This window comes from Dermacentor andersoni, chromosome 4 (assembly GCF_023375885.2).
Source record: "Dermacentor andersoni chromosome 4, qqDerAnde1_hic_scaffold, whole genome shotgun sequence".
Lineage (NCBI taxonomy): Eukaryota > Metazoa > Arthropoda > Arachnida > Ixodida > Ixodidae > Dermacentor > Dermacentor andersoni.
In genome coordinates this window covers 112,265,115-112,337,203 of record NC_092817.1, presented here as the reverse complement: position 1 = coordinate 112,337,203, position 72,089 = coordinate 112,265,115, and the positions used below count along the sequence as shown (strand labels likewise).

General features: G+C 48.2%; 1 protein-coding gene across 1 annotated transcript; it reads left to right on the top strand.

Moving 5' to 3' along the window:
• Positions 1 to 39,046: 39,046 nt before the first annotated feature.
• On the top strand, positions 39,047 to 71,432 carry LOC126537401 (organic cation transporter protein-like). Its single transcript, XM_050184411.3, has 2 exons — positions 39,047 to 39,445; positions 69,678 to 71,432. The coding sequence occupies exon 2, from the start codon at positions 69,813 to 69,815 to the stop codon at positions 71,130 to 71,132; it is 1,320 nt and encodes a 439-aa protein (XP_050040368.2). The 5' UTR covers positions 39,047 to 39,445; positions 69,678 to 69,812; the 3' UTR covers positions 71,133 to 71,432.
• Positions 71,433 to 72,089: the final 657 nt, after the last annotated feature.

The following is a 72,089-nucleotide window of genomic DNA, read 5'->3' as shown; positions in this document are numbered from 1 at the left end:
CGGCCACCGCGGTTCTCAGTCGAACCTGTGACCCTGTGTGCTCAGAAGCAGAACGACGTAGCGTCTGAGCAACGGCCATCTAAAGAGACATTTATAAAGGACACACGGATATAAAGGAGACATTGTCCATGGACATGGACGCATGAAGTAACGGAATATTTGCATTTTGAATTTTTAAATCTATTTCTTCTTGATACGTCTACGTAACAAAAAGGTAGTGGAGCTGATGGCGCATAGTACTTGATGTGGGTTCCCGGACCTGCATTCAACAATTGTACGTGGCACAGAGCAATTCATGTTTGTCAGTCTTCACGGCAAAGCGCGACAAACACTTTTATAACAATGTCGTAATTGGTGGTTTCACACACTGTAATATTAATATTGATTAAAGAGACGGAGAAAACTGATTTCTGCATAAAAAATTAATTTAAACGCACGTGCTACGCTTCGAATATAAGATAAGGATATTATGCAGCTTACATGAAAAACAGACATTTCCGCAGGCTCTCTACGATATTTCTTTTTATTCCAATGTCACTAACTTGGTTTTAAGCATGAAATGCTTTTAGCACCCGTTGTCTGCGACCTTCAAGTGACCTTGATCCTAAAGCCAGGGCCGTTATCCGGGCACTCAAAGGAGAACATCCGGGAATGTCCCGAGAAAAAAATGAGATCCCCCCACCTTGTATACAGGATCGCATAACATGCGATGGTTACTCCTAAATAGGTTACAAAAAATATTGCATCCAAGTTTTTCCTAATGTTTCTTCACAGCATCCCTCAAGCTGTAAGTTCCAGTACACTGAAGTTCTATTTCTTATTTCCAATAGCGACGTTCAAAAGGCAGATGCACCGCACCATACACTTCAATTCTGGGAAGTGGAACTTGCTGCGGATCTACTGCGCTCGCCGAGCTGCTCTGTGGCAAGGCGCCTGAAGGATCTGATGCGCTGATTTGCCTTCATGGAGGAAGGAATTTCAGGGTCCTTCCACCATGTCAAGATGGAAGACCGGCGAGGCTGTATTGCTCAGTGGTTTATTAAGTTCTGTATGGTTGTTATGCTATATTAGTTGAATAAAGGCATAAGCACATAACTTCGTTGTTTGTTTCGTCTTTATGTTGATTTTATTTGTTATTTGTATGTTTGTTGTTCCTTTTACTTTTTACTGTTTATTTATTTGTCATTTTATACATTTACACTGACGTTTCGACACACATCGTCATAGACTAGCGTTTGGCAAGCAGCGTTCACCGCTCCAGCGCATTATTTTTGTCAACGTCTCGGACACATTATTTTCCAGATCCTAGCCATAGAAAACTTCGCAGTAATGGTTAGAAGAGAGCATTACGTCACGCAGCCGCCCTTGGCAAGCGAACGTTCCGCGAAGCCACCCCTTTGCTCAGCGATAGTCCAACACGTGACCTCTTGCATCGAGATCACGGAGCAAAAATCGAGATTTACTGACACGTTTGGTCGCGCCTTCTTAAGGCGATCTTCTTCAAGCTGGGCATAGCGGCCCGTCTCCGCGGCGTCTTTCGCTGCCTGTCGTGCCTCCTTCAGCGAGTTGTCTTCTAGCTGGGCAGCGTCCACATGGAACAGTGCACGGTATGGCGTGGTGTGGTGTCGTGTGGCGTGCCGCTGAGAACATGCACTACACCCATCTTAAGATGGTGGCAAGTACCAACTCCAACTAAGGTATTTTGCCGGTTGTCCATTTCATGCATACATTTCTCAATTACGCGAGATCCAGCAATTCTTGACAACCTCCTGTCTGTCCTTTTCTACTTTATTCCTATAAATGAAATTTCCTACTTTACTCATGAAGAAAACTACGTGATAGATAAGCACTTTTGTCGCTTTGAAGATTCTGGTTAGTTTATCCCAACTGGATGTATGTGTTCGGCGTTTTTGTCGTTCTGTGTTATTAAAAAGACACTATATTGAACAACGAAACCATGGTGTATGATTTAATCACCATGGCGCTTACTCAACCCGATACGTTATTCAGCTGTCCAAGGACACTGCAAATAGACGAATGAAATAATTTCGACCGCGTCTATTCGCACGCTTCATGCACGCTGTTCACGCACTGGAGAAACTATACACCCCCCCCCCCCCCCCACACACACACAGACACACAGATATATATATATATATGGGTGTGCGTGTATATGTGACCAAGCAGCCATGGAGTCAGTGAGAGCACCAGTTTATTGCCAATCCACTATCGTCATCTGCCTTGTTCACCATCCACCCTTGAGCCGTCACACGCTTTCCTCCTCCCTCCCGAGAGAGGCCCACCTTGTTTGCATAATAGTAACGGTGAAGTTTGGATGTCGGTAGTTCTGTTTAAAGGTGTCACAGCTCAATCAATCTCAAAGTTTACTACACTCTAAAAAATAGGGAGAGTATATATATATATATATATATATATATATATATATATATATATATATATATATATATATTAGATATATAACCGTGTGGAGGCGGGTTGAGGTCCGTATGCTGGCTTTGGTTCCGGAACCCGGGCGGCCCCTGGAACCGTATCTGGATCTGTATGGGACTCGGGATCTTGACCTCGACCTCGCCCTGGAGATGGAGCAGCTCCTGGTGCGACCCCTGGAGCGGCCACGAGACCTCACTGGACCGAGAGCGGCTGCGACCGTATCGGCGTTGAGGCGATGCTTGCCGTGCTTGATCCGCGCCCTTCATGGCCGGGAAATCATCGGCGTTGAGGGCGCGGGAGCGTTTCCCCCGCCTGTGCCTGACCAGATACGGCGTCTGAAATCTTCGCTTGCACTCCTTGGTGGCGCTAAGGTGGTCGCCTCCGCACAGATTGCATTTGGGATTGCACCTATGCTGAGTGTTATGTGTTCATATTAGCTTTTTCGCGCGACACCATGGTTGTTAATTCATTTAATAAGCGAATGTTTCCAAGTTTACACGGCCCATAAAACTACTATCCTTGCTTCGTATATATAGCTCTCTACTAATTTGCTATCGCAATCGGTGCTTCGCCTTCCAGGAGAAGCTGCGACTTTTTTGTTACCACGCTATCTTCCGGATCGGCTCGCATTGCTAGGTATCACGTACCCACGGGATGCGTCCACATTTTGCTAATAATTGCTAGTAAGTACAACGGGGCGTGGAACTTGCGGAGGCACCGGACGTTTGCGTGCATGCACGACTAAGAGCTGCGGCGAGAGAGAAAATGTGGTGGCTTTTGTTCCTTGAATCTATCTATCTATCTATCTATCTATCTATCTATCTATCTATCTATCTATCTATCTATCTATCTATCTATCTATCTATCTATCTATCTATCTATCTATCTATCTATCTAGACTCCTACACAGTCACAGTGGCTAATCTATCTAGACTCCTACGCAGTCACAGTGGCTGAAGTTTGCTAGCTTGGGCAACTTGGTAAGGGTTCGTGGTCGTGATTCCATCGTAGTCGCTGCATCACTGTAGTTTCAGCTTTGTTATTCGGCACTCGTCATTCCGTCGTTGTCACGTCATTGTCGACATACAGTCGTTCTGCATTCATTGTCACACCACGATAGTGATGCTGTCGTGGTGGTTCGATCATCGTCGTGAGCTTCGTGAGCTGACTCTTGTGTTGCTGTCGTCACCCGCCTTCTACTCCGATCCAGTGGTTCAAGCTGTCGAACAGCTTGGGCCAATAAGCACGTGTTCGCGGTCCTAATACCGCCGTAGACGTTGTATCGTCGTAATTCCAGCTTTGTCACCCGACTCTGTCAGTGCCGTCGTCACTCCACCGTTGACATGCCGTCATCGTCGTACCTCATTCGTCTTTCCATCGATGTCAATTTTCCTTCTTGATTCTATTGTAATCATACTGTCGTCATTCAGTTGTGTCGTGATTATGCCGCGCTTATTATGCCGTCAATGTCACGACATCGTCCTCATACAAGTTTCGCAAAGCAGTCATCGTTATGACCTTGTCACCATACACTCGTGATCATCCCATTGGCCTCACGCATTTTTCATGGCATCGTCATCACTGCATCTTTGTCGTACAGTAATTGTCTGGCATTTGTTGTCATACGATCGTCGGCATGCTGTCACGGTCGTTCCATTGTTATCACTTTAACTTCGACGACATCAGACTCTCGTTATGCCATCGTCATGATACCGTTGGCATAATGTCATCATCGCCATGCTGCTCTTTCACGATCGTTATCACTTCACTATCGTCACCACATTGTCGTCATGCTGTCGTTGTCATGCCACCTTAGCCAATCCATGAACGTCATTTCTTGTTCGTCATTTTTTTCGTAATCATGCTCTCTTAATTCCATTGTAATAATGGCGCCGTTCTCATGAACTCGTCATCATTGCGTGTTCGTCACCCAGACTCTATCCCGCATCCGTTGTCACGCCCTCTTGATCGTGCCGTCATCATAATTCCCACTTCTTCATCCGGCAGTCGTCATATGGTTGTCGTTACCTCATCATCCTTGTGTCGCTGTGGTCAGGTCGTCGTCGTTGCACCACTGTGATATTTATGAATCGGTATCTCGTGGTCTTCATACCGTCGTATTTATGCTCCAATATTATTCTGTCAGTAGCATTCCTTCGTCCTTCCATCGTGAATGCGTCGGCGTCATACAGTCGCCGCCATGCTTACATGCTCGTGGGCGACCTCGATAACCGAGTGCCATAGCAAAATGACACAATGTCGGAATATGTGGCGCATGCGCAAAGCAAACAATGTCTCATAATTACCACTAAATGTGTCAAACGTGACTTAAGGAATATGATTTGCCACTACGTTGCTCGAAAGACATTCGCATTACCGTTGAGAGTCATCGTAAGATGAGTTCTGGCCGTAATTTTTCCCAAATGTTCTGATGCAGCAATCCCAGCTCTGGAGTTTTTGTAGATTTCCATGCACGCATATTCAATGTAGAGGCAGTGATACGGGCGTACTGTCAAAAGGCAGTAATTCGAAGATGCATGGATGCCAACGCACACCCTAAGATTTGTTATTGGTTTATTCCTGTGTGGAGAAGTACCTGCATCGGGTGCCACCCTGCTGCTCACTATATTTTTTCTGGCACTTGTATTTAGGGACACCCTTGGCTCTTGGCGCATGCACCAAACATCACGCGTAAAATGCCCGCCGTTCCCTTAAGATTTAAACTTTGTACCACGCTGAGCTATTTGAGAACGACGGAGCAAACTTGCTATGCGGTTTGTGATACCTCCTTGTAAAGGCTTGGAACGCTTGTATAAGTAAATATTTACAAATGCTGTATTATCCTACGCACTTGAATATTTGAATACACGTCGTCCATAAGATGACCCCCATTCCTTACAGATATAGAATTTCTACCACGTTCTTTTCTCTCAGGGCACTAAAAAACTTTGTAAGCGTTCTTATATACCGCCTACAAACATGCCTACAAACGCTGAAGTGTTTTACTTTAACTCTTATTGACTCACAGAGTGCTAAATTTCGCCCGCATATCACCACTATGTAACGCCCTGTTTCCTCTAGTGAAAATTTGATGAACAATCTAATTTCTTCAGGACACTGTGAAAATTGGCATATAGCGTTTTCTTCGCTTGTAATAGCAATGACAGCTTCACTGTAAAATCAAGCAATAACGAGTTCACTAGCCCTAATAGCCTACACAATCACAAAACCATCTTTAGTATGTCCAGTGAAACTAAAGGTAGAAAAAACAAGAAAAATACAAACCGAAAAAAGTACTCACCTGGATGAAGGCATGCAAATACAGTGACATCTACAAGTAGATATGATTTAAAAAGGAAGGAAACTCATAGGAAACTCATAGGAATCTTATGAATAATATCCAGCAACGTTGGGTACATTTAACAAAATCTAGAGAATGAAAATGCATAATGGAAAAAGTGCGGGGATGTAGAGCGATTCCGGTCGCTTTCACTATATCGTGAAAAACAATCTTGTAGATTCCCTTTCGTATACTTGGTCCCTAAATGTAAATTCTGCTTATCTTTCCGTTTTGTACCAATAAAGTATTTCTCTCCCTGTCTATCCACTCGAGGACTTGTCTTCGTCAGGCTGATGTGAATAATACCGATTGCCCTGATGGGGTCGAGTCCGCTTATCAAAACATGTGCGCTTCAAGCTGAGGCTTTGCGCAATCAGGCAATTCATCACTTCTAGTCCACCTTCATGCAAACCCTTTGTCTTGCTTGAGTAACGTAGAATACATACATGGCAGCTGACCTCGCAGACAGTGGAGGAAAAGAAAAACCAAATAAGGTAATACTAGTAATATATATTTATAGGTGTATAACTGTCTCATGAACGTTGTAATGTCTGCAATATAAAACATATTGCAGTAACGGCTTACTTATAGCTTTGATATTTTATTTCCCGCTCTTTGGCTGATATGCCGCAGAGGGTAAGTGCCATCGCTTGATAAGAAGAATAAGAAACGCGTTTCTGCTTCTTCCATTGCGAACGGCATCAAACCAAACCAAGCGGCCTCTCAACCGCCGCCATAAGCCGGAACGTTTGGTTGGTGCTTCCACTATGGCCGCAAGAAACGTCACGCAGCCGGACAAGCGGCAGCCCACAACAGCGCGGTCGAATCCGCCGCCACCACCGCCGCCTTCACTGCAGCCATTGCCGACGACGCCGTCACGGCGGTAACAAACTTGCAAGTTTATCACCAAGCTTGACAGACTTCTGGTTGACGCCTTCCCCAATGCACCGCCAGCACAGCAGCGTGTCTCAGTCACCACGGGACAGCCGCAGACGCTCAAGAGCGCCGTGGGCAATCCGGTCGTGATCGACCAATTAGAGTTTACCAAGGCGCTGAAGATAGACAACAAGCATTCGAAGCATGGCGTCAAACAGACGCAGCAGCAGCACTTCAACCTGCACCGCGGTGGGGTCACCTTACCATTGATCACATCTACCATGCTGATTGTGAGCGCATCTTTGTTCGTGAAGAAGCCCAGCAGGCTGCCTACGTCGACGGTCAGCGAGGATACGCCTTACGGAGGTATAAATCGCACTTCGACTCCACCATGACAACGTCCCGTACCCCGTTAACGACGCTCGCACGCAGCTGCAGTCGATAGACGAAGACTCCTCCCAATTGTACGTCGGGGATGATGCGACGACCACTGACGCCGTCAGCCTCGCCTGCAATGGATGAAGGTGTGGCTGGTTCGACGGGCCGGCGCCAGGCGCACGGAACAGCCAAATCCACCGCCGATACTCAAAGGATCAGCGAATCTGGCCGCGATGAATTCGTCGTGAGCAAACGCCCACTCGAATAAACAAATGAAATGCCAAAAATAAGTAGCGTTCCTCTGTTTCTATCACTCCTGTACACAAGGTCCTGCTGTCCTCTCCGTGTTTGCTCCTTTGCGCTTCGAGTTTATTTTAGCTATGCAATACGAACTAGCCCGCTACCAAGATATTCCTAGATTTTGCTTATTGTGCCAGAGCTTCATTTATTTTTCCAGTTATTGGCAAATAGTTTCGGAAAGCGGATTAGTGAGAATTGCGTTCATTATGTACACCGAGAATCACCGTGACCTGCGGCCATACAATGTGCAGTGCGATAAAGCACCCAGTTATTGACTGTATTACCTTTCGTTTCCTTCATGATAATTGAGGATAACATATATTTTGCGCGTTAAAGCGGTCATTTCGCTGCAGTGGTAACTAGTTCATTAGGAATACGATGAGTGTAATATACTGCCTACAGTACAGGATGAACAATAAAAAATAAAAAGGCAAGGAACCGGATTTTCTCCAAGCTCGCGACACGTTTTAAAGTAAGGCGAAGGCTTTCTGTGTGAAACTCGGGGCACCGAAATTGTATAATTTCGTGTTTGACGAAAGACATCGCCATACCATGCACACACGTCACCTTTGCAACAAATGTTCCTCGACGTGTTCAGAGTTTGGTACTGCATTTTTTGTAATTTATATTACAGTACTCATTTCCGCTTCTCACCAAATAATAATTTATTTGGAATTATCTAGTTCCTTTACTGCCACGTAGAATTTTCACGAGATGCCGCCTCCTCGCTGGTACCAAAGGTCATGCCTGCAGCTGTGGCGGTTTTGGCTGCTTGGAGCACCTGCTGTGAGCGCTTTGAGAAACCTAAAGGATCGACCGCTGCCTGAAGGATCTCGGTGTCCGGATAGGTGCCAGTACTTGTCATGTCTTCCTCCGCCATCGTTCTGAAAGAGTCTCCATCGGTTGCTTCCCGCATCACACGTGCGTCATGGCCGTCGAAAGCGTCGTTCTCCTCGTCCTCGGAGCTGGAATTGTAGGCTGGTTCCTCAGGGGTCACGATCACTCTATGCGGGTGCCTCGAGAACAAGGACGCACCCACTGTGGCAATGAAGGAGAGGACCACAAGGACGACAGCCGCACCGCAGAGAAGGTTGGCAAACCGCTGGCGTCTGCGTTCGGCTTCAAGTTTCAAACGCTGCTCCACGGCCACGTCGTGGGCGAGCTGGAAGGGGTTCTCGTGGACCGCATTGCCCGCTTCGCTCTTGAGCGTCGACGGCTGTCCTTTGCTTGCCGAGATGCGCTGCGCTCCAGGTGGCGCTTTGGGGCCCTCGTCGTCGAAAAGTGTGTCGAGGTTGGTGAGATTTAAGTGGGGCTTCTGCTGCGGTGGCTGCTCCGATGCCAGTGGCTCTGGCAGCGGTTGTGACATCGGCGGTTCCGACTGCTTCGGGCCATCTTGCGGCGAGGTGCTCGCAGCCATAGTGCAGCCTGGTTGAGTACTCGCCCACGAAACGTTCCCACTGGCGACAGCGGCGGGGAGGGATGACTGGCTGTAGAAGTTGATGCCGAAGACGAGAATCCGGTGACACGGCTATAATCGTCTTTGTCTTCTTTCTCCAGCGAAAGGGCGCATGCACGACACCTGCTTGTCTGGCGTCCAGATTACTGCTATAATATTTTATTCTTGACTGTGAGGAGTTGATATTATGCACCTTGCACACCACTTTCACATACTATAGATCCGTTTGTCGGAAAAGCACTCCGAAGATAACAAGAAGGGCGTTGCGCGCCACGGTTCCTTTGTCTCAGATTGTATCACCCAAAGAAATTATGGTTGTAAAGCCTGCTGGATGCCACTGGGCCCAGAGAGCCCAAACGAGGGAAGAGGAAGCACAGAGGGGAACAGGGCTCACGACAGAAGTTCCCCCGCGCCTTTTACGTGGCATTTTAGGAGACTTTTTAAGACTTTTATGCGCTCCGCACGGGCAGCGACAAAAACTACCGAGACTGCAGCCGTAGCAGAAGGCCGTGCTTTCTTCGCTGAAGGCTTAATGTAAGCGCTATTTTAACGCGCTTGTCGCCTAGGGGCAGGCTTGGATGGACGAAGAAAACTCAGGCTGGCCCCGTGGTGACATCGCAGAAAGCAGCACCGATCTAGTGAGACCGATCGTTTTTAACTCCAAACGCCTTTGAGTTTGCAATCATATAGACGATGTTGTGGAAAATACATTCTTTTCAAAAAACAATCTCAAGTGCATTGTTTTTGGGTGCAATGATACGGCGTCAGACCAAGGTCTGCCGACTTCAGCAGCAGCGAGTATGCTCAGGAGAGCTCGTCGTATTCGCACAAGAGGCAGTGGTGAGCGAAAGAACTTCGATTGTGATTTTGCAAGGTTGCAAATACTGGCAGTTTTTTCGTACATTGACCGCGTTTATAATCTGCATTACCGCGGTACCTTGTGCCGGGCTGCACGAGCTTTGTTTCCTAACTTTCACGGTGAAGTGTCCTGTTTTCCGAGCCAAACAGAGAGCTTTCGGTGGCGATATGACCGGAAGGACCAAGAGGATTATTTGGTCGTGCCCCTCTGATGTTCGGTCACTCGGAGCTGATGTTATGGAGGAAGGGCTAATGAAAGAGTGAAGGAATAAATGAATAAATCTTGCTTGCAAGTATAGGCTAATCTATGGCCTAAGCGCGGAAGGGGCCCTTTAGCGGAGGTGGAAAGGCGGCGGAAGACTTATCGATGTTTCTGCTAAACTTTGTTGGACATGCGAGAGTCGCTGATCCTCGTGGGGCGCGTCTGCGGCCTGCGGGCTTCATCCGCGTCTCATGCGATGTTTGTCTCGGAGTAGGCGGATGCCCTTGATGACGCCGTTGTATAGTGTGGTAGGTGTCGGTACGGGAAGTCGGTGCATGAAGAGGTGGCATATGTCTTGCCATCGTTGAGACGCTAAGCTAGCGCGCCGTACTAACATCATCTCTACAGTTAATCGAAACTCAGAGCGGTTCTGCACGATGCGGGCGTTATGCACGACTACGTGCGCTCCGCTCTCCGCTAGCCTTTCAGGAATGAGTGCTCTCGCGTATCGTCTTTTTTAGGGCGTGTCTGCTTGCCTGCCTCTCCTACCTTATGATGCTCGCGGGGTCGACGTTGATCCGCGATGGCACCGGGAATACGTGGGAAATCTAGCGATGCGCGGTTGCGGTTTCACGGGCTAACCAATGCGTGGGCCGCCTTTTCGCCGCGGCTGCCTGCGTCTCGCATATCTCAGTCTAGACGTATCTGAATGGCGTGATTGGTAACAAGTGCGTGCGATTCGGAAAGGAAAATGAAGAAAAACATTTCCCACCCCCAGTGGAAATCAGATTTCTGCCACTGCTGCAAAAACAACAGGGAGTTGTGTTCGTTAGCATTTATGACAGTTGACGAGCATGGCCGTTTGCGACGGGTACTCAGCGTGCGCGATACAGACTCGTAGAGCGGCAGCGTAAGACCATGTGCTTAGAAGGCTGCAGAACCTTCCTCAATTATTGAATTTGCTTAGTTTTGCGGTACTTTTGCTTTATGTGATAAGATTGAAGGATAAAATAACACTAAAGCGACTCTTTTGGTCCTTTTTCTACAAATTACCATTTTTGCGCAAGTGCTTAATTAAGCTCTTGCTGAAAGCCATGACTTCCACTACGCTAAAAATTTCTTGTGACATTTAACGGTGGTATGCAATCGTTTATAGATGTTTCCACGAAAGCTGAAAAGCGGTTAAACGCAAATGTTTGGTCTCTGAAGAACTTGGCGAATTATCTGTCAATGATTTCAACACGCTTTACAAAATTGCGTTCGTCGAATATAGCTTTCTGAAATGAATGCAATAATCATGGCATGTCACTTTTGTACCGGCACAAGACAAGGTATTGATCAGTGTATATCGGCTTCCAGGTCAACAGGACAGCATTACAGGATAAAGTTGGTTAAAGTGTGACCAAATTATTAGCATATGCGTACCACTAGCTACACATATAAATGGGTATGAGTACTTCATGGCTCGTATCAACGTTATAAAAAGACAGCACTTTGTGTAATTGGGGAATCGAGGAATTAGCTGTTTGTGTAACCTGCGATCACGGTGTTCCTGTTGTTTATGAATAAGTTATGAAAAACAGAATGCAGAGAAGGACAAAATTTGGGAACACAGCATGATAGTGAGCAATATATGTTGTCCATGCTTCTTATTAATGCTAGCTGGCAACAGTGATTTCATAGAAGCAAATTGAGTGTCATCAACATAAATATTCAGGTTATATCTAATTTGGCACAGTATTTTCGATAATATAAATGTTGTTGCACCACATTACCTTTCAGAATAACAATTACAATACTCAGGTGCGTGTGCTCTGATGGTAAAATTGTTCGAAAGAGAAAATTCCAACCAATCCTGATGCTGGACATGATATCGCCGAAGGTGGCTGCACAATGTCAAAGGAACTTGGGAGCTATGAACATTTCGAATTCCGCGCAAAATCCTTATGATGAGTCGTTAACTACGTTTCGGGGCCACGCGTGTAAGACAGTTTCGCCAAATGACGCAACAACAGAGTCGCAATTTTGCCTGAAAGGCGAAGCTTCGATTGAGGTAGGAAATTGGTAGACAATCATGATAAGTGAGGATACTAGCTTAATCGGCCGTATAGACTTGCAAACACTCGCTTACGAATCAAGAGAGAGAGAGAGAGAGACATGCAAATGAGAGAAAGGCAGGGAGGTTAACCAGAGTTAAAGCCTCCGGTTTGCTACCCTGCACTAGGGGAAGGAAAAGGGGAAGTAAAAAGGGGAAGAAGAGCGGGCACAAAAAAGAAAGGCGTGAAGAAAAAAGGACGGGACGGGATCATTATAGACTTTCTAATAGACCTCTGCCACGTAAAAAGGTCAACGAAGCCTTGACCGACTTTCGGTACAACGACAGTTCATGTTGGCATTCCAAGGCTGTCTGTTCTGAAAGTGGCCTCTCTTCAAGGCGTGCCAACATGGCCGCTAGTGACAGGTAGTGCGCGCTGTATCGAGGACAGTGGCAAAGTATGTGTTCTATAGTCTACACGACGCCGCAGTAACTGCAAGCCACGCTCTCGTCCATACCGACTCAGACGGCAAAAGATCTTGTGAAAGCGACACCAAGCCATTGTCGGCAAAGTACTGTTGTCTTGAGTCGGCAGAGTCCAGATGGGGGTCAAAGTAGAAGGGAAATATCCAGTTGGTGCAGATCTGTGAGCTTCAAGCTTGGTGTGTTCCATAAACATCTGATGGCTTCATTTGCAAGCACACGAAATTTCATTCCTGCCTCTGTTCTTGAGAATGGAATGGAGTCTTGCAAGCCCTCCTCATGTGCAGGTCGTGCTGCTGCATCGGCTGCTGCTGCTGTGCTGCTGCTGTGCTGCTGCTGTAACGTGATGTCGTGTCCTTGCTCGACGAGGTGGTGAAGCAGCAGTCTGGTTTCCAGAACTAGTTGTTCGCGGTGTCCGCGGCGTAAGGCAGAAACCAAACAATGAAGAACAGCCTTGGAGTCACTGAACACGCTCCATTTCTTCGGCAGTTCATCAGACATTACGCGAAGTGCACAACGAATAGCAGCGAGTTCCGCGGCCTTCGATGTAGTCTGGTAAATTAGTCGAATCTTTATGGTGGAGGCTTTTTCAGGAAAGATCGCCGATCCTGCAGTCCCATTCACTGTGGTTGAAGCGTCAGCATATATAGGATGATGTTCGTTGTATGTCTCGTACAGCAAGAGCAGTGGAAGCTGCTTGAGTTCTGGAGACGAGCGTTCCTGGCATTGCTGGTACCACTAGTCGAACTTTTGCTTAAGCCAAACACCACGGGGGAAACGGAACTCTCGCTGGAGCTGTATAACCTGTTGGAAGGTATACACGATAGAGCAGGACTGCCTGACAAAAGGAGGCACGTGGTCGATCCTGTGGCAGCGATGCTAGATGATGGGCAGGGGCTCGAGCAATGTGCCTCACGTGTGGTCTGAGCGCTTCTATGACTATATGGGTCTTTGCTGGGAAATCGTGTGCAATCGCAATTGTTTTAAGTGTTGACGAGCACCGCCGCAATCCAAGACACACTCTAAGTCCCTGGGCCTGGACGCTTTCGAGTGTACGGATATGACTTCTGCAGGTGTTGCTCAGCACAGGCAAGCCGCATCGCAAGTACCTAAGCAAGGAGCGTCCTGTATAGTTGCATCATTGCATGTTCTGACGTACCTGAGGCTTTTCCTGCAGGAAAGTTGAACAGATTAATAACATCCGTCAGGCGCTTCTTTAGGTAGGTCACATGAGGTCTTTAGCAGAGGTCACGATCAATGATTACGCCTAAATATCGGCGTGTCCTGATATAGTGTATCCTTTGACGGTCGTTAGAGAAATCATATGATCTCATTAGCTTTCAGCTAAACGCGACCAAGTGCGCATTCTTCTGGCGAGATCTAGAGGCCTTGTTTAATTAGGTACCTCGATGTTGACGTCGCAGCTTTTTGAAGACCTACGCGTACCTGTGGCCGCGTCACACTAGATGCCCAGGCGCAGATGTCGTCGGCATACATTGATACTTCAACCATGTTCGGAAGTCGTTCCACGAGAGCAGTGATTACACGATTGAAAAGCGTGTGACCCAAGACACCGCCTTACGGAGATCAATAGTGCATGTAATATTGCGAGGTTAGGCCAGCTTCAGTGTTAACAAATAGAGTCCGCCTATGTAAATAACGGCGTGCCCAACGATATAGTTGACCGCCTAGAGCCATCCGTTCCAATGATTCAAGTATGGCGTCATGAAGAATGTTTTCATAGGCTCCGTTTATATCCAAGAACATTGCGACAGGTAATCTCTTACACGTCTTTTGGTGTTGAACATAGGTTACCAGATCGACTACGTTGTAGGTAGAACATCGGTGACGTCAAAAGCCAGCCATGGCGTCTGGGTAGATTTCGTAATGTTCCAGGTACGACTTAAGTCCGGCGACGATCATTCGCTCCATTAACTTCCCAACGCAACTTACCGGAGCAATTGGTCAGTATGCAGTAATCTCTAGGGGAGACTTGCCAGGCATAAGAAGCGATACCATGCCGCTAATCTTCCAATTTGAGAAACTTGGACGTCCTGCCAGGACTCTTTATATATATTAAGGAGCGCCCTTCGTGCCCGTTCACCAAGGAGACATAGCATATGGTAAGATATGTCATCCGCACCAGGCAACGAGGACCAATTACATATGGCGAGCGCCGCGTCAAGCTTTTGCGTGAATCTCGCGAATCTGGAATGCGGTTCAATGTAAGCGAACCTGTGCAAGTTGACTGGCCCGCAATGATAGCACAGAAGTCTTCCGCCACATCAATGTCTTGTCGGCGCTGGAATAATGCTAGGGCATTAAACGGAAAGCGTTGTTCCGGAACAGAACGTAGACTACGCACAGTTCTCCCTATTTGACATAGCGGTTTGCGGGGATCCAGCAACGCAGAAAATTTCAATCACCGCTGTGCCTCTAATTTATCCATGCGGCGTTGAATTTTCTTTTGCATTCGCTGGGCTGTCCTTAGATCTTGAATTGACTTAGTGTGTCGGTATCTTCATTCAGCAAGACGGAGAATCGCACGAAGCCGCTCCAATTCCAGGTCGAATTCAGAGTACCTTGGAGAACACGTGAGTGCGCGCGTGGCCATCTGTGCCGTTTTCTTTATAGCTTGTTGAAGTCCACAAGTGAGGCCTTTGTGACAAGCATCTTCAATCTGGGATTTCAAAATAGTCTAATCTATTTTTCGTATCGTGGTGGACGTATACGTGTTAGACATCCCCTTGATTTTGAGGTAAGTGGGGATCTTGTCGCTTCCATGCGTTTCGATGTCCAAAAATCACTGTACATTTATGGGGAGGTGGTGGAAGACGAAAATCAAATCGAGGCAGCTACTGCACGTTATTCTCCGCAGAAACGTTGGACTCGCGTCATCCAGCAGGTAGAGACCATTGTTGGAAACTAATGAAGCTAGACATCGTCCCGTCGCTTCAACCTGTGAGCTTCCCCAAATGGTAAGGTGTGCGTTGAAGTCCCTGGTGATAATCCACGGACGAAGTTGTGTTTTTCAGATGTCGTCTAGTCTATCGGTGTCAAATCGACTTGATGGGGACAGATGCAACCCCGAGAGTGCAAAGGTGACTTTTTCATTTTTAACAGTCATGCGCACATACTGATTGTCGTCATGAGGCTTCACAGGCTGGACGACGTAAGTGAGCTCATGGCGAATAAACACTACAAACTTGCTACTTTTGCCCTAGCTTGATGAGCATACTGTCTCGTAGCCGGATAGCGTTATTGGATGGGATAATTTTGGTTCACAGATGACAATGATTGGAAATCGGTTAGTGAGAACAAAGTGACGAAAATCGGCGACGCCATATCTTAGGCTTCTCGCGTTCCGCTGAAGAATCGACGCTTCTCTGACCTCCTTACGAGATGACTGGTGAATGTCAGCCAAGGCTTCACTCAAGGCTTGTTAAGGCCCGGTTCAGTTCGTCCAGCAGTTGTGGGCACTTTGAGCAGATGGGATGTCGATGTTTGTCAGCATAGCCCTGATGACATTCACAATGGATCGCAGTACCGTAATCATTTGGCTTTCCACTGTGAAAGCCTCACCTTCAGAAACGGGCTTCGATGGGAGCATCAAGCGCGGAGGCTCTTTATAAGACAGAGCTTCCGAGTGTCGGCGACTCTTCCACAGGGGGAGCCTTCTCCGTTTGAGGCCTACTTGTGCTCTCGGCAGTTCTATTTGCCGAGATGGCGTTGGCACAAGCGGTGCACGTACTCCACCCTGTCTTGTACGTTTCCGTGGATGACGATGTCGACGCCTGATCTTTTCTGAGGCTTCTCTGTGGGTTCAGTTATCCATGTGCTTCAGAACTTCAAATTCAGTTTTGATTCTTGGGCATTCTTTAGATGTCGCTTCATGGGTTCCTTCGCAGTTCGCACACCTCAAGTTTGTTGGACGGCAGACATCTACCGCGTGTGACTCCGCGCACCGGGGGCATATTGTGAAGTTTGCGCAGAGGCCCTTAACATGCCCGATCCTGAAGCACTTATGACATTGAATCGGCTTTGGGACAAACTACCGTACGACATGTCGGAAATGACCGAACTTTACGTGCGAAGGCATGGAATCACTCTTAAACACTATTGTCACGCAACAGCTGCTTCCGAGTCGGCGTACGTGCGTGATGACCATTCCTTCGTATGCCGGTTTTATCAAAATTGGCAGGTCCAAGTTTGAAGTTGCCAAGCCAATATCGTAGATCACACCCGCAGTACAGGCCCCATCCCTGGGTATGACCGGTCGTACTTCTATGTAGCCCAAATCTTTTATCTGTCGCAGCTTCTCCAGCGTGGTTCCATGGGTTGCGTCGGTAGCTAATTACTACTAATTACTAATTAAATTAACAGGCATTGTGTCAGCGTGCTCAAGGCAACATGGACACATCACACTCCAAGAGAGGGAACACTCGCTGTCAAAATGCTGGCGTCAGGAAGCGCGGTGGCAGCAGGGAGCGAATTTACCTACGTGGTTTCTATCGATTCAACACAAACTGAGAGGCGCGAACAGAACACACAAAAAGCTACGAGCCGTTGGTCCACCTAGACTGTGCTCTTCAAAGCAGATCCCTTTCTAAGTAAAGCACGCGCGACGGCGCGCGCCCGCGCCTTACGCACTTGATCCCGAAGTACAACGCCCCCCTGCCTACCCTCGCCCCGGTTCCTTGCGCAGGACGGAAAACGGCACATTTCTTCCCCACTTTCTTCCCTTGCGCGCACGAGACTAAACCGCGATCGTTGGCTCACCTTCGCTAGTTTTCACTCGCACATACAGCATATGGTGGGCGGCGACGGTGTTATCGCCCTTCGACTTTATACCGAACATCACGGTGACTGAAAAAATCACCGGGAGTGCCCATATAATTGCTATCGCAACAAAACTTACAGGGATGTTTCACTTCGTTAATGCGGGTGACGCGCAAGCGTATGGGTGCTATAGCGCACCCGAAGCTATAGGCCCTCGGTACGCCTAGACGCCTAGACTTTCCTTGTCGCAGATTGCCTTTGGGATAGGGCTCGCGCGGCCGCGCCATGCAGTCTCCTTCCTTGCGCGCGCGAGATTGAGATTCGGGGACAATGCTATCACGAGACGAGCCTGGTACGTCCATACTGCAACGCAGAACCCGTAACACCTGCCAGAACTGGTCAATTCCGCGCACCTGCGCCTACCCTCCTTCTCGACACGTCGTCTCTTTTCTCCTTGCCAGTGTCAGCTTGTCAGTGTCGATCTTTCGTAGTACACAGAAGAAACCAAATGATACACAAAATTTATTTGCTTAGTAATGTCTAGTACAGTCAATCATGAAAGAGATATTTATATGAAAAATTATATGTACTGTGTGGCGCCTGAAGGTTATGTTGAAAGACGAGATAAAAAAAAAATTGCAAGGTAGGCCCGAGCCACACAATGCGGAATAGGGAGAGTTTTTTTTTTATTCAATGCATGGGGGTTACAAAACGGCACATGAATTTTAGCATTACGCTTGGGTGGTCAGTGCACTTACTAGGTGGTAGAGAAACCGATCTCTCTATGATACTCGTAAGAGTTTTGATTGGCTAACTCAACGACAAATGTCCTCTTCCTCTGAAAATTTCTTGAACACACCTTCGCAGGAAAAAGTGCAGTAGTGTACCGCTCACATATACCAGATTTCTCGAGGCTTGCTTGTACCCCTTCAGCTGCACGAGAGCATGCTCATCAGAAGACTCATCAGCAGTCAGGGTTTGTATGTAGCTAGACTAGGGCTTGTTTGCAGATATGAAGGGCCTCACAAAATAGCCTGCCAAGTTGCCAACGATGTCGCTTCCTACTGCAGACAATTGCTCGACCTCTGCGCAGTCATCTGCGTATGATGAATCTTGGAATTCTGCCCTCACTTCTTGTATCTCTGTAGAAAAGAAGTCCAGCAAGTAGTTGCTGTCGTCAGCTACATAACCTGAGCTTTTAGGTACATTGAGGAACTCGCTTACTTATACGATTCTGAGTGCATTTTTGACATCATATGCACTGGGCACGGGACAGATCATTCTGCTCACAGAAAACAAGTTTTCCAGGCAATCTTGCGCCAACCTTTCTGTCAAGAAGAATGCGTAACCACGTTTCTTGAGCCGAATATCATGCAGTTGAAGCACGACAGCAGTGGACATTAGCACCCCAGCCCGGCATGGCTTCCACACCTTTTTGATGCCAATGCCTTAGCTGTCAACGACTTCAACAGCGAGTTTCAGCGTTGAAATGGCCTCTTCATATCTAATTTTATTTAACAAACTCAGAGCAACTGCATGGTGCTGCGCAGTCATGATTGTGTGCCACTTGAAAATTGTTTCAAGAAACCAGGTTGTTGTTCCAGCTTCCGGCGGGAGCTTCTTCCTTTACACAAGGTACCTGATAGCTGCAGGTGCTTCAGGGAAGAGCTGAACTGCCACCTCTACATTCATCTTTGTAAAGTCGTCGTTCGAAACATGGAGGGTACTTAGATTGGGAGCCACTTTTAACTCATCCGTGTCTAACTTTAACACTGCTTCAAGGTACTCAATCGACACATCTCTGCTCGGTAAATTGTGCTTGGCCACTATTTCGTCACTGCCTTGCTTCGGACCTTTCCGTACGAGGTGCCCTCTGACATTTCTTAGAACGTGTTAAGTATCTGGTATAAATAACAGCGACATAGCATTGTTACATGGTTTGGGAACAGTGCCCGTAGTGAAAGAATAGCGAGAACTTGACCGGTTTAAGCTACACCACATTCCACTGTTGGAACTCCCGATGTCGCATGTCAACCAAAGCACGCGTACTGAAATATCTGCACAAAGCCTAATTAAACGGAAAACGAAGTCTTTCAACTTCCCACCATTCACAAAAGCGCCCGCGAAGTGATAAGCGATTACCTGCTTCCAGCGCTTGTTTAGGCCACCAACCATGAAGACCAGTACATGGTTTGCTGCTTGGTCAGTTTCAGGGAGTGTCATCTTCACAAGAAAGCCATCACCACTTCGGTCTAGCTCGACACGCTTACGAATCTCCATTTCGTCCAGGAATAAAACGCAATCTTTTTCGATATCAGACATCGAAGCCGCCTTTACTTTCATCATGCTTATGATCGCAGTCAAGACACCGGGCTTAAAAAACAGGTGCTGTAATCGTCTGCTAAGCATTTTGCGTGACGAAAGAGGGTTTTCTAAAAGCAAGTCATATTCAGCAGAGCCACAGGTAAACTTGAGCTGCAATGCTTTCTTTGTCGTTTCTGCACTCCATGCGCTGCCTTCTCGGCTTTGTGACCTTGTGACCTTTTGCAGCCTTGTGACCCTCTTTCAAAAACTTTAGGCTTTTGGTCAGCGTAGCAAGGCTTTTTGCAGCCTCTTTGTCTATCTGGTAGTTGTCTTCAACTTCTTTTTCACTGACAACAAGGTTTCATGCAATTCAGTGTTTATCTTTTTCATGTATTGCGGAGCCTTTCGTAGCTCACATGCCGAAAGCGATATGTCTTCATTCCCCTGACGCTCAACTGCAGTTTCTTCCAAAAAGCAGATACATCTCGACTGACTTCTGCGGTGTTGTCAAGGTCAACTCTTGGAGCAATACTCGAGGAAGGGTAGTTGTTTTCCGGATCAGCAAGTACACACACGGCCAGCCACCTCGCAGGAGATCTTCGCTTACGCCGAGCTGAAATGAAGAGAACATAAACACATTCCTTGTATTGCGTCCACTAAAGATCGCGGATATAATATTCCACAGTACAATTATTACTCCCGTCGAAATTGAAACAGCGTGTGCAGGGCTGTTGGCTTTAACAGACGGCGCCTATCCTGTCGATTTCCCTCGTACTGGTCCTCTTCAGAGTGTTTCTAAACAGAAGTAAAACACAAAAGTGATTTTTGACCTTTAAATTGATATGACAGGATGCCTGGTAAATAAAGAGAACCCATTAGAGTGCTAAAAAATAAATTTTCGCAGTAGTAATCCTGTATTACCTCACTTCACACATTTCGAAGAAATGCACCAGATACAACAGACACCATGCGAGAAATCACCGAAACATTTTGGTACCATGATGCCCTTTGACTCTACTACCCCAAGGCATACCGTGCACAGGCATTTAAAGACCGTCACAGTGCCCACTACGATCGGGAATGAGCACGAAGGACCATCGGCTTACGAGCACCACGCAACAAATATATACGGCTTAAAAATCAGCTATGGAATGTAACACCCTGAGATCCGGAAGATATCTGCTGGAAATAAGAGAAAATCACAATGCTTCGCTTGCCACCTACACAACAGCCGCTCTCCCAAGACGAAGCAGTGTGTTTAGTCCCAAATAACCATTACCGAAAAAAGAAAACAAAAACAAGACACACACCCGATGTGTGCTTCCCGTGAAAAAGTAAAATAGGTGGCCTACGAGATGATTCGCAGCTAATGTAAGACTATCTCGCGGCTAAGGATCTTCGTCAGTCCTTAAAATTATGGTACTACTCGCATAGACTGCGCTGATCAAAACGAAAAAAGTCTTTGCAACGCGCGCTCGCAAACCATAGGATTCTCAGACAGCATCGGTGCAGTGCTTAGTTCGTGAGCGAACGTAGACACGTGAGCGAGGATCAGAGAACACTTTCTTATTTAAGTGAAAAACACGGTGGGGAAGCCTAAACTTTCGTGACACGTACCTCGCAAATGTAAGAGCTATCCGTTGCCTTCCAGTGACCCCGCTTTACTTGGGCTTCCCATTGCTTCCTTCGCTCTGGGTCCCGAGGGAAGCGAAAACAACGAAGCCCTTTACGCGTTGATCCGGCGCACTTGGGAACACAACAGCCCGTCATGTCGACTCGATGCACTCGACAAGCTTGTCAGTCATGCGGCTGAACACTGTCCAGCAAGTTCAGAACACTGTCAGCGAAGCATCCGCGCGCACTGCGCCTCGAACTAGGCACTGGCACCAAGCAATCGCAACTGCTCGCTGTGATCCAAGATGGCGTCGCAGAGAGAAAACGGCGGCGAAGGGGCGGTCAATGGATGGTACCACCCTGAACGGCGGCGCTGGTACTCCGTGTGCTCCGTGGTATATTCCGCGGCATGCGATTTTCTTCTTCACCTCCAGACGCCTTCTTCCTATTGGGCTCACTTCCTTCGAGGCTTCAAACTTAACCTTCGGCGATTTTACAGGCGAGCCACGTACGCTTACACGTAAGAAGCGCACTTGGTAACCAAGCTACTGTATGTCCCGGCCAACGTTAGCCAATCTGACAAAAAGAATTAAGGCAATATGCAGTGCACAGTACAATTATAAAACTTAGGATGCTCGTTCGTCACAGGTCTGACGACCAAACACCGTAAGTCTTATATCCATATTTTGCAACGTGTTCTTGCTTGGTGGTGGTGGTGGTGGTAAAAACTTTATTCGTCAACAGCAAATGATTTATGAGATTAGATGTGGGAAGTCATGATGGCTTCGTGAGGTGGCCGTCAGACCGTGTCTTACGGCGACTTCTAAAGCCCAGGTCACGGCCTGCAGTTGAACCGCGGGTTCCGAGCTGGTCACCGCAGCCTCCCACTGCTCTCGGTTGGATAGCTGCCATTCGGCTCTAGGTTTGAGCTCAGGGCATCCGTGTAAGATGTGTGCTAAATCGGCTTTGTCGGCCTCGCATAGCGTACATTCGGGGGAGTGTGTCCCTGGGTAGACTATGGATAGTTTGTACGGGTTGGGGAAGGTGTGTGTTTGGAGTTGCCTCCACGTCGCCTGCTGGTTTTTGGTTAAGGAATTGTCAGGGGGTGGGTATTCGAGTCTTTCGTTTTTATAGTATTGCGTAATTTCGTGGTAGGTTATCATGCGCTCTTTTGCTCCTCGCAGGATCGGTTGGCTCACTGCCCGGTTGACGAGTCCTCGGGCGAAATTGTGAGCCGCTTCGTTCCCGGGATGGGACGAGTGCGCAGGGATCCAGATGATTTTGATCTGGCGGGGCGTGAAATGTACTTTCTTTAGAATTTGTAGCGCCGGTTCGTGGGTTCTGCCTTTGGCAAAATTACGCACTGCCGTCTTGGAGTCGCAGAAAATTATTTTGGCTGCGGTATTTGTGATAGCTATTGCTATCGCGGCTTCTTCCGCTTCTTCCACGTGCCTTCCAAAAATGGTGACCGCGGTGATTGGTTTGAGGTCGTTTCCTACTACCCCTGCGGAGAAAGCGTCGCATTCTCCGAGTTCGGCTACGTCTACGTAGACCGCCTCCTCGTGGTTTGCATAGTGCTTCTGGAGTGCTTTGGCCCGGGCCTGTCTCCGTTTGCTGTGATACTCCGGATGCATGTTCTCTGGGATTGGGTCAACCCTGAGGCGATTGAAGATGTCTCTGGGTATGGGCCCGACGTTTCTTTGAGTGCTGTGGTACGGGATGCTTAATTTCCTTAGGATGTGTCTTCCCGCAGGTGTATTGGTTAATCTTCCGTATTGGGCTGTTCTGCGTGCTTCAACTAGTTCGTCCAGCGTGTTGTGGACGCCCATTTTCAGGAGTCTCTCGGTGGATGTGTATCTCGGCAGGTGGAGCGCCGCCTTGTAGGTTTGTCTTATCAGGCGGTTTACCTTTTCCTTCTCCGCTTTATACAGGTTGAGATATGGGAGGGAGTACACGAAACGGCTGAGCACGAAAGCCTGGATTAGACGCCTAAGATCCACTTCCTTCATCCCAAAGTGTTTGTTGGCGATGCGTCGGATCAAACGGTTGGTTTGGTTCTCGCATGCCGTAAGTTTGCTGATAGTCACTGTGTTTTTGCCGTTGTTTTGTAGGTGCATACCTAGTATCCGGATCGTTTGGACCTCGGGAACTAGGGTGCCGTCCACGTATACTTCTATAGGGACTGAGGTTTTTGTATGGCCTCGTGGATTATATCTCATGACGAGAAGTTCAGATTTTTGCGGGGAGCACGATAATCCTATCTTTCTGGCGTGTTCCGAGACTACGTCTGCTCCAGTTTGCAGTAGGTGCTCGATCTCTCCGTCGTTCCCTTTGGTTACCCAGAGTGTAATGTCCTCTGCGTATAGGGAATGCGATAGGTTTGGTATTCCTTCGAGCAGCTGTGCCATGGATATGAGCGCGACATTGAAAAGGAGGGGTGAGAGTACCGATCCTTGCGGCGTTCCTCTTCTTCCCAGTGTGAAAGGGTCGGATGTGAGTGACCCGAAGTGTATTTCCGCCGTCCTAGCGGATAGGAAGGCTTTGACGTAGGTGTGGGCTCGCTCGCCTACTCCTAGATTTGAAAGGGCTTCCGTGATAGCCTCGTGCTTGATTTTGTCGAATGCTTTGGTTAAATCCAGAGCTAGGATTGCTTTGGTTCGTTTGCTGTGAATAGGGTTAATGGCCTCCTCCGATAGTCTAAGCATGAGGTCTTGTGTGGAGAGGTGTTGTCTAAAGCCCAACATTGTGCTGGGGAAGAGTTCGTGCTTGTCCATGTGTTCTTGCAGGCGACCTAGAATCACGTGTTCTAGCAATTTGCCCAGGCATGAAGTGAGGGAGATAGGTCTCAAATTTTGTATTTGTAGGCTCTTCCCTGGTTTTCTTTTTTCCATATAACAGCCTGGTTGATGTTCCTTCTAACCATTCGTATTTGCGCTGATTTTTCACCCTGAACGTAAAGCAACTTACCCAATTTCCGGCCTGCGTGCTCACGAGGGTTTCAGCAGGAATTTAGGGCGCAAGCTTCTTTCCCAATCGTATCACTCTTGAAGAAAGCCGAACGGCAGGCTGGGTAAAAACGACGTACATCGCGAAGGGCAAGGACAGCGAGAGACGACATACACTGCGCTAAATTGCAACATTTTTGTTGGAACTTAGCGCAGTGTATGTCGTCTCTCGGAATCCTTGTGCTTTGCGCTGTACGTCGTTTTTATTCTGAATTACCAACTAGCCCAAGCAGCCACCCTAGGCCAGGCTGGGGTACACTTGTGCCCATTTGGGAACCAGTGGGTGCCCGTCGGCGGTGGCAATCGAACCCACAGCCTCCCGCAGCCAAGGCGGGCGCAATGCGACTCGTTAACGGCTCCGCCGCCGCCGTTGCCACCACCGCCGCCGCCGACTTGCATTCTGCGATGGGGTTTGCTCAGGGCTTGTATATACATGAAAGGAGCGTGGCAAAGATAGCCCGCGTGAGAAACTCCTTTGGACCTTTGCATATCATCTAATGTGCATAGTGCCTTCAGGAGCTGCTTGTCGTCGCCACAATGCTCTCTTGACGGGTGATAATATCTGTGACCCACCACAAAAGCATCGCAGAAACTGCGCTTACCTTTCTACAAACATGCGGCTTTTCAGAGGGAAGGTATATAGAATGGTTGATAGAGGGGAGGGGGATAAGAGGCCGACAATAGGTAGATCCGACGCAGCCACGAAGCTCTGGGCACTTCTTCGCTCGTAACTCGCACACATAGCGGTAGGGCGGGAGAGGGAAAAGGTGAGGTGAGAAGGCGAGGAAACGCTACTGGATGTGCATGCCCCTGAGACACCTGGGCACGACAACGGTTGCGGACAAACTGGATAATTTTCGTTCAAGGCACGGTACGATGCGTTTGTGGTACCTCTGAAAAATAAATAAGCACCATACAAATTCGTCAAGCGGGCAACTGACACGGCGTGCAAACTCAAAGCCGCAATAAAGCACCGTAGCGTCTAGGCGACATCGTAGCGGCGTAGAGTCTAGGCGTCGCAGTTCAAGTCAACGCTTCTGTGCCCGCCGTGGTAGCCATGCGGCTATGGCATCGCTTGAGGTTGCGGGTGCGATCCCGACCACGAAAGCGCCATTTAGATGGGGCGGAATACAAAAACGCCCGTGTACATAGGTCTAGGTGCTCGTTAAAGAACCACAAGGAGTCAAAATTAATCAGTAGTCTGCCATTACAGCTTGCCTCGTAATTAGATTGTGGTTCTGGCACGTGCAGTCCCTTAATTCAAATAAAGCTTTATACTTCTGCCTCGGGAGGGCTTTAGTTTGCTACAACTGTGGCAGCATCGGTCACCGCACGTATGTCTGCCCTAGCCCCAACACCACGTGGTGCCGGAAGTGTGGTCTCAAAACGCCATCAGAAGGTCATCAGTGCACTCCTCACTGCACCCGCTGCGGCGGACCACACCCCACCGCCGGCAAGGACTGCAAACGCAAGTTTCAAGTCCCTTACATCGTGCGACAGAGACGACGACGCAGACGCAACTGACGCGGCCGCAGCCGCTCCCGAGGATCGAGCGGTGCCAGTCACAGCGACTCGAGCGCCACCTCGGGAATTTCGATAGCGACCACAAGGGGTCACTCGGTCACGCCGACACCCGAGCGCCGCAGCACCCTCCGCAGCAGCCACTCCCATTCCAGGGGGTGCCTTATATCCGGACACACCGAACTGACGGGGGCCGAGCGAATACAAGGGAAACAACACCAGCAGCAGCAACGGAACGCCTCAGCTACCAAATAGGCAACGTGATCTTCATTGCCCGAGCATGAGAGCGAGATAGTCACAGCCTTATGACAGGAACTAGCGGGTATCCGAGCCACTATACAAGTGCTTACAGCGTAGCTTCATAACGCGAAGCAGCAGATTCAAACCTTTAATGCTCCCATACAAGGTCCACCCCATGAGACACTCGTAAAAGTAAGCACAGCCAAGCGCAAACCCCCTCCGCTCCCAGAGACGGAAGAAGAGCGTAACGCACCGCAAGACACCCTAGGCGAAATTTTCCGCCTCATGCGAGAGATTTTACAAAGTATTCGTACCCTAGCCAATCGTGTAGAGGTGGTCGAAAACAAAGTCGGCATAAAAATTAAAAACAAAGGTAGTCAGCCAAAACAGAGGGACACGACGACGCACTCTTCACCACCAATAAATGCCCCGCAAAACCATCATGGCTAACACGACACGGGATGCCTTAGAAATTTAGTAGTGGTATTGTGCTAGCTACGCGAAACGCAAATCCTCGCTGCAACAGTACCTCTAAATTCAACAGAAAAAGCCGCACGTAATACTATTACAAGAACCCCTATGCGAAAGCCTCACGCTCTCAGGGTACAGCCCCGTCTCCCAAAGAGGAGGGGAGGCCAGGAGAGGCATCGCCAGGCTCGTTAATAGAAAAGTCGCGCACACCGTTCATGACGTCCTACTGCAAAACATTCACATCGAGGTGATCCTATCGAGCTCGTACCTAGCCGACTCTTAAAACAAAGCGTTCTTGAACTAGACGTCTACAGCTCCCCCGCGCACTACAAACAATCCTTCCACGCGATCCTTATCAAAGCCACATCATTGGCACGAAAGTCACCGCTCATTATCGCAGGTGACTTCAACGCCCTCCACCCGTCGTGGGGTTACCCCACAATCAAGCCTAGCTGCAACAACCTTTCGCGCGCAATAGACGACCTGTCCCTCACCCTGGTGACGGACCACACGTTCCCCACCAGATTGGGTACGTCGACGCGACGCGATACTACGCCGGACCTCACGTTACTTCGAAATTTAGCAAACTACACATGGATGAACACGCAAGAGAACCTGGGCAGTGATCACTTCGTCATACGCACAGAACTACGAAGCACGACGGCCCCACCCCGAATCGTTCACCCTCACACACTGGGATACCTTCCGTAAGTAACGGAAGGAAGACACGAACACGTACGACTCCTTCGCGGAACTTCTCTCTGCAATAAAGGGCGACGTAACTAGAGCCACGAAAACAATACAAACGGAACTGGAGGACCCAAGGGTTGACCCTCACCTCGCGCACTTAATCGAGGCCAAGGCCTCGATACTTGCGCGATCGAGAAAGCAACGTCTCAACAGACGCCTGCGCAAACGCATCGCGATCCTCATCCGAGACATCGACCCATACAGTACGGATCTCACACGACTCCAATGGCACGAACTCTGTTCTGCGGTCGACGGCCGCATGCAGATCGGAGGTAAGCGGAACCTCCTGAAGCGCATGCTAGACGACAGCCAAACGAAGGATAATCAAAGCCATGCGCTAGACCGCCTTCCATACTCACGTAAAGAGAAAGGGGGAACGGAAGAGTCCTTCCTGAAAGAAATTTCCAATCGATACCGTCCGCTAGGCGACGCTCACCGCAACGATTACCCGAGCATAAATTGCGAAACCAATCCCGAACTAGACGCTGCGTTCACGGAAGGAGAAGTCCGAGAGGCGCAACACAACCTAAACAGCAGGTCAGCCTCAGGACCCGACGGTAGTAACCAACCGAATGTTAGGTAACTTAGATGACCAAGCCATTACATTACTCCAGAAAGACATCAACCACGTGCGGGAAACAGGAGAGGTAATAACGCAATGGAGAACTGCCACGGTGGTCCTCATCCCAAAACCAGGCAAACCATTCAACCTCGACAATTTACGCCCCATCTGCCTTACTTCATGCGTGGGTAAAGTTGCCGAGCTCGTCATTCAACACCCAGTGCCACGCTAGATTGAGGAACACGAACTCCTCCCACAAAATATGGTAAGGTTTCGACCCCACCAATCCACCCAAGATGTCATGTTACTCTTAAAGAGACAGATCTTCGACGTTCAAAGAAGAGACGCTCGAGGCATCCTCGCCTTCGATCTCACGAAAGCATTCGACACCGTCTCGCATGGCTTCGTACTGGAGTCTGTGGCAGACCTCAGCCTCGGCCAGACATTTCATGAGTACGTACGCTCCTTCCTAAAAGATAGAGAAGCCCGACTGCGAGTCTCACAACTTAAGTCTGACCCCTACATGCTGGGCTCCGTCGGAACACCGCAAGACTCAGTCCTCTCTCCATTACTATTTAACATAGTGATGAAGGCACTCGCGGACAAACTACAAGACATCCCCAACGTAAACTGCGCTCTATACGCAGATGACATCACCATCTGGAGCCCGGGAGGCTCCCTGGCAGACATGGAGCCGGCATTACAGTCTACCCTAGATGCCACAGAAGAGTACCTACTAGACACAGGAATGAAACTATCTTCCAAGAAATCGAAACTCTGACTATTTCGCAAGTCTTGCCAAGGAGTCCGCTACCTAACTCCTCTAGACGAACTTCCGATCTCACTACACACAAGCGATTCCGCGAGCTAACCTCATACGCATTCTTGGGCGCCTAATGGAAGCCAACAGGTGCCACGGACGCACGATCGAACACTTAACCACCAAAACTGAAAACATGATCAGACTCACCACAGAGTCTCGGGGCGCAGAAAGGGTCTCTGCGAAGATAAACTTCGGCGCGTATACCACGCGTTCCTTATGAGCCACATTAAACCCGTGGCCTCTGCCTACAACTGGACGAAAATAGAAAAGACGAAACTAAACACACATGCGCAAGAGCATCAACCAGGTATTGTGCATTCCACAAAGAACAAGCACAGCAAAGGTTGATCAGCTAGGCATGCACAGCAACATCGACGAAGTGATCGAGGCTCAGACTATGGCGCAAATACTCCGCCTATATCCTCGTCCAAAGCCGGTAGACTAATCCTAAACGCAGTTAATGTCTGCCCATCTTCTTATGCCGAGCACGCGCTTACCCTACCGAGCGAAATTAGAGACAACCACAGTCTCACCGTTTCCCAGAAAAGTCCACCCACAAAACAACGTGGGTAGGCGCCGGGCAAGCGCCCGCGCGATTCTTGAGCGCATCGACGCGGATCGTGAAGCCATCGCATTTGTGGACGCGGCCCAGTACGGCAACACATCCACTTTCGCGATAGCAGTCGTGGACGGCAACGGAACGTTATGATCATCTGCATCGGTTAAAACGACCACCAGCGCTAAAGCAGAACAGATAGCCGTAGCCATCGCCATGGCAGACCCCACATTTTCCCATGGGCTCACGGACTCGTGTGCCGCAATTCGGGCTTCGAAAGCGGCAACGTATCTAAAGAAGTAGCGCGTATAGTAATATCGAGCTCAAAAGAGAGCAAACTATGCATCTCCTGCTTTCCCGCTCAAATGGGGAAAGACTTTTAGCCGCTAAAACCAAACCTCAATGAAACGGCCCACGACCGTGCGCGAGAACTTGCTCGCCGCGACGATCTCACGGCCTCCGAGGGGCTGGACATTCAGTTTAATGACACGCTACTCACTTTCCAAGAAATCACAATATTGAAAAAGCAGGATAAAATACCGGCTCCCGCATGCCAAACGCGAACGCGCGCAGGCGGCCGCGTTTCGAATGCTACAAACGGACTCGTATCCGTCACGAGACCTACTAAGTCACTGCAACTCGGACATCCTGGTAAATTGCCCAGACTGCCCAGAACTTTATTGCTCACTCTCGCACATGCTATAGCAATGTACCGCGTTACCAAAGGGCCCTCTCTCCAGTGAACCTGAATGAACCTTAAAATGAACCTCCAGTGAACCTTAAAAGCAAGGACCTCAAACTCCAACTCAAGGCCGTCCAGAGGGCCCAAGAACTGACGCAGCGTCACCACGTTCTCGTCCCGACTTGGGCGTCGAATACGGTTTCGGCCCGAGGAGCTCCCCACGTGGGATCTCGAACAGCTAAAAACTCCTCAGGGCCTCAATAAAGTTCTTGACTAACTTCTGCCTCGATACGACGTGCCGCATGATGCAATGAAAATACCAACTTTCTCTGAGGTTATAAACAATAGAGCACACCAACGCCTCAAGCAGACACGTCCGGTTGTGTGTTGTGTGCACTATGAAAATAAACAGCATTGGTGCACGCGAGGTCATTTTTACCATCAACTCACCCCCTAAGCACTGAAGAAATGAAGCATTCCCCGTCAACATCACCACTAATTATCGTCAATCAAAGCCAACAGCACAGAAAGCTTCGATTACGTCAATTCCCACAGTCCGTGGGATTCGCATAATTCGTTGGCTCGCTGAAACATTCCAGCCTCCATTCCTTAGATCCGGGAGAGCTGCACTGCTCAACTGCAACAACTACGCCCTTCACTATGGCCGCTCCTGGTAAACAACATAAAGCATGTCAATATGTCCGGAAAAATAGACCGACGCCAACACAGGGAACCAAGCTGGCATTCTACATCGAAGATTAGGACTGAGCACTTTCCTGTAGTACTTTCTCTCGCTCTCACCATTCTTCGCGTTGATTCGACATCAGCAAAATTAGCGTCGGTGGTGCTGTAGAAACTGCTGCTCGCCGTTGTGAATCTCTGTCATACCGAAGTGATGCGGAAAGTACGAAACGCCATGTGACATCAGAAACCCTGCCTGCCTTGGCCACTTGAGCCAGAGGAAAGCCCACCACCACACTCCAGCCGAGAAAGAGGGAGAGAGAGAGAACAAACTTCATGCAGAACAGCACATGAGACACGCATAGTGGAGGATTTCAGTGTGCGCAACTCCGCCATATAATGCGGTCACAGTCACAGTAAAAGTAAACTATCAAGTTCCATCGCCTGGTCGTGCCTTCATTTCTTCTTAAGATGGACTTTGAAGAACAATAAACAGCCTCGCAATCTTGCTCAGTTGTTTAACTGTTAACACCCGCTGCACGTTAAATAAGTGAAAGGGCGTCTTCCGGTGGTTTATTCAACTCGTTATCGTTTATTAACTGCGGAAGGGCTCACAAAGGAGCTATTCGTGGAAGAATTGTAGGTCGTATGCCCAGCGCCGATCTCTTCGGCGTCATGGCGCCCCTTCTGTGGCCTCCCTGAACCAGACACAAGAGCCTCCGTTTCCAGGGCGCTTTCGCCACCTTCGAGAGGTTCAGGAGTCGCAGTGTCCACCTCGCCTATCACATGCGAAGCTTTCTTCTCCTCCTCGGAATCAAATCCGGCATTACTGTCGTCACTGATGCCATCACCGCCGTCATCGATGACCTCATCGTCGTCCGCATCGTTCAACGCGGTGGAATTTACCGGTGGCACCGGCGATTGCGAAGTGGCCTTCTTCGTGAACAGCGCCGCGCCCAAGCTGGCCAGGAAAATCATGGCCACCAGTAAGATGCCGGCGCCGATCAACAAGTTGACGCGTCGCTGACGAGCCATCTGGGCGTCTTGTTTTAATTTCGTCTGTTCGGCGAACTGCGCGTAGGAGTACCGTGGGCGGTCCCTCGCTTTCGGTGCACCGGCGGAGCCCTTGGCAGCCTCCTGCTGTGCCTTGTTTGCGGCATCTAATGCGGCCTGCTGCTGCCCCGGATCGTCGTCGAAAAGCGTGTCCAGGTTGGTGACGTTGTAGTTGGGCTTGGCCGCCGCCGCTGGCGGGTGCGACTTGGCTGTTGCCGGGGCATTGGCGTCTGCCATTCTGAACCGGGCTTCAGCTCTTGCTTGCCAAATGCGTCGATTGAGGAAGCCGGGGACGAGTGGCAGTCGCAGGAGAAGCCACTGGAGCGTTGGTCTTCTTTGTCTTCTTTTTATCCGGTAGCACGCGCCTATGATATTGTGTTGCCTGTCGGTTGCCGATCGGCTTAAACAACTGAATTATGAAAGATAACTCGAATATATTGGGAAGGTTAGCTCTGAAAAGTGGTAAAGGTGTTACGTTCTTGTTTTTTCAAATACTTTTGCTTTCCAGTTTTTCATTTTTGTTTGTATGATGTGTTTCTGTCCTTATGCAATAATGATGATAATGGTACGACTTCAAAGATTGAAGTCAAGAAGGAAACTACGAAAGATATCTCAATCTAGTATAGCGAGTCTCGCTTGTGAGTATGGGCAACATATTGACGAAGCGACATTTCTCAGGCAACATTAACGACAATGCGTAGCCAGTTTCTCCTTCTAACCGTAAGGAGCGTGGCGTTATTGCAGATGTGTTCGTGGCCGATGCGGACATACTTTGCCACTAATAATAACGGGATTGTCTATAGAAAAATTGGGGGAAACCCGTGAATAATCTTTTCTTTTCATTGGAGCCTTGGTGGCCATATTTATATGGTCAGTTTGGGGGCAGTCAGGTTTCAAGGCACCCCTGTCTTCCTTTAAATTGAGAACATTTGCCCTTGCTCGAGATATTCATCATCAAATTTCGACGCTCCATCAAGGCAATTTCAAAACCGGATGTGCCCCGCTGTTATGACACACAGAAACGCCCCGTAGTGGAATGTCTCACGAAGTTTGAATGATGGCACGTCGCTACAAGCAATTACACGGCACATCATGGCAGTTGCTTGGCAAGCAAAACGTGTCGCCTCAGTATCTGTCACGACTGGCCGCGACTTTGTTTTAAACTTCGCCAGGCTATACGTGTTTCCATCCGATATTATAGCGGTGCCCTTTACTACACTCCCGGCGCGCTGGGTTTCAAGATTGCCTGAAATGAGCGTTGAATTGCAGTTATAAATATTTCAAATTAGGTAAGATTCGCAAGATTTTAAGAAAATTGGGTTGCATTAGGATCTGGCTGACTCCAAGTTTGGCATATAAAAGACTGGCGTTGCGGCTTTATCAATAAACTAAATACCGAATTTTTGATAAATACTCTTCCGAAACTCAATGTTTAGCGCCAGTCTATACAGGCAACGCATCGGCCCGATATCTTCATGCGCGCTGTGTTCTCGTCGCTTAGTTTGCGTTAAAGCTAGAGTCAGCATGAAGGTTAATTCGCTCGCTGCTGCGGGCGCTACCTTGAAAGCGATAGTCTTAGGTGACGAACTGGCGGATGGACGGACGGAAGGGCGTTTTTCCTCGTGGGGTAGGCGCATAACTTTTTACGCATTTAAAAATTTTCCGGCCGAACCATTCATATACTGGCGGATTAGCCAGAGAAGCTGTTGATCGCATACCGAGGAACTATGGCTGTGCTCCGCGTTCGGAAACATTGTCTGGAATTTGGAATTCGCCCCCCTTTGAAATTCGAAATATGTAGCAACTCACGCTTCTGCCGCTTGGACGCAGGCTAGAACGACCTAGCTTTACGATTAAGAGCGGCCTCCAGTGCGCGATCTTCATCGGTAGCTTGCGCTCGACGCCGACGATCAGACTCTCGCATCATAAAGCTCGCATCTGCTCCTGCTCACGTTCTTGGGAGGCAGAGTCATTAGCTGCATTCGCCGCTTTCGCACGGGCATGTTCGTCATAGTAGCATATCTGCTATCGACGCCTCTCCTCGTACTTGTACTCGGCTTGTGCGCACAGTGCGTAGCCTTCCCACTTTTCAGATCTTTTTTTCTTTTTTAGTTGCTACTGCTGCAAGGATCTACCTCTGCAATGCGCAATCCGGTTGTTACACACCGCGGTGACTACCGTGGCGCTCATCCCCGTGTTTTCCGGCCCCAACTGCCAAGCCGTTGTACTGAGTGCAGACGACAGCAGACGCAGCCAGCTGCAACGGCGACCAGCGCAGGTTCACTCCCCCACTGCGCAGGTGCGGTGCGCAGTTAAATCGAGTGTCCCTTTTTTTCGGCGCCGTACTCGCGTTTATCTTTTTTGTTCAGTTAACAGAACAGCCCAGATAACCCCGCTATAAGACCACGCAACGCGGCCATCTTTTTTTATCACTTTACGGACGTCAGCCAGCCCAGATTCAATCCCTACTAGACCACGCATTCGTACATTAATTCGTACAGGTCCGTCAGATAACAGCTTCGCTGTAAAAAAAGTCGCAGTTTCATCCGAAAGGCGAATGATCTATTGCGATAGTAAATTAGCAGACAGCCATAAGAAGTAAGGATATTACTTTTATATGGCCGTATAAACGTGTAAACATTCGCTTGCTAACTAAGTTAACAAGCATAGTGTCAGCGCACACATTAAACATGAACGTATCACACTTGATGACCGCGGACACGGTGTCGAAACGCGGGCATGAGGAAACGCGGCAGCAGCAGTGAGCGAAGTGACCTTCGTACTGTTTGTCGCTTCAACGCAAGGTGAGCGTCGAGAAGACACAGCACGCACAAAGCTACGAGCTGCAGACGCACCTAGGCTCTGCTGCCAACGGGGATCGCTCTCAAGATACGGCAGCGCGACCTAGCTCAGTCGCCACATGCGCAGTTGCAGGGTGTAGAATGCCGCCACTCTCCCCTCCCTCATCCCGGGCCTCGCAACGTTGGCGCTTCCTCTCCGCTTCCGTCCCTTTCGAGCAGGCGAGATTGAGCCGCGATCGTCGTCTCCCTTTGCACGTTTTCACTCGCACATACAGCGTAAGGCGAGCGGCGACGGTGTTGTCGCCGTTAGACTTTAACGGAACCTCACGGCGTCGACGGCAGAAATGTGCTAGGACTGTCCCTATAGTTGCCGTCGCAATAAAAGAACACCATGTCTAGCACCTTTGATTCATCATTATTCCTTTCACAGCCATTCGCATACATCGAGCTTCCCCTACATCGTGGTCAGGTGCTGAAGAGGCAGATCTGAAGACGTTACAGCTCTATCTGTCTCTGCCACAGCGCTACTAACAGGAATATTATCCGAAAACTAAAGATTTGGAGATTCTTTGAGGCAGGAAGGAAAGCTTGTACAAATCTACAGAAACCTTAATTTTGTTTCAGGCTTCCCGTCTTGGCTGTTCTATCGCGACAGAAATTATATGGACACTCCAGGCGAATTTTTGACCTCGCCGTCACCATGATATTCTTCATAAAGTCCAAGGGCGATAAAAATGAGCCGCACCCGCGCGTCAGGCGGCGCTTGCGAGGGGTACGTGATGAAATGCGCTGTAGTGTATGAGAGTGTGCGTATGTTTTTCTAACCCTGCCGTGGCAGCGCATGGCTCTCCGCGTGGTTGAGCGCATAACCGGCACGCCGAGGTGATCTCCGAGGGGCTCAAAAGTTAAGGGTGAACTGAGATCGCTGTTGACTTCGTGTGCGCTGTTTATCCACGCGCATGGTGTTGGAGGTCGAGTTCTCGATGTTTTGGAGACGCGGTGGAGCGCGTGAAGCAAACGCGTCCTCATTTCAGCGCTCTTCATCACCCCAGCTTTGTGACAGCGAATGCTCGTAGCCATTTTGTGAGAACTGTTCATTTCTGCGTGTGCAAGTGGGACACCACGCTTATAAGTTCAAATAGTCAGCGAATGCTTACTGCAATGTTTTGGGCTGACAAAATTAAGAACTATCCTTTGTCTAATTGTATAATACTTCGCTATCACTAGCAATGCTGCATCTTTCGGGCGAGGAGGGGGGGATAAACTTTTATTGTAGAACCAGCAGTTTATGATGGCCGGGCCTAAGCCTCCCATGAGGGGACATCGGGGGCTTGCGTCGTTGCCGCCTCGCGGGCGTGCTCGCTCGCCCAGGTTTGGCCGTCGAGGTAGGAGCTCCGCAGAGCATCATGCAACCTCGACGAGAGGGTCGGGGTGTTAATGTGCATGTACTGTGCTGGGCACTCCCACATCATATGCAGAAGCGTAGCCGGGTGAATGCCACAGCACCGCCAGTTAGGGTTGGTGTGAACGTCTGGGAATATAAAGTGGAGGCGGGTGGGTGACAGGTACGTGTTTGTTTGTAGCAGACGCAGGGTGGTAGCCGGAGTTGATACTCATTGAGCTATACCGGCCATTTTTCAGTCGATATTTAGCAAATGTCTTTTTTGAAACGAAAAAAAAACGTTACGTCTATATAAACTTCTGAGAAAATCGTTGGTGGGCTATTTGGTTTGCATTCATAACACAATGCGCATGCGAACGTTTCTTCGTTGTTGAATTTAGCGCTATGTGTGTGTTTGTTTCTATCTCTGTTTTAGAGCGCAGCTCTTTGGCGTCCGTTCCTGGGTTTCGCGTCGTCGTCGGCGTTGTCGTCGGCCTCGTAACCAGCTCCGCCCCCCTTTCATCCCCCCAGCGCTAGCAGCGACCGACTGATACCGCTGGATGCCGCTGACGCCGCTAGAGAGTCAAGATAACGTGACTGCATAGAACACCGTCGCCGCCATGCAGAAAGAGGAGGAAAGGGTCCCCCCCCCCCCCTGTTCTTGTGTGGCGGATAGGGTGCTCTTCAGTTGCCGACGCGCCGGTTATTTCACGTAGGCCCCGGCACGTCGACGAATACGTGACCACTTTCCCACGGCTAGACCTGGTTCTTAGCGCTGCGGAAGCGAGGCTATCATATTGTTTGTGTCGGCATCGGCGGCGTTGTCCCTGAAACCAACTCCGCAGCTGGGGTTGACTCACTATCGGCGTCAGCGGCATCAGTCAGTCGCTGCTATCTCTTCCCTCCTCCCTTTATCGCGTTGTCCGCTTGCTGCGCGCGCTTCTGCCCCCATCGTTTGCCGCTGGGTGTACACGCCGCCCCCCTCCCCCCTCTTCCTGCGAGTCTCCGGTTGTCAAAGCGCCGGCTCGAACTTAATTCCTTTCTTCGCTCCTCCTCCAATGCAACCCCTGTGCGGTGGCAATCAGAGAGCCAGATCGGTGGCGGCGGATGTGTATATGTGCACCGCCCGAGCCGAAATTGCCGCTGCCGTTCGCCCTGTGCGGTGGCAATCAGAGAGCCAGATCGGTGGCGGCGGATCTGTATATGTGCACCGCCCGAGCCGAAATTGCCGCTGCCGTTCGCCACTGCGAAATTATCTTGCTGGTAGTAGCTGCCTACTTCGCCCCTACCGCACTCACGAAAGACGTCGTGCACTTCCTGCAACTCGCATTAACCGTCCATCGATCCACACCGATGTTAGTAGTGGGGGACTTTAATGTTGACATAAAGACAAACAGCAATTTCCTAACACTTATGCGGGAGAACATCCCGTTCCTCTCGCTCGTAACGCGTCCCACGGCTGTGACAACCTCGCGAGGCACTTGTATAGATCTCGTCTTTGAGAATCAAGCATCGGTGTACCAAGTCGAACATATATCAGTCTATTTCTCCGACCACAAAGCTTCCTTCATGACTGTCAAGAACTGTTAGTGGAGTCTTTGTTAAAGGAATACGTGTGAAAAATAAAAAAAAAATTCTGTGATAGCGCATACATGTGTTGCTCGATTTCTTTGCCTCAATCTATCGAAAAGGTGAAACAGCTTATTTGCTGCGCTCAAATTTCGCATTAGGAAGTAACGTAATCGTCGGTAATTTTTTCTCCAGTCGAACTTGCACGTTGCAAAATGAATACTTTTACATGAGTTAGGTTTTATCTTTTGGCGATGTTTTGATTTTATTTGAATGCAAAGCAACTTGCATTGCAACATCGTTTCAGCTGAAGTTCCAGTGACTTTACAGTGAATTATTTAAACGAGTCGGAATACTTTGCCTTGGACTTTACTGACATTGATATCGATACACCATTGGCTGACCTTTCAAATACCAGTAACTGTTCAATGAATTTGCCTAAATTCAGCATTCCCCGACAGAAACTTCTCGCGTTGAGACAAAATGGTTTTTCATTATATTGTTACGGAGTGATCAATACATCAATACGAAGTTTGGTAGAGCGATGAAGACGACGATGAGGACGCTTGCACGTGGGCCGGATCAGACATCTTCTGTTGCCCTAGCTTGCTTTGTAAATATATCGTAAATATGTCTTTCGCCTACATCTCGCCTCCGTCACACTTTGGTGGAGGTACGGGATACGACAAACCTTGCAACGGAACTCCGCAGTGGCCGTCGTGTTGTATATCTGCCTGCAATGGCGGAAGACGCGGCGCCTACATTCAGCGTGCACCACTGCAATGGTCGCGCTGGTGCAACACCAGGATCCTGGCACGTTCTGCGGTTCCGATAAAGCGGACGTTGAAGACTGGTTGGCGGAGTACGAACGCGTGAGTGCTAGCAACCGATGGGACCCTACCCTGATGTTGGCAAACATGATTTTCTACCTCAAAGGCAATGCAAACGCATGGCTCGATAACCACGAAGTTGAGATAGGGAGCTGGGACACCTGCAAAGAAAAACTACGAAACTTGTTTGGGAAGCCCGTTGGCCAGAAGATCGCCGCGAAATAGATGCTCGTGTCACGTGCAATGTAGGTCTCGTACATTGAAGACGTTTACCGCTATGTCGTAATGCCGATGCCGAGCTGCCGCAGGACGACAAGGTTGGCCATATCTTGAAAGGGATCGCCGACGACGCCTTCGGCCTTTTGTTATGAGAAAATTTCTCTTCAGTCGACACTATTACAGAGGAGTGCCGACGCTTTGAGCAGGCCAAAAGCCGGCGTATTGGCCATGCGTTTGCCCGTATTCCCAACACGGCGGTAATGTCCTCATGCAAAGACTACACGGCAGCACAGCCTTCCAGCAGATCAGCTGACACAGATTGTACGCTGCGAACTTGAGGCCATGACCCCTTCCCCAGTGCACGCCAATGACTCGAGCTCGATTACGACTCCATTAGTTCAAGCCATCGTCCCGCAGGATCTCGCCAATATGGGCATTCACTCTGTGTGCACCGTGGCGATCCCAACACTAACTTCTTGGCGTCCACCCTTATACTATCGAGAGCACCGATTCGCTACGCGATTTCGCGACCCTGCTACGTAGAGAACTCCGGGCGATCGACCGATAAGCTTTACTTGTCACTTTATCGGTCACGTCGCCCGTTACTGCGGCACCCGCTTGTCCTCGCCTCCTTGAACACCGTCTAACCCTTACCGCCGTCCGGACAGCAAACGCTTTCAACCTTCAACCCAGTCGTATTTCCTCAACGCCGATGCTCCCACTAGGATAACTAGTGGCTCACCGACGCCGCGTGGTCACCAGTCACACTGACCTCCAAGCCTTCGCCCATCGTCTCGCTCACCGCAGACTCACCGCCTGTCGTCCCCCTTTAACCCAGCACGTGCCTCTCAGGAAAACTAAGCAGTGCATGGACGCTGACGCACCCCGAGGAGAAGAAATTGCCTGCGTCTCGGGCGAACGCGTCGGAGAATGGGGACGGCGTTTCGGCACCCAAGGTCGTCGAAACAACGAACAGCCCGCAGAACGCGGACCCAAGCGCCCTTACGTCCTGACAGAAAACGAAGGGGATAAGGTGCCAGCGTCCAGCGTCGAGGAGCCGCCTTGTAAAGACAACTCAAGCCAGACGGGCCAGTCTCCGGTAGCGACCTAACGTTTCGTCTGAGAGGCGAACCGGCGATACTGCACATACGTTGCAAGGTTGGGAGCCTGCACCGGGTAGCTCCGGCATCAACGAAGGCGTCTAGCCACCCGCTAGACGTTAAGGGTAAGCACCATGCTCTCAATCTTTCCACTTCCTTGCGAAAATGGCTGCTGCATCTATGTTGCAGGTAGCTACACTTAATGTTAGGGGCTTGGCAGGAAATAAAAAGCAAAGTAAGGTGTATCGGCTTTTAACGGAGCATGACATTGATATATTGGCCGTGCAGGAAATAAAAGTTGACGGGGAGGAGCAGACCGGGAGCATGGTGCGACGTTTCACTTCTAGATTCTGTGCTGTTGTAAGCCATGCCATCGGCACATCTGCTGGTTGTGGCCTTTTTATTAAGAAGTTGCCAGCTCTGGTCGTGCATGCTGGTTTCTCGTGCTTGTCAGGTCGGTATGTTGCTGTCGATTTCACACTCAGCAATACAGAATGGCGTGTTTTATGTTTGTACGCAAAAGATGTTGTGGATGAGAGGGCCGATGTTCTTCGAAGTGTTGTGCAGCGTCTAAGGTTCGATAAACAGCTGATAATCATGGGCGACTTCAACTGTGTCCTGAGTGCTTGCGATAAGACTAGTGAACGGGGACGCAAGTACTGAGGTACTGTCGCAAATCATAGAAAGACGGAACCTTGAGGATGTGGCGGAATGCATGCAAGGCGCGGGTGGTGTGAAGTACACACATTTTCAGCGTGAAAGTCATGCCCGTCTGGACCGCCTTTATGTGGCGCTGGACGTGATTTCAAAATGAAACAGTTATCAAGTTGTTCCGGTGTCTTTCTCAGACCATTGTTTAGTAGAGTGCGGCATTGGGCCACAAAAACGTGGCAGTGCTTTGAGCTGGGAACTGTGCAAGATAAATAACAAGCTGATTAAAGACGATGCTTTCAGCCGTGCGGTACTGGAAGGAATCGGCAATATAGAGCCGAATAAAGAACTGAAGATATGGCAATAGTGGGAGCTTTATGAGGAACAACTTAAAGGCAATAGTGCGGTCTTGTTCCATGGCGTCCGAGGAGAAAGCAAAAGAACGCAATCTAAGGTCTGTGCTTGCAAAACTGCTCGAAAAAGAATACGAAGCGCCTGGTAAATGGATCGCTGACATTAGGCAAACGAAACAAGAAGTTGAACTGATAGAAGAGGAGCGTTATCGCGGTGCGCTGGTGCGGGCGTGAGTGGAACATGTAGCTGCTGGGGAGACGCCGTTTAAACGAGCGCTCGTAATCGAAAAAGCCAACGCTCGGCGAAATCACATAGACAACATAGAATGGGGAGGTGTCTTATCGGATGATAACGAACATATTATGAGTGCGGTTTTTCAATACTATCAGGCGTTGTTCGCTTTACATCTTGCCGACACGAACGCGTTTAATGATAGGTTTCTTGGGGCACTACCGCGACTCAACGATGAGCAGAAGGCTAGGTTGGAGCTGCCAATAAACGAATCAGAGGTAGAAACGGCGATAGACAATTTAAACCCTGGTAAATTGCGAGGACCGGATGGGTTAAGCGCGTCGTTTTACAAAGCCTTTTACAAGGAATCGTGCTAGTAGGGACGGTCGTGTTTAATGAAGCTTACGAAATTAATGAATTGTTGCCGTCTTATGCAAAATCGCACACTGTCTTAATCCCCAAAGCTGACAAAGCAGAAAAGTTACGACAAGCAACAGCGTACCGGCCAATCGCACTCACAAATGTGGATTACAAGATTTATATGAAAGTTTAGCTCGAAGATTACAATCTGTAATCCAGGAAATCGTTGGACATCATCAAACGTGCGGGATATAGGGACAATCTATTACGACTAATATTCACACAGCAAGATGTGTGCTGGAGTGCTGCGATATTACAAATAGCCGCGTGGCCATCTCGCAACTGGACCTTGAAAAAGCTTTCGACTTTGTCGCGCATGAAATTTTGCTTTGCATACTAGACCATGTTAATGTTGGTTCTGTTATTCGCGAGGGTGTCGCCCTGGCGTATCGGAACTGCACGACTAGATTCATCGTTACCGAGAGTCTGGGGGCTCCCATTAGCGTTCAGCGGTCGGTACACCAGGGTTGCCCCCTTAGCCCTCTTTTGTTTTGCATCTACATAGAGGCAGTGTGCTTAATTAAACATTGTGAAAAAAGAGACAATTCCTGGCTTTCGGTTGCAAGCAGCGGAAGTCAAGCTGCTGGCATATGTGGATGATGTGGCGGTTTTTTCAACTCGTCAGGAAGGTGTATCTAAGGCTATCGAATGTGTAGAGGATTTCAGCCAAGTCTCAGGCATCAGAGTGAACTTAGCCAAGTCACTGGGGCTCTGGCACGGAGAATCAATCGACGCCCGGCCGCTTTGCAAACGTGTCCTGGGTGACGACCCCAACGAAGTACTTGGGAGTACCTCAAGAATGCTATCGGGATAGCGCGACACATTGGACAGCGCAGACGCATGATACACGTGGAAAGGCGGAAAGGTAGAAAGGAACGAACTTATCGATTTTTGCTAGAGTTACCGTGTGCAATCTGTTATTTATTAGTAGTCTATGGTATGTAATGCAGGTGTTACATTGTGCAAGGCTCAATGTACAGAAGCTGCATCGAATGTTCGCCATTTTCGTGTGGGCTGCGTAATGGGAAACGTGCAGCCGAACGAATTTGTTCAGAGGAGTCAAGAATGGTAGATTGGGCCTGGGACACCTTTTTTTTTTTTTTTTTTGCGGCAGATTGTTAAAAGGTTTCTTTTCCTTCGCGACGTCAGCGATCCTTTTTTGCGCACTGCATGCCAAGTTAGGCTCGGGCGCGCGTTGCTAGACTTTGTTGTTTCAGCCGAAACACTCACTGGAGGCATTTTTGGATATTTTAGAGAAGTTGTAGCAAGTGTGCGATTCCTTGCAACGAGGTTTTCAAATGGATATTTATCTACTGTCAAAAAGAAAAAAAATGTGCAAGGATTTGTGTGACGTTGTTCTGCCGGAGCCCATGTACAGAGCCTTCTACAGTGGAGGCCCAGGAAGGGATGTATTAAATAGAGTAAAGAAAATGCAAGTTGCGCCAGGGGTTAAAGCCTTTTTTAATTTACACAGTGGAACATTGCCAGTAAAAATGATTTTACAGGAAAAGGGCTTATTTATTCCATGGGGATCTCACTGCCTTATTTGCAAACAACCAAAAACGATAGATCACGTTTTTCTTCATTGTTGGGGAGGGGTAATTTTTGGGGACGTGCTACAAAGAACGATAAAGAGAACTTCCCCTCGACCCTCAAGGAATACGGTATCTACCCATTACTAACGAGGATAGAGTTCCGTTTGATTTAATAATGTTAATGGGCCTCCACAGTATTTGGCGCTCTCGATTGGCAGGATACTACGGCGATCCCGACGCACGACCTACGCGAATTTATTTCCGTGAAACTGTGCATCGGTTTGTTAAGATTTTGAAGGCCGGTGGAGATATTGCCGAGTGGCTGTCAAGGGTAGAGCCATTGATGGCTCTAAATGAATTTTACTGTGACGAAGCCAGCCCCCCAACAGGCTGATTATGTCAATACGACGTGGTCACTGTATCCTGTAAATTTTGCATTGTGTATTGCTGTTCTTTGTCAAAGTCAGGCAATAAAGAAAAAAAAAAAAAAGACGCTGCAGGTGACGCTGCATGGACGACTCCCACCACAAAACCTGTTCTGCCGCTGCCGACGAGAGGAAGCTTGTTACGTTGATGTGGATGGCGTCATTGTTTCTGCGCTCATCGACAGTGGGCCGCATGTCTCTATTAGTGCATATCTTCGTCGTCGCCTTCATAAAGCGCTCACAACTGCCGCCTCCCGCATCCTCCGCGTTTCTGATGGAGGGACTCCTGCCGTTCTTGGGGCGTGCACCACCTGCGTCCCCATTGCTGGTCATCCAACTTCAGTCCGATTTGCCGTCATTCAGAAGTGGCCCCATGACGTAATCCTCGGCTTAGGTTTTTTGTCCAGTCATTCTGCCCTCATTCATTGTGCGAGTTGGGCTCGCAAGCTTGAGCTGCCCCATCTTCCCGATATACCAGCCGACATACCACCATGCTTATGCCCTCGCCATCACAATCGCTTGCCGCCTCAAACTGCTACATACGTTACTTTGACGTCTTCACCTAATATTCCCAATGGCGACTACGTCTTGTCTCCGATTATCGAAGTTCTGTTAGCCCGCGATGTCACCATTGCTCACACCATTGCTTCCATTGCTGACAATACAGTAGTCGTTCCCCTACTCAACCTCAGCCTGCTGACTAAGGTTATGCCGCAGGGCGTGTCGCTGGCCACCATTTCCGTGCTTGATCCTTGCAAGATTGCCGCTTTAGATGCAGTTGTTCCGCCGCCCCGTTGTTCCGCGCACTTCGCTCCTTCGATTCTCAACGACATGAACAAGACAATCACTCCCGATCTGACCCAGGCACAAGCTCAAGATCTTTACCGCGTTTTGGCGTCCTATTGTGAACATCTTTGATTTTGACGGTCGCCCTCTAGGCCAAACATCTGTCGTGACTCATCGAATTAACACTGGCGACGCCAACCCTGTACGCCGGCATCCATATCGCGTATCGCATCATGAAGGTGAACTTATCCAGAACGAGGTCGACAAAGTTATTAGAAAGGATGTCATCGAAACTTCGTTTAGCCCATGGACCACCCCTGTCGTTCTTGTGAAAAAGAAAGATGGCAACTGGCGTACTGTGTTGATTATCGGAGTTTGAGCAAAGTAGCCCTTTGCATCGCATCAATGACGCCCTCGACTGCCTTCATGGAGCCCAAGATTTTTCGCTCATCGACCTTCGATCCGGCTGCTGGCACACTTCAGTCGACCATATGGACCGCGAAAGAACTGCATTTATAACGCCAGATGAATGGCCTGTACCAACCCAAGTTCATGCAGTTTGGACTGTGTAATGCCCCAGTAATTTGCGAACGTATCATAGACTCTCTGCTGCAGGGATACAAGTGGTCCATCTATCTATGCTATTTAGAAGATGTCACTGTCTACTCGCCTACGTGTGACCGCCACCTCACCAGTTTATCGGCCGTTCTTGCCATCTACCGTCGAAGCAATCTTCAGCTGAACTATGCCATGGGTGGGTTCGGACGACGCCAAATATTTATGTTGGGTCACCTTGTTAGTGCGGTCGGTGTTAAAGCAGACCCCCCCAAGGTGCGAGCAGTGTAACAATTTCCCGTGCTCTGCTCAGCCAAAGACGTCCGGAGTTTCATAGGATTAGGTTCCTACTTTCTTCGCTTCGTTTGGAACTTCGCGAACATCGCCTGCGCTCTGACTGAACTCTTGAAAAAGGACGTTCCTTTGGTGTGGGGATCTGAACAAGCAGCTTCGTTTTCTGCCCTCATCCGTCTACTCACTACACCACTAATACAGGCCTATTTCGACCCCTCATCGCCCATAGAACTTCGCATGGATGCCAGTGGTCATGGAATTAGGGCTGTCCTTGGCCAAAAACAGCACGGCAAGGAACGTCAACGCCAGTCACCTCCTTTCACCGTCCGAACGGAACTTTTCCATCACTGAACGCAAGTGCCTGGCTTTAGCGTGGGCTGTCACCAAATTTAGACGTGACTTGTTTGTCCGAACTTTTTCTGTGATTACTGACCATCATGCCTTCTGCTGGCTCTCGTCGCTCAATGATCCATCTGTGTGCCTCGATCTCTGGGCACTACGGCTCAAACAACACTCGTTTGTCGTGCACCACAAATCTGGACGATTGCACCAAGATGGAGATTGCTTGTCACGCCACCCTGTCGATGCTTCCGACGTCATTGACCGTGACTCTGACGCCTGCGTACTGTCCATCTTTGCTTCGGATGAGATCTCCGCCGAACAGTGACGACACACGTCTTTACGGCTCACCATCCACCGTCTCGCCATTATCCACCGTCTCGCCATCCATCATCGCCTGTTTGAGCTACATGACAACGTTCTGTATCTTTGTAATATAAGATCAGATGGTCCAGAGCTTCAGCCTGTCGTACCTCACAATCTACGCTCCAGCCTTCTTCCCCAGCTTCACAACATACCAGCTGCCGGTCACCTAGGTGTCTCGCATACTTAAGCCGCATCCCGCGTCGGATTTTCTGGCCTGGCATGTACCGTCCTCTGCGCCGCTACGTCGCTGCTTGTGAACGCTGCCAACGCCGCAAGCGCCCTTCAGCGCTGCCTGCAGGTCAGCTACAGCCTATTGATATCTCAGCAAAGCCATTCTTCCGCGTCGGCCTTGACCATCTAGGCTCTTTCCGTACGTCCTTCTCGGGAAATAAATAGGTTGCAGGTTGCAGTCGCGACAGACTACGCCATGCGCTTCGCAATCACCAGGGCATTGCAGACCAGCTGTTCTACAGACGTCGCTGACTTTCTCCTCCTCAAACTAATTCTATATCATGGCGCCCTTGGGCAGCTCCTCACCGATCGCGGGAGGTACTTCCTCTCACGAGCGGTAGATGACATACTTCGTGCCTGCTCCACTGAACATAAGCTCACCACCGCTTATCACCACAGACGAATGGACTGACCGAGCGGCTGAACCGAACGCTAACTAACACGCTGGCCAAGTACGTTTCACCTGATCACCGTGACTGGGGCAGCACGTTACCATTTGTTATCTTCGCCTACAGTCCGTCACCGCATGACACCGCGGGATATTCAGTTTTATTTACTGTTTGGCCGACATCCCGCGCTGCCATTCGAAAATATCATTCCGTCGGCTCCTCACTTGCCTACTGAATACGCCAGTGACGTCGCTGATTGAACTCGTGCAACTCGACAAGTTGCCCACGACCGACTCTATGCTTCGCACGATGCCCTAGAGTCCCGTTACGACAGGCGACACAGAAGCGTGCACTATATGGTCTTCGTATGGTCGCCGTGCCACCGCGTTGGCCTATCAGGGAAGCTCCTCCCACGTTACACCGGGCCCTACAAGGTCAACTCGGTGGCGTTAATTTGGAGATTATACCCCTAGGCCCTGCTTCTTCGACCTCCTCGCTACCAACTGATGTTCACGTTTCCCGGCTGAAGCCCTATTGCCCTTGTAACTCCTGAACTTCGTAGCAAGGGCCACGAAGGTACTTCCGCCATCGAAGGGTGATGTTACGAAGCGATCGGTACATAGGTGAACGCGAGATTCGGCAGAGGTCTGAAGACGACGATGAGGACGCTTGCACGTGGGTCGGTTCAGACATCTTCGCTTGCCCTAGCTTTCTCTTTGTAAATATTTTGTGAATATATCCTTTGCCTACGTGTCGCCTCCGTCACAATATTGCGCAAAGCAGTAACGCCCCGCATAAACGAGTATTAGTGTCTGTAACTTGAGCTAAAATGTAACATTCAATGTACACCTCAGCATATGGCGAAGAAAATCGAAACAGCCCTGCACCGCAACTGGTGATCGAACTCGTGCTTCTGTGACAATAGCCAGTAGAGAACTGTAAGTGATAAATATCGAGCCATCGCGCGACATTGCGGATCGGTATAGTACCCAAATTGCACCCCGAACCACAATGTTGCCACAGGCCATAAAATATAGCAGTAAATTTTTCTAGAAAACTTATAAATAAGTAGAATCATCTGGTAAAAGAGTTGTACTTTAGGCAATGTTTTGCTGGCACAAATCTAGGGCGCACAGTTAAATCTGCTAAAGGGCAACACAATACAATTACCTCCAAAACTATTTGCGTGGTGCGTGGCTTGAAAAACTACGCGGCGCACAGTGAATCTCAAACAGCAGGCATACCTATTAAAGATTCCGCTTGTTACAACCTTCAAACCAGTTTTGGTGAAGCCTAAGATTACATATTGTACTTGAACTCTGAAGCGCTCAGTGTGTTTTGGACTGTACTTAAACCCAGCAATGAGGAAAAAATGGCAGATATGGCTGGTCGCGTTTGCGCAGTAAATGTTCACCCTCTTAACACTTATATCGAAATAGTAGTTCAGTTCTTTTTTTAGAAACATAGTGGTACATCTTTGAAAAGATAGTAGATTTCGCCTTTTTTTTCTGGAAGACACTAAATATCAATACGTTCTGTGCACGAATTTTGAAGATTACGGCAAGCAATACCCTAGCGCACGAAAGCGGTGCTGGGCTGTGAGAGCCTTCCGCTGTCGCGATAGCCGAGTTCATAGACTAAAATTATCGCTGATGCCTAAATTCTTTCTTTATTTTTTTTTTTTTGACAAGCCTGCAATTTGCGCCCCATGGTAGCAATTTGTATGAAACTAACTTTTGAGGATGTGATTTCACAGATGTGCAGATTTAAGTGCTGTTTAATGCTTTTTCTCTAACGTAAAATGTATTCGGGAATCATGACGTCAAGCATTAACCCTCCTTCTCGGTTTCGATTTGCTCTATAGATAGATAGATACACGTTCATCTGGGTAAAGACCGAGATGAACGTGTATCAATGACACTGCATCTCAAAAGGGGAACTTCGTCGAATCCTGTTGAGGACTTGAGGAAGTCCGTGGGCCTCAGTTTGAAAAGCGCGGGCCTATAAGCATGTGTGTACTACCTGCGGTAATCCCTGGATATGCTGTTCGTTATCATGCTCGTGTCCATGGTCATACTCGCTGTCTTATACGTCCCTGTCACACAAACCCTGTGGGGAGTATACCCGCCTTGGTGAATCAAACACCGGCCTAATCAGAAGCGTGCTAGGGCTTGTGTCGTGCGGCGTGAACGACGATATTATACAGGATAATGTGGTAATGTTTACGGGTACTGTCTCATAATAGACATCAGCCATTGGACGCAACCAGCGGTAAATGCCCCAGTAAGGGGCAGAGCCGTCCAAAATGGCGTGAAGACTAAAATGTGTACAAGCAAACCGAGTGAGAAATATTTATAGTGGTGCTGGTATATTTACAGTCGTGTTAAAGCTTATTTTTAAACCCTAGCGTTGGGGCTAGATTGGATAGTGTTGTTGGCACCTTTCCGCTTGTGAAATTATGAATTAAACCAGTGGTTAGTAGCGTTCCTTCGTTCATGTTCGTGCCCCATTTCTATGTCTAGAACACCTCACGCGCGCTCTATAATCGCGTATTATAGTGTCCGCCGTCCGGCAGATATCGAATTCGCTGTTTCTCGTGTGAATTCGCTGTGCTTCAGGTTCTGCTGTTTAGTACAACGGTGTAGTATATGTGCCGGTAACTGAACCCTTTGTAAAAACATTCGTGAACGTGTGTGTGATTTCTGGAAAGGTTACTGTGAGCTACTACTTTTATTGCAATAGCAAATATATGAATACCACAAGCGCATTTCTGCCGACGCCGTCGGCATCGCGTTGAGGTTTCGTACAAAGCACAAGGGCGATAAAATCGTCACAACATGCCGTGTACTGTACGTGTCAGTGAAACCATGCTAGGATGAGCCGGCGATCGCGGCATAATCTCGCGTGCGCAAGTGAGGGAAGCGGCGAGGAAGCTTCCGTCTTCCGTCGCGCGCAAGAATCCGTGGGAGGGTAGGGGGCGGATGCGTTTTACTGCGGCTGGCACGGGCCGGTGTATTTCGAAAGCCATCGGCGACGGGTACATATTCCGGCCGCGCGCTGTTTTTTCGCGTCTTAGTAGGCGTTGATGCGAGACGCAGCACGGAGGTCAATTCGCTCGCTCCTGCTGCCGCGCTTCTGCACTCCAGCGTTTCGCAGCGAGTTTCCGCGGCCATCGAGTTACATGCGTTCAGGTTTGCTTGTGCGCGCGTAACATCATGCTAGTTAATTTAGTTGGCGTGCTTATGCTTACAAGTCTATACGGCCGATAAAACTACCATCCTTACTTCGTTTAGCTAGCTGTCCACTAATTTGTAATCGCAATCGATGCTTTGTCTTTCGGGCGAAACTGCGACTTCTCTCACTCTTTTTTTTTGGTAGCCTTCCCCCTTTCATAGGCTTCATCAGTGATGCTGAAGTTCCTGAGGTATACGGGATTACATACTATATTCTTTGCACGTGATGAAGATAGGGACAATTGTACGCGCCGCATTTAGTCGTAGAGCAGTTGCCGAGTACATAAATTATCATTCGTGTCACTGACCAACAAAACGACGAACTTGGCGTTTCAGTGGGCCTAAGGAAAGTGGGCCTAAGGAACAAGGTTTCAGTACCGGGACAGAAACAATCATTTTGTTGTGGTGTTGGCAAGATTTACACTTGCGCTACTATGACATTGCCTACCCAGACACTTCTTCATCAAACTCTTGGCTACAGAAATTTTACCAACTTCACAGAAACTTCACCTGAGTAGGTTCCGATATGTACTTTGGAGCTGCATAATTTTCCTTTGAGCTATATTCTTCTCTTTGCCCATCCCAACCCTAGAGTAGACGTGTGCCTACTGCTACACAAGGGTCAACGTGCATCTACTTTATCTCACTTGCGTGCTCTTGTTACGGTCGTTCCACTGCTGACCGAAGCGAATCAGCAGCGTGGTGCACCCGCTTGCTTGCTTGCTTGCTTCCCATATTATGGCGCGTACCCACTTCGGGGGATCGGCCGAGATGCCGCCGTGCCAACATCGGAGGTGAAGAAGAAAGAAGCAGCGGCGTCGCACGTGGCCACACAGCGCGGAGGCTCGCGAATCGTCGACCTCGACAACTCTGCGCAGAGTAATGGAACTGTTCTCTGCGAGAAGGCTTGCCCACATCGACCTGAGGAGCAGCGAGTGCTTTGACTGCAATGAAGTGTTCGGCCACGGAGTGTTCCAGCGGGGCATCGCTCTTTTCGCAGCTGTGAGCGCGTTCGCCATCCACTGCCATACGCAGGCGTTCGAGCTCACCGCCGATGACGTGGACCACTGGTGCCGGCAGCCGGCTGGCCTCAACATGTCCTCTGACGTCTGGAAGAACGCCGCCATCCCTCTGGAACCCGATGGCCGATTCAGCCGCTGCCGGGTCTACACCAGCCCGGGCGATCCCAACAGCACCGAGACGGTTCGTTGAGCTTTCTTTCTCGCCAGATCAACGGGTTCCTACGCCAAGCAATAGCCCTGCTTTCTTAGAAACGGCGCCACCGAAAGACACTAACACGGATTCAAACTAAAAACACAGGTGCCGTTTCGAAGAAATGAACCCTTTCCAACTCGTGCAGCTGTTAGTTCTACAATGACGCCCCGTATCGTTTGAAGCGAAGATTTCTTTGCCAACTCCGCCTGATATTTATGGCGAAGGTTGCGTGTTGCTGTTTCGTCGAATGTTGATCCTTTGACAGGATCAATACTGTGCAGCACGAAACACCCACGCCTGGATTGTCATTGTGCGCTGTACCATTTAATCTAGGCGTTACACTGTGCCGCAGTTTACGCCCGCAGCGGGCAAAGGTCATAGAACTTCCGTCGACGGCGTGAACACAAAAAAAAGCTGACTGTTTGCTTGCACACAGTACCGCGTTGATAAATTTGTCTACGTAAAAGATTCAATGAAGGCAGAGGGGAAAATATCTTTAAATATTTAGCGGCGATTTAGCAGTAAATGCAGGATAAATGCGTTAGCATTACGTCAGACTTACTTGAGGTGATGGATCCATGATTGAAAGCGCATTCCCCATATTGGAAAATTGCAAGGTCATGTTCAGCATGTCACTCGACAAATGAACTGCCTCTTCCAGGAGCGAAGTGCAACTTAGGCTGGTCCAGACAAACATCAATCGCACTCTGTGTGTTTATATATATATATATATACATACACACAGAGTGCGATTGATGTTTCTATATATATATGTATATATGATGTATATATATATATATATATATATATATATATATATATATATATATATATATATATATACATATACACACATATATATATATATATATATATATATATATATATATATATATATATATATATATATAAGAAGAAAGGACACCCAGGGGCCCGATCTTACCTAGTCATGTGGAAAGAAGGAAACAATGGCACCAAGCACAGCGTAGCGGAACTTACCTGCAGTTCTTAATTGAAACAAAGATAAGGCGTACTAGATGGAAATGACAGTGGCTGAAACGACAACCGGCCGAGGTTGGGATACGAGCCACGTCTTCGCATTACGCGTGCGATGCTCTTACCAACATAGCTTCCGCGGTTGCGTTTACCCATTTACTTTCAGGGGTATTTATGTTTACCAACTAGAACTAACCAAAGGAATGTTAGCCAACGCCACAACTCGTCGCCTTGGCAGCCAGATCGGGCACATCGTTCCTGCAGAAGGCGTCACGTCTACGTATACTTCCTGGGGGGAGGCAGCTGGTCAATAAACCCACTCATGCTACCTGAAGGCATTAAAGCAGCCGGATTCGAGACCCCTGCTATGAAGTTGGTAAAACGGAAACCAAGAGGCCTGATTTTAATTAGTAATCTTATAGACAGTATTATCATATCATTAGTGATATAAAGTTTCTTTTATCAGTATCAGCATATATATATATATATATATATATATATATATATATAGAGAGAGAGAGAGAGAGAGAGAGAGAGAGGATGTCCCAGTTATCATGCACCAAGATTTGAAAATATGGGAATGCCCCGTAGCTGTACAGAACCAAGGTAATGACGTTTGCCGTCGCGTGGAGATAGCAAATTATTCGTTGCATTACGCTTAATTGCATTACGCTTAAGTCATGGACTTTTCAAATATTATAATTATATAAAAAATGTTAGTGAGAAAATTGTAGATGAACATGAAAAACTCCCGATAAATCTTTCGGTTGCTCAACACGGGCTACACAAATACACGCGGCCAGTCGCGCGTGGCTACGTGCATGCGTGGGCGCGTGCGTGTGCGCGTGCGCGCGCAAGGCGGTCGGCTTCCCACACTTCACAACATGCACTTTTTCCCGTTTGTCACTCCTAATTCTAATGACGTTTGCCTGTCTATTGCTGCGAAAACTTCTATGGACACAAAAATAAAGATATCGGTTCATATATTGTAAATTTTTGCCATACTTCGTTCTGTAATGTTCACAAATAGAAGTGCCGGACATCTTAGCAGGAGCTATTAATGAATGCTGTCTTAATTACACGCCGTACTCGGCTGGAAACGAGCTACTAGCAGTAATGCCGGAGCAGACCGGGTCTGCCGACGCCGCCACAGTTAACTGTTCGCATTCGCTCGCCCATAGCATACGGATGTAGGCGTAGTGCATTCCGCGCACTTTGTTTTTTTTTTTTTTTTTACCGCCGTCCTACGGATCGTCTGACACCTGAAGTAATACTATCGCGGGAGCAAGCGGTTCCCACCAACGGTCATTAAGGATGCCTTGAATCATCTAAGCGTACCGGAATCTTGGAAGAACGCTAACATTATAATCCATAAGAAAGGGGACGCCAAAGACTTGAAAAATTATACACCGATCAGCTTACTGTCCGTTGCCTACAAAGTATTTACTAAGGTAATCGCAAATATCATCAGGAACACCTTAGACTTCTGTCAACCAAATGACCAGGCAGGATTCCGTAAAGGCTACTCAACAATAGACCATATTAACACTATCAATCAGGTGATAGAGAAATGTGTGGAATATAACTGTTGTAGCGGGTGGCAGAGTGACGGAGACGATCCAAGAGCACGTACCGCACTGTTTTATTTCAGTGACAGCGAACTATATATATAGGCTGCTTGCCTAGGACGTAACATAAAAAGAACAAATCATGTTTGACACGTGTGGCACAGCACTTCATATCAATAACCAACTTTAGCTTTCATTGATTACGAGAAAGCGTTTGATTCAGTCGAAACCTCAGCAGTTATGGAGGAATTACGAAATCAGGGTGTAGACGAGCCGTATGTAAAAATACTGAAAGACATCTATAGCGGCTCCACAGACACCGTAGTCCTCCATAAAGAAAGAAAAAAAAGTAGTCAGGCAGGGAGATACGATCTCTCCAATACTATTCACAGCGTGTTTACAGGAGGTATTCAGAGACATGGATTGGGAAGAATTGGGGATAAGAGTTAATGGAGAATACCTTAGTAACTTGCCATTCGCTGATGATATTGCCTTGCTTAGTAACTCGGGGGACCAATTGCAATGCATGCTCACTGATCTGGAGAGGCAAAGCAGAAGGGTGGGTCTAAAAATTAATCTGCAGAAAACTAAAGTAATGTTTAACAATCTCGGCAGAGAACATCAGTTTACGATAGGTAGCGAGGCACGGGAAATGGTAAGGATCTACTTAGGGCAGGTAGTGACCGCGTATCCGGATCATGAGACTGAAATAATCAGAAGAATAAGAATGGGCTGGAGTGCGTTTGGCAGACATTCTCAGATCATGAACAGTAAGTTGCCATTATCCCTCAAGTGAAAAGTGTATAACAGCTGTGTCTTACCTGTACTCACGTACGGGGCAGAAACCTGGAGGCGTACGAAAAGGGTTCTACTTAAATTGAGGACGACGCAACGAGCTATGGAAAGAATGATGGGTGTAACGTTAAGGGATAAGAAAAGAATAGATTGGGTGAGGGAACAAACGCGAGTTAATGATATCTTAGTTGAAATCAAGAAAAAGAAATGGGCATGGGCAGGACTTGTAATGAGGAGGGAAGATAACCGATGGTCATTAAGGTTTACGGACTGGATTCCAAGGGAAGGGAAGCGTAGCAGGGGGCGGCAGAAAGTGAGGTGGGCGGATGAGATTAAGAACTTTGCAGGGACGACATGGCCACAATTAGTACATGACCGGGGTTGTTGGAGAAGTATAGGAGAGGCCTTTGGCCTGCTGTGGGCGTAACCAGGCTGATGATGATGATTATGATGAATCATCTAAGGCACGTCGGGGGAAGTTCTAAGAATCTAATTATCAACTAATTGCATTGCGCGTAAGTGCCGTCATTCGTTGGAACAAATCATACCTAACTTATTGATCTTGTGTTTTAGACAGACTGCATTAAAGATTTTACGTTCTAAAGATATACATCGCGCAGCTAATTGCTCTGTATGTGACGCATATCTTTCGTCAATTTTTTTAGTCATTAGGAGCCGGCGAAGAGGCGCAAGAAGCACACCGATTTGTGCGCCAAAAGCGCTAGTGGCGAATCGCCACCGGAAGGCCTTGAACCGGCGAGGCTCTTTGGAGATGGCGCCGCGCGCGTTTCGCCTACTCGGCGAGCCAACTCACGATAGAGGGTGCGTCTACGCCGTGTCCGATAAGGTCCCTTTAGTGCCCGACTTCAGTTCCCGACGCTGTGCATATATCGGGACGCCCGAGCGAGCGCTGTTTCGCCTCCTCAGTAATACTTGCTCCGCGCTAGTGACACATCGGGATGCCCCCATCGCAAGGCGTCATGCACGGGGTCTGTACTGCCGCCGGGGCTCCTCTCTCCCACTTCCATGCGCACACGTTGCGCCATCTATCCGCCCTGACGCGAAACCTGCGCGAGGCGCATGTGTGACCGTACACGATGCCCCAGCCAGCTTTTGCCAGAATTTAAAATAATGCCGATGGACGTAGCCCGTGCAAGCAGACCAAGGCGTCATTGATGCGTTGCAGTGGGTAGACGGGTTTTCGTGTGATCTTGTTCCAGTGGCAATTATTGACGCAAGAACGCCAGGTACAATGTTTTTTTTTTTCCAAGGACGACAAGCGAAGCCCAAGAGCTCGCTGATGGTTCGATGACCCCTTTGCGGCGCATTTTCTCCACTTCTGATTGGATAACTCTACGTTCAGCATGCGACACAGGATAGGGACGCCCACGAGTAGGGTTTGCGTCTCCAGTATTTATACGGTGGATGACAACAGATGTTTGGCCTGAAGGCCTGTCACCGAAATCAAAGAGGTCACAGTACGATTCGAGCAGGAGACGTATGTCCGTGGTCTGTGCAGAGGTGAGGTCTGGTGCAATCATTTTCGCGAATTCCTCCGTTAAGGAACCAGAGCTGTGAGCTGCGATTCACGCTAAGAAACCAATCTCGGCATTCAGACTCTCAATGTCAAATTCGGAAGTACTAGAAACGCTGACCAAGAACATGCCGGCCGGAAGCACTTAAGAGCACAGGCTGAAATGCAGAAGCGGAAGAACGACGCCGTTTTTAGTAACCGTGACAAGCGTATGCGGAACAGCAACGTTCGGGTTCAAAAGCACGTCGACGATGGGGCGAAGCACATTTTCATCGTCAGGAACCTGTGGCTGTGCGGTCAAAGCGTCGTAAGTGACTGCCTCGGGTTACAGACGCACATCTTGAAACGAGCACAAGTGCGATGGGGTGGTGCTCGGAGCATCAGCGTGTTGAGGCAGTTTCAACTGAAAAACGCCGGTTGCGCAATCGATGAGAGCAGGATTCGATAAAAAGTCAAATCGAAGGAAAGCGTGGTGGGGGCAGTTGTCGATCACAGCAAAGAGAACAGAAGTAGGGCGGCCTACTATACTTAAACGCGCAGTACACATTCGAAGAACAACCAGTACGCCGCCGTCTTCCACACGAAGCATGTGTGAAGCTGCTGGGGAGAGTACCTTCTTTAAACGTCTACCTAGGCTAGCACTCATCACAGATACGTGGTCTCCAGCGCTGACGAATGCTTGGACAGGTGCGCCATCTATTTTAATATCAATAACACTTGTCCTTGAGAGTACAGACAAAGCATTTGCTGCAGTAGTAGGCAATGCAGCAGCACCTTTGAGGTCTGCATTTCTTAGTTTTACGAAAATGTACGGCCGAAAGCTACAAGGGACAAAAGGCAACGTGGCTGCGGCGAACAGGAAGATGGGTGATGTGTTTGCGGTGAACGAGACTGGTGTCCGCTCGGCGATAATGGGCGACTGTACCATGTGTTCCTAGCAGAATTGTCGGCGCTGTTAGACTCGGCGGTGGGTGTAACATTGCGGATATTTCCATCAAGACGGCTCAGGTTGGTCGGCGTGCGAGGTGTTGAGGGCCACGAGTTGCGACAGTATCGGGCGACATCGGCTGGTCGTCCGCAGTTCTCCACTAAGTCGGGTGGTGATAACGCGGAGAGAAACGTCGGGGTGGAACGAAAATAGCAGAAAAGCGTAAGCTGGCTCTTGGGTTGTCGACAGGAAAGACAGAACGTAGACCAATGTTTTAAAGTCCCTGGCGAATGGCGGCTTGCGCGAGGGGAACTGAAAAAGGGGTAGCATCAGGGCTACGCGAACAGAAAGCTTCGGGTGCCATCACGTCCAGTTCACGTAGAACGATTCGTACGAAGTCCTCTGATGACGACGCATACTACTGTGCGGGCTGATCCTCACACGTCGACGTTGCGGCAGTATTGGGAAGTTTTGCGAATGGTTGCAGGACGCGTCGGCTTTTGGCCTGCTCAAATTATCGGCACTCTTTGCTGATAGGATCAACTGTAGAGCAGCTTTTGCACAGGAGCAGATTAAAGGCGTCGTCAGCAATTCACTCGAGCATGTGCCCGACTTTCTCAGCTTCTGTCATGTCGTGATCGGCTTTACGACAAAGCGCCAGCACGTCCTCGATGTACGAGACATAAGACCCTGTTGGGGACTGGGCACGGGAGGGCACTCTTTCTTTGCGGCAATTTTACGGCCGGCTGGTTTGGCAAGCAACTCCAACTTCTTTTTGAATTGGTCCCAGTTGATTATCTCCTCTTCGTGGTTTTCGTACTACACGTTTGCCATGCCGTTTAGGTATAACAACAGGTTATCTAGCATGAGCGTAGGGTCCCATCTGTTGATTCCACTCACGCGTTCGTACATAGCCACCCGCTCTTCAACGTCGGCACCATTGGCCCTGGAGAAAGTTCCGGTATCCTTGGGTTGCACAACCAGAACCGAAGGGGACAGCAACGTAGTTGGCTACGAGTAAGCGGCTGGGCGTTTTTTATCTCATCGGCAGCGCTCGGCGAGAAGCATGCATTTTCGCCGTCATCCGACGAGAGCCGACCTTATTCACCGAACGCACGCTTAAAAGCAGCACGATACCACAGCGCAAGCGCTCCATCACGTGACTTTTTTTATATTTCGCGGGCTTTCTTTGCAACCTGCGAAAATTGGGCTACGTGAGACGTATCGTAAAGAAAACAACTCGATCGGTAGTTTCTGAATGTGCTCTACAAATCTGCCTATCATACTTGGGGCCCTCATCCAATAATTAAAAAGTTGGGTAATTAAGCTTAATTAATTAGTGAGTTATGGGCAAAATAAAAAAACATTCAGAGTTACTATAGGCTATTGGGTATAGTATGCGTTCGGTTCAACTCGCTTCCGATGCGTCATTTTTAAATGTTTGGCTCAAATTGTGTGGGACACCCAGTAAAGACCCCATTTTGCCGACTATGTACTATGTAATTAAGTATGCCCACGCAGAATGATGTGCTCGGAAGAGTGACTGGCGTATTGACATTATGATGTCAAAGACTGAAATTTATTCAGATGTCTTTGTCATACTCTTAAACGAATGCCGCATTGGCCATAGCTTCGATCGAAAACAGATGGATTTATTTTATTGCTATGGTGCTATGGTCTTAATTTCTTATAAATAATGAGGCCTCTTGGGCATGCTCACACGGTTGCAAATATACCGCATGAGCACCAGAAATACCACGGGATCACTTTCAATGTCATGGCACGACATACATGCACCTCCTGTGAAACAAAACTAAAACTGTAGTTCGAATGAATGCTATAACATTAGATTATTTAAGGTGCTCTCAAACATGAGTACTTTTTTTAGGGTTTCGAGGTTCAGAACTTCTAGTTTACGCTAAAAAATACTGTAAGAAATTCCATGTCAGTATGCTTCACTCTCACTTTTTTTTCCACAGATGGTACGAATTTGTCTCAATTTTTTGTGACATGGAACGTTTCAAAAATATGTTTAATACAGAGATTCGCTAAAAATATTGTACCGAATATAACTAAACAGCTTACCTATGTTGACATTTTCAAATTCCCTTATCTTTTTCCAACTCTTACCTGGCTGTGTTCATGAAAATTCCCTGGCAGTCTATAACACCCACAGTTTAAGTGCACTAAAAAAATAATGGGCGTTTTGTGCTTGGCAAGTTACTGTCGGTCTATAAGTATTAAATAAAACGAAACACACATCAGTCATTTGTCATAGAATATTAGATTCAACTGATTTAAGTCCATTGTTTAATAAAGCTGGCAAGGGCGTGGGCAATTAAGTTCGTAAATAATGGCGACACGAGCACAGCACGGAAGACAAGCACACAGAAAGACACACACGTAAAGCAGATGCAACAATGTGATGGAGAACTATTCAATGAGTATTATTTTTGCGGTTCATTAGAAGCTTTATCGTAATGTCAGGTTATTGGGAAAATATCGTGCACGCAAGGGCAACCTTGGTGCGGATAATAGACAGATCCGTTTGTACACAAGATGCAATCTTTTCACACTGCTCTGATAATATGGAATAAGCTATATTTACAACACATGCAAGAGCACTAGTTATAGCTGACAGGAACAAATAAACAGAGTGCGATCAAGGCTGTAGAGCTGTTGTAAATCTTTCTGTACTACGCCGCTTAATGACGTGATAAGTCGTAAAGTCGCAGTGATCGTGTAAACAAGGGTTCACCGGGAAAAAAAATGTCGGTCCAGACGACGGGGAAGTTGTCGAGGATGCGGCAGTGACTAAACTGCAAGGTTCCTTGTCAGCGCTGGCCTCAACGCGAAGCTTGGTAGTTGGCCACCAGCACGGTCGATGAACGGGTTTCAGCTGCGTTCTCCGGGAGGCGTCAGTACGGCCAGGTGCTGGATCAGGACGTATACGAACGGTTGGCGCTTGGGTCGTAGCCGCGCTCTTCGGGAAGCGTCGGTCGGGTCGGGGCGCGGGCGCAGCACTCAGCAACGGTCAGCGGGGACCACCAGGCTGTAGGGCAGGCCCAGGTCCTCTCGTCTGATCGGCCAGTCTGCTCCATCTACCAGGCTCAGTTCGTCCGTGGAGCGTCGTCCGCGGAGATCCCGGTAGAGTTCGGTCTTTTGGAATAGCAGGGCGCCTATAACGTCAAGCTATTCCAAACTTTCCTATACCAATTCTGCAATAAGCCTTCTGCGATTGTTGAAAAATTTTTTGGACCACCCCCACTTCGCCTGTCCGTCACACGACATCACGAAAACCACGCCAGCTCATCTGATATGATGTGCACACACTAATTAGGCATCGTTAAACCAGTTGTTAGTAGCGTTCCTTCGTTCATGTTCGTGTCCTAGTTGTATGTCTATAAAACATCTCTCGCGCGCTCTATCACAATCGAGTGTTACAGTTTCCGCCATCCAGCAGATATCTAATATGGTGTTTCTCGTATTCTGAAAGCGCCTTGCTACAGGTTCTGGTGGTCAATACAACGGTGTGCTATGGGTGCCGGTAACTGAAACCTTTGTAAAAAGATTCGTGAACGTCTGTGCGTTTTGGGACAGGTTACAGTGAGCTACTGCTTTTATTGCGACAGCAAATATATGGACGCTCCGAGTGCATTTCTGCCGTCGCTGTCGGCATCGCCTTGAGGTTTCGTACGAAGCACAAGAGCAATAAATTCGTCGCAAGACGCCGTGTTCTCTACGTGCGAGTGGAAGCATGCGAGGGTGAGCCCGCGATCGTGGCTTAATCTCGCGCGCGCAAGCGAGGGAAGCGTGGAGGAAGCCTCGCCGTCTTCCGTCGCGCGCAAGGATCCGGAAGGAGGGGAGGGGAGGGCGTGTTTCACTGCGGGTGGCCCGGGCCGTTCTATCTTGAAAGCCATCTGTGACGGGCATATAGACCGTCCGCGCAATGTTCTTTCGCGGCTTAGTGCGCGTTGATGCGAGACGCAGCACGGAGGTCAATTTGCTCGCTGCTGCTGCCGCGCTTCCTCACTCCAGCGTTTCGACAGCGAGTTTCCGCGGCCATCGGGTTAGATGTGTTCAGATTTGCTTGTCCGCGCGTGACATCCTGCTTGCTGATTTAGTTGGTGTGCTTATGCTTACAAGTCTATAGGGCCGATAAAACTATCATCCTTACTTCGTTTAGCTAGCTCTCCACTGATGCTGAAGCTCCTGAAGTAAAGGGGATTACATAGCATAGATTTTGCACAAGATGAAAATAAGGACAATTGTAGGCCTAGCATTTAGTCACAGAGTGGTTACAGAGTACATAAATTATTGTGTAGCGACTACTGTGACGTTGCCCGGCACTTTAACATCTGTACTACAGTGACGAGGCCCGGTACTTTAACGTCTGCACTGCAGTGACGGGGCCCCGCACTTTAACATCTACACTACAGCGACGGGGTCCGGGTGCACTGAAGCTTCATTATGTTCTGCTTCATTTCGTCGCATACTTAAGCGGGCATTAGGAATCATGACGCACTCGAGAGCCGATACACCCACGAGACCGCTGTTAATAAACTAAACATATTGCCATACCATATTATGCGTGAGCATAAAACAGCTACCTACGTAAACAGTGTTGTGAACCGTAATCATCTTTCCCTGTGCACATATGTTTTTTTCATCATCACGTTCTACCAGAAGTACTGCTGCCGGAAATTTCAAGCTGCCTCCTGTACATAATGGATATGACAAAGGACTACTCAAATTTGTTGGAGTTAAGACATGAAACAACATATCCTCCAAAACAAAAGAAACACAAAATTTCGGCAAAGCAATATTGATTAGCTATAAACCACCGATTTGGTACCTGTGTTCTTGCTTGGCGTTCTGTTCTTTGCGGTCTGATAATTTCTGTAACTGGCGATATATTTTGCGCATGCTGTAAAAAATTCTCTTTTTTTGTTTTTAATGTGCTAATGTATTGCATTCATCCTCTGTATTGATCCCCTTAGGCTTGTACCGAATGTCTATTATATTTCGCATATCCGGACCCATCCGCTAGCCTGCGGCTATAGGGTCGAATAGTCTTTTGCGTATGCACTGTAACAGCTATGAGGATAATAATAAGGAAAGAGAGAAAGAAAGTTCACTGGAATGGAAAGGGAACGGCAAAAAGCACATTAAAAAAGGCATGGCATATGTTCATGTTCAATAGACAATGACTATTGTACTGGATTAAGAAAAAGAAGGAGCCGGTAATTGCTCGCTTAGAAGACCGATAAACACAAAGTACGATATGCAGCATGAGAAATGATGATATTGAAGCTTCCAAGACTTTAGCATAAAAGAAAGTACGACACATCACAAATCGACTGTCATAGGCATCGAAGTCCCAAGTTATAACAAAATTACTTTTGAACGACTGCGATAGTGTCCAGGCAACTTTGGTTGCTTTCGTACTGTCAAATGTTCGTATGCTGCGGCCTAAAGCTCACGGCACGATGCGAAAACGCGCTCGCAGCGAAAGTGAGGCGTTATGCACGGACATGCATGCAGACACGCAGTCGGTCGCAGCGAACATGTGCTACATTGAAGCTTCGTCCTGTTAGGCTCCCTTTTGTTACACAGACAGCCCACTATAAGAGCATATTTCACATAGTTTCCTCTCAGCGATTGCCTGGCTTTCACGCAAGAAACCGGTTGGAGGGAATCGATCGCGGCGACCACGCGCAGTGTCCCAGCATACTGTACGTAGTAGATAAAGAGATAGCGACTGTAAACCGATTTCTGCTTTCGGTTTGTCTAAGATTATTATTTTAAAGGTAAAATATTTCTGTCATTTCGAGAGTACTTGCAAAAATGTCCAGGAGGGCTCCCGCGTAGTATCTTTATATAGCTTCGATAGCCAAACCTGTGCGGCGCGCGCCCCGTTATCTCTCAGACTACGCAAGTGAGGCGCTTCCAACAGACGGCGACTCCATAAGTCGTCGCCGACAATACCGACCCTGTCGCTACAGTGTTGTTGTTAAAGTGACGGGCCCCGTCACTGTAGTGCTGATATTAAAGTGCCGGGCCCCGTCACAGTAGTCACTATCAAATTATTATTCGTGTCACTGATGAACAAACGACGAACTTGAAATTTCAGTGGCCATACGGAAACCTTCTTTCCTATTCCTAATAACTTTCCTATTCCAATTCTGCAATCAGCCTTCCACGATTAGTGAAAAATGTTTTGGACCACCCCCACTTCGCCTGTCTTCGCGCGACGTCACGAAAACCGCGCCAGCTCCCCATCTGATATGACGTGTACACACTAATTATGCATCATTGAAAAGAACAAAAGAAAGATAGTTATTTCCGATTCGACGCCATTTCGCATTAGCCCTCGGCTATTGTATAAAAGTTTTCGGGCGATACCCACTTCACCTGCCTGCCACGCGACGACACAAAACCGCGAAAACTCACCGCGTCAAAGTGACGTGTACGCGCTAAAGATGCATTAATATTGCTACGGAACAGTATTTGCGATGACAAAGAGGCGAGCAGGGTGAAGACGACGACGACGATCAGAGGCAAGCGCGGGCTGTTGCCTCTTTGCCAAGTGTGGCGTATTTCCTTGTAAATATACTTGCATATAGCTTTTCGTCTGCGTCTTCCTACGTAACAATATGAAGACCAAAACTGAACTTTCTTTTGAATAGTCGCAGGCTGCCCCGTTGTGAAAGGAATAAAAGATGGCTGCCACCGATCGCTCAGGCACTGGCTACTCGCAGCTGCCGAAGAGCATGGGTTTATTTAATAATAATAATAATAATAATAATAATATCAATAATAATAATAATAATAATAATAATAATAATAATAATAATAATACTTTACTGATGACTTCAGAATCATACAACGGAAGAATCGGGCCTGCCAAAGCCGCAGTCGGCTTGAACGGCAGTGCCTGGAAGACAGCGACAGAGCCATCAGGAACAGGTTATTAGATTGTAGACAACAGTGAGGGAAAAAAGACACACACACACATGACAGGCTTCCGATCACGCATTAATGTATCTAAGAGCCCTTTTGAGACCATATTTCGTCTTCAAATCTTGTGTGCTTTGGGGAAGTAAATTAAACATTGCTGGGACATAATAGTTACGGAGTCTTCGACCATATCTCGTCTTACAGCGGGGTGTAACACACGGATTCTTTGGTCTCAGGCAACGAACAGGCTCATAAGGAATTTTATACTGGCTTATCCAAAAATGCTTTAAGACAACAGTTTCTAGCAGCAAAGAATTGAAATCAGGTAAAGACAAAGTTCTGAACACATCAGATTTGGGGGGGACATCATAAGCAACATGCTTCAGAATGCGCACAACAAAGCTTTTTGCGTGGCCGTGTAACGTTTAGTGCACTTCCGGCACGTTTACAACCTCGTTCTACCAACTTTTCTTTGCTGAGTATCTGTATTAGCGGCATTCTTGACCTTCCGTTGCACGCCATGGCCATTTTCGACCAGCCACCGCAAGCTAAGTATGGGAAAGCGGACCAATAGCAGACGCCGGCACCACCCTCTTCATCCGGTTATATATTTACACTGCAATGGCTCGGTCCCATCGAATCCTTCTCCGCTTGAATGTGCTCCTCATCTCTTGTCAGCCTATTAGATAAGACAAGCCGCTCAGTCTATTCAATGCTATTCGTTTTTAGAGCAGCCAAAAGCCGCCTCCTATAAACGAGAAGAGCGTTTGATTGGTCTGTTCAGACAACCCTGCGGGTCAGTGCTCGATGCTTGCGCCGACGATTATGCAAATTTGACGTCTGGAGATTGGAAAACAAAACATAATAGAATAGTTTTACGTTATAGGGCCCGAGGGCTGCCTCCTGGTTCCGCCTAGGCACGCTTTTACTTTCCGCGCTCCACAAACCGGCACCGCCTCCTTGTCACCTGTCTCTATCAAGCTCTCGCAGCGCACGTTGTCCTCTTTCTTCTCTTCTCCCTTTTTCGTTTGCCGCCACTTATCTCTCCGGCCTGTGGGTTCTTACCTCTTTAGCTTATGTTGCATTCGTCAAGGAAGTCTCACGACACAAGCAAAACGTCAAGCGCATACCACATTTTTATATAAAGCTTGCTCTCATCACCTAAGTCTCTAGTTAACTTGGTTTACATCTTACTAAAGACTGCATGCCAATAGGAATAAGTGCCATAATAATGTTTCATCATGTTTGACTCTTATGAGCATTTATGCAACCATAATCATCACTGATGCCAGCAACGATACGTTTAGTTTCGAGACAAGTTCATACGACAAAGTGCACTTATCGAAATAAGAAACTAATGCAAGAATCCCAAACAATCCCTATAATAATAATTGCAGGAACAAAGATACCCGGCTGGACTGTACACATCTTCTTGCTGTTAATGCAATGTGCCTGTGCCGAACGAACACGATCAAAATAGCGACTGGAGTTTTGAACTATCACGTTAAGAATTGCAATTTATTTCCGCCTACGACAGTCTGCAATGTCTTTATTCTCATGGTCCGAGATGAATACATTATTTGCCACACTTTTAATACAATACACACGAATTTGGTGTGTTGATAAGGTTACTTATCAGCTAAAACATGTTACGACCTCTTAGGTGTGTCGATAAGGGTAGAACAAGTGTCATCATCATCAACATCATCAGCGTGGCTACGCCCACTGCAGGGCAAAGGCCTCTCCCATACTTCTCCAACTACCCCAGCCATGTGCTAATTGCGGCTATGTTGTCCCTGAAACCTTCTTAATCTCGTCCACCCACCTAACTTTCTGCCGCCCCCTGCTACGGTTCCCTTCTCTTGGAATCCACTCCGTAACCCTTAATGACCATCGGTTATCTTCCCTCCTCATTACATGTCCTGCCTATGCCCATTTCTTTTTCTTGATTTCAACTAAGTTGTCATTAACTCGCGTTTGTTCCCTCACCCAATCTGCTCTTTTCTTATCTCTTACGTTACACCCATCATTCTTCTTTCCATAGTTCCTTGCGTCGTCCTCAATTTAAGTGAACCCTTTTCGTAAGCCTCCAGGTTTCTTCCCCGTAGGTGAGTGCTGGTAACACACAGCAGTTATACACTTTTCTCTCGAGGGATAATGGCAACCTGCTGTTCATGATCTGAGAATGCCTGCCAAACGCACCCCAGTTCATTCTTATTCTTCTGATTATTTCAGTCTCATGAGCCGGATCCGCGGTCACTACCTGCCCTAAGTAGGTGTATTCCCTCACCACTTCCAGTGCCTCGTTACCTATCGTAAACTGCTGTTCTCTTCCGAGACTGTTAAACATTACTTTAGCTTCCTGCAAATTAATATTTAGACTCACCCTTCTGCTTTGCCTCTCCAGGTTTGCCTCTCCAGATCGGTCTACAATTTTTCAAGTCTTTGGCGTCCCCTTTCTTATGGATTAAGATTGTGTTGGCGTTCTTCCAAGATTCCGGTACGCCTGAGGTCATGAGGCATTGCGTATACAGGGTGGCCAATTTTTCTAGAACAATGTGCCCACCATCCTTCAATAAATCTGCTGTTATTTGATCCTTCCCACCTGCCTTCCCCCTCTGCATAGCTCCCAAGGCTTTCTTTACTTCTTCCGGCGTTACTTGTGGGATGTCAAATTCCTCTAGACTATTCTCTCTCACATTATCGTCGCGGGTGCTACTGGTACTGTATAAATCTCTATAGAACTCCTCAGCCACTTGAACTATCTCATCCATATTATTAATGGTATTGCCGGCTTTGTCTCTTAACGCCAACATCTGATTCTTGCCTATTATTAGTTTCTTCTTCACTACTTTTAGGCTTCCTCCGTTCCTGAGAGCATGCATAATTCTATCCATACTATACTTCCTTATGTCAGCTGTTTTACACTTGTTCATTAACTTGGAAAGTTCTGCTAGTTCTATTCTAGCTGTAGGGTTAGAGGCTTTCATACATTGACGTTTCTTAATCAGATCTTTCGTATCCTACGATAGCTTACCGGTATTCTCTCTAACGAATTCTGTGTAATGTCCACTAAATTATTTGGGCAATCTGTGGGCCACGTATTAAGACCACCAAATGGATAACCTGGCTTTTCTTTCTTTTCTATAGATTTTTTTGTGCAGTGCATGCAGTATACAGTCTGTTCGAGACGACGGCGCTGAATGCAACTGTAATCAAAACCGGAACTCTTATAACGTACGACAAGGACTTCATACCATGCATGATTGTCAAAATGTGAATCTGCGCTAGCACCTTCCTATACAGCCAGTTGATTAACAGTGAATAACATAACTTAAACTGCATAACGCAGAAGCATCGAAAGGAGCTTAACGCTTTTCAAATAGCCCGGAAAACAACTCCTGCTACTAAACTGTTCACAAAAATACCCGAAAAAAATCTTCGAACTATCGTCAAACCAAATGCCTTCATTTTGAAACGTGTAAAGGTGCTTCCCCGAGCGACAAATTTATTGTTCTCTAATTTTTCCGGCTAAGTTTCGAAGATGCGAGTCACTGAGACTGTCGCAGGTTTCGTGCTCGGAATCCGTTTTCGGTAAGATATATTTAGATTGGTTGCCAGGACCCTCATAAATACTGCTACATTTACTCTACGAAAACGGCAGTGCATACACTGCTGATGCATGCCTTGCAAACACGGCCTTTCATCCTAGTACGCGAGCATTTGTTCAACTATACTTTGAAAATTTAAGAATTTCAGAATTTATTTATTGGCAAAAATACAGAACATTAGAGAAAGAGAGAGAGGACCCTTTTGTAAAAGGCAGCGATTTTAGCTAGTGCAATGACATCGCTGACATGCTACCGTGCATGGGGAAGAGAATTCGGGAGAGAAAGAGAGAAGGAGAGAGGCGATAAAAATAGGAGTAAGTGAAAAAAAATGGCGACTGAGTTTTCTGACTCATAAACAACAGCGTGCTATGGTAAAGTCCTTCAGTGTATTCAGTCTACGAAATATACATAAGGAGGTCCCATAGTCGAAGTATGTATCGCGGCCTTCTGCTGAAGATACTTATGATGGCTTACAACACCTCACGTTAACACCATCTCGAAGTATACACGTAAAGCGCGTCACGAGAATTTCACTACGCATGCGGCGCTGCGTTAATGGCAGCCTGATCGAGCGCCACAAAAAGAAATCTACGCATAGCAGCTGCTCAACACATCCACAATCCACTTAACGGCTGCTTAGTATCAACTTAAAACATGGTGTGTTTTCTTTTGCGCGCACATCAACTATGACGCTAAAATCAAACAAGTGTGAGCGATCGCTTGCCGTAAAACATTCCATATAGTAGAAATGAGAACAACAGCGCGTTTTCAAATCATGTAAACGACATCTCGACACAATGCCAGACTCGCCTACACAGCATGCAGCCGGTTCGCGCTAAGAAATGCGCTCGCCTAGTCATGAGGTATTGACGGAAATCGCCTTTGTTAAAACGCGCCGTTCAGTGCAGGTGACGTGTGACGCGACGAAGACGACACGAATACACGGACACCAAGGTAACTACAGGCAGACACTGCACACCACTGCAACAAGGCGTTTACGGCCCTGACGCACTCAACGAGGATTCAAATTGACGCGAACGCATGACGCGCCGCCATTGCTGCCATTGCGCATGCGCAGCCACTCACGGCGACGGGGCACTTGCGCTCCGAGAATTCCGAGCGCTCCCTTTTTATTTTTATTTTTTTGTATCTCTCTCTCTCTCTCCCTCTCTCTGTCTCTCTCTCTCTCTCTCTGCGTACCACGCGTGCGAACGGCTTGCTTTACTTTTCCATTTTTCAGTTTTTTTTCCATGGATGTACGCAATGCGTTGGCGCGCTATATTACAAACGCTGTGGGCTGGAACAGGAACGCACACTAGGATGAATGCACTCTCCATAAAAGAGGCTACGAGGCCCCTCAGACCCTTGCATTATCGCCAACGACGATGAGTAATGCAGTCCATTTCTAGCATACCTTCCAGCGTTCCGCCAAATGGGATACCTGTACACATGTTAGTGCACATCTGTCTGTTCTGATGATAGGTCAAAGCAATAAGTGCAGTAATGACGTACGCATGCACTCGGCCGCGCAAGCATACCGCCTGCGAAGGACTCGGACGGCTCAGAAAATATGGCACATATTTTAAGTGAGCGAGACACTTTGATGAGCTTATAGTGCAAGATATCAGTCGACGAAAGACCACCCGATGTTAGTGATGCAGGCGAGACATGAGGAAAACGTGATAGGTATATGAGAATCAGAAAAAATAATCTCAGTACCCCCGAGTGACAGCAAACAACATTACCTTGGTTTCGACAAGCTACGTGGCATTTGCATATGTTGAAATCTTGGTGCTGATAACTAATTGCGACACCCTGTATGCTGGCTTCGGTGATCCAATTTCAGAGAAAATGCAAAATATTCCTTTTCTTTTGCACGATATATTTGCTGGTTTAAATACGCAATCTAGGTTTAAATACGCAATCTATAAACCGGGAGTAGAGAAAAATAAACACCTTATCTACTCTCGTCTATAGACAGTCTACAGACAAAGAATGAACAAGGATAAATAGAGACTGTATCGAATTTTGTCTACATGTAGTCTATAGAGCGGAAGTACACAAAAAGAAACGTCTTATCGGCTTTTTTCTGATAAACCCGCTATAAAATTTGAGTAGACAAAAACTAATAGAAACAGTATTAGAACCGTATTAACTTTTTTCTGTAGAAATCTGTAAGCTGCGAGTAAACAAAGATAATCAACACCTTACGGACTCTCGTCGATCGACAGTATATAAATAAATAATCAATAGGAATAAAGACACTACCGACTTTTGTCTATTGGTAGTCTCCAGAGCGGAAGTAGGCGAAAAGCAGAAAACATTTTATTGACTTATTTCTATAGACCGACTATAACACGGCATTAGACACACAGAAAAGGAAACTGTATCAACTTTTGTCAACAGACAGTCGTCTCTGGAAGTTGTATGCACAAGAGAACGAGTCTACAGAAAGGCAAAGTCGTCTACAAGAAGTCTGTAGATGCTCTATAGACAGTGTAAACTCATTTTTGTAAGGGCGACAGCGATGCTGATTGTGATGATACATTCCCGAAAGCACACGCTTATTGTAAGTTTTCTCCCCTGTATGTATCAACAAAAGTCTAATGAAATTTTGGACTCAGAAGTAGAAAATATGGAACTCTGGGTGTGTATTGCCTAGAAGTATCCGAATAAGGCAGCCGGATCACAGAGCACAAAATTAAATTACCATACCTTAAAAGGTGCGAGCAACTACTAGTAAATCGGGCATATTGCTTTACTCGCGTGCACAATAAGTCATCGGTAACAGAAAAACGCAATGGTTTTATAGGGACTACGACATGTTAACAGTACCCTCGTGAAATCACATACCTTCACCGGCAGAAGAGGCGCCATGCTAGAAATGTGCTGCCTCTACTTAGAACGAGAAACGCCTCTTGAACGTCAACTGCGTACGCAGGTTCCTTGTCTACAGTGGGACTACGACCCGCGTACGGCGCAAGAGAGCCTGGTGAGCCGCTGGGACCTCGTCTGTCACCGGCGGCCACTCGTCGGCTTGGCCAATGCGGTCTACAGTGCCGGTGCCCTGGTGGCCATGCTCGCAGCCGGATACGTGGCCGACCATGCAGGGCGCAAGCTCGTCATCCAGTTGTGCGTGGGCATTCTGCTCGCCACCACCATGGGAATCGCCTTTGCCGACAGCTACGCGATGTACGTGACCACGCGCTTCATCGATTCCGCCGTCGTCACTAGCGTCTTCGTGATTTCCTGTGTCCTTCTCTTCGAAGTGTCTTCGCACGATCACAGGCATGTGCACACGAGCGTCGCCATGGGCGTGGGTGTGACGCTTGCGGACATATGGTTCAATGTGCTGAAGCAGGTGCACACCGGCTGGCGAGTCCGGCAGGGTGCCATATTGGCGCCGACTGTGCTCTTAACGAGCGCCTTCTTCCTGGTCGAGGAGTCGCCCCGATGGCTCGTCTTCAAGCAGGGAATCAAGGCCGCCGAAGTCGCCACGTTCGCTGCAGCCAAGATCAACGGCTTCTCTCTGCCCACAACGGCGGCCATGATGGTTAAGCTCAAAGACGAGATGTTGAGGAACCAGGAGGCGTTGCTACAGAGAACGCCGTACGTGGCGCGTGATGCCATCTCTGTCCAACGCAGCCTGTTCGTCATGAGCATCACCTATGCCTCGGTCACATTCGCCCTGTACACCTTCCTCAAGTCGCCAGTGCACAAAAGTGACGCCTGGGCGCGCTGGATGGCCGTGATCTTTCAAAGTATGTGCTACGCTCTAATGGCCAGGGCTGTCAAGCGGTTTACACGGCGCCAGGTGGCCACCGCCTATTTCTTGGCGCTCGGCGTACTAGGCCTGCTCACGAGCGCAACCATGAGCAGCGCAAATTATTTGCCCGCTCTTTTCGTACCGCTGTGCTACTCCCTGACCAAGGCTTGCGCGTTCGTGGCGCTGACGGTGAATTTCTGCTATGGCTTGGAGCTCTTCTTGACCCCTGTGCGCGGCGTCGCGATGTGCTGGATGTTCGCGTGTGGTCGCACAGGCTCCGTGGCGGCGTATCTCCTGTCGGCGCTGCCAGATATTGGCATTGAGAACATCGAGCTAGCGATCATGGCGGTGCTAGCTTTCCTTTCAGCCTTAATACTGCAGAGCCTTCTCGAGGTCGTCAGCCATGCATCCCTTTCTTGCACGGAGACAACGAGAGTCAGCGTCGGTCGAGACGGGAGCAAGCTAGACCTGGAGCACATGAAGCTGACTTTGACGACCTCGCTGTACGAAAAGATAAAGGCGGGCAAGAAGCACGACAAAGTCTCTGTCAAACCGAGCAGAAGACCAAGTGTAGCGAAGTCGGAAACTTCGAGAAGTTCGAAAACGAAATTTTCGAGAACTGTGGAGTAGACATTGATTGACAAACTATTTTTTCATTGCGTTTCGCGGGATCTACGGTCGCTTGATGACTGACGTTCGATCTTTTTATTAAGGTGCCACGAAGCTGATCACTTTGGTGTCAGGTTTCAAGTGTTTTATTTTAAGTGTGCCTGAACAGCGCGAATTGTTCGAAACATTTATGTTGGGACCCTTCGCTGGTGTAGTCGTGCTTCACGATTATTTAATGGCGGATCAGCTTTCAATGGCGGCATAATACTGATTTACTCACGTATACAAATAAAATCGCCAGGTTCTAATTGCACACCACTATACCACTTACCGTGTAATATCATGTATCACAAGTGGGCTTTAGCGTTCGACCACTGCTTGAAATCAACATAGACACCATTCTTGACGTCATTCACTGCCAATTTTTGGACATTTAAAATTCCCCATAATGCATGCATCGCTAAGTTAGGTGTGGAGTAGCAGCGCTCTAAACCGCGAGCACTTTATCATGCTTATCTACACTTGCCGTGCTGGTGCCGTATGGTGGCTTTGTTCTTGCGCTGCTTAGCTCGTAGGCGTGGTACCAAGTCCCGGCCGCGGCGGCCGCATTTAAATGGGGGTGCCCCATGCATTGGGTGCGCGTTACGTAACCCCAGGTAGGTCAAAATTATTCCTAAGTCCCCTACTGCGACGTGCTACACAATCATATCGTGGTGTTGGCGCGCGGAACTCTGGAATTTAATTTAATGCGTACCGTTGGTGCCAGCTTTCTGGCATGCACACAGGCGTGAGGCTTCGAGTAGCAGTTCTAGAGCCCGAGTAGACTACCAATCGAAGAGTGCCAGAAGCGAATCAAATACGAGTCGTACAGTGCCAGAAACCAATCGAATCAAATACTGAATGTTTTTGGAGTAGTTCTGGGGCGATGTACAGGTTTCTCACGGTTTATGTCAAACAATTTTACCAACCTGGTATTCA

Excerpts from the sequence above, each read along its gene's own strand:
- LOC126537401 (XM_050184411.3), top strand. The coding sequence starts at position 69,813 with ATGCTCGCAGCCGGATACGTGGCCGACCATGCAGGGCGCAAGCTCGTC.